Consider the following 68,714-nt stretch of genomic DNA (forward strand, 5'->3'; position numbering starts at 1 on the left):
GGCACGTGGGATCTTCCCGGACCGGGGCACGAACCCGGTTCCCCTGCATCGGCAGGCGGACTCTCAACCACTGCGCCACCAGGGAAGCCCCATCGTGTGGTATTTTACATATCCTTGTAAACCACTTGCAGTCCTCTTTGGAACAAGGCAGCCAACAAATAAATATACGAGCCCCAAGCCACTTCTGCTTCCTGATTAAATTATCCAGCCTCAAACGCAATAATATCCTTGACTTATTAAGAGGCAGCTGCTTGCTCTATTCCTGTTTGCTAATCCCCAATAGCCAGTGCTCGATGGTTGGCTGCCCCTGGGATCCTGTAGCAATCCCTCGGACCCCGGAAGAACCAAGACGTAGGTGACGGAGCTGTAGGCTGAGCTGATGATCCCAGACGCGAGAGCTAGAAAAACTTTTCCTGCGTGTCTTGTACTCAGTCAATCCTGGACCTGTTACAGAGACTGCTGCTTAATCGGGGCAGCAGCCTGGGTGAAAACATTTGAAAAATCCCAGCCACTATGGAGGACAGTATGGAGGTTCCTTAAAAAACTAAAAATAGAACTACCATACGACCCAGCAATCCCACTACTGGGCATATACCCTGAGAAAACCATAATTAAAAAAGAGTCATGTACCAAGATGTTTATTGCAGCTCTATTTACGATAGCCAGGACATGGAAGCAACCTAAGTGTCCATCAACAGATGAATGGATAAAGAAGATGTGGCACATATATACAATGGAATATTACTCAGCCATAAAAAGAAATGAAACTAGGGGCAAGACGGGAATAAAGACACAGACCTACTAGAGAATGGACTTGAGGACACGGGGAGGGGGCACGGTAAGCTGGGACAAAGTGAGAGAGTGGCATGGACATATATACATGTGAGGTGAGACAGGCCACCAGATCAGAAGTGTCTGTACCGGAAGAGCTCCGCGGCTCTCACACCTGCTGTTATAAACATTTCCCTTAGTTATAGGCGTTCTCTATCCCTAGGACTGTGACCTCTGAGAATTCGTGACTTTGGTTTGAAGCTAAACCCAGTCTGGGAGAGCTGGCCTTTGGACTGTCAAACACGGAGCCTTCCAGCACATTCCAGTGGGTTCCCAAGGACATGAATTGACTGTGTATTTGAACTTGAACCCGATGGGCAAAACTCAGGCTCTTTGCCGTGCTGAGATTTGTCAGCCAAACCCCGAGCATTTAATTACGCTGCTGCAGAGAACACTCCGGTGAGGTGCGTCCAACGCAGACAATTATTTTAGGAAAGCCGTGGAGGCCTTCTCTCTGCGCCACTTAAATCTTGCTTCTCTTTTACAATTCGATATTTCGTGTGTTGAGAGAAAATGGCTTGTTTGCTTCAAAGGACACGCTACAGAATGTAGGAAGGGGATGTTAATTATGTTGAACCGGGGTGCTTTGTCTCTGCACAAATGAGAATCTTTGGGGGGTTCTATCCAAATTGCTTGGGGATCAGAGCCAGGGGAGCACAGATGGAGATGTTTGGACTCAAGTTCATGGTTTTGTTTTGTTTTTGTTTTTGTTTTTTAAGAACTGTATTTGTCATGAAAAATGGTGAAGCTAGTTCTGCATTCTCCTAGAACCAAAGGCGAAGGCATTCCTGAATCACTTTTCTTTTTTTTTTCTTTTTAATTTTTATCTTATACTGGAGTCGAGTTGATTTACAATGTAGTGTTAGTTTCAGGTGTACAGCAAAGTGATTCAGTTATACATATACATATATCTATTCTTTTTCAGATTCTTTTCCCATACAGGTTATTACAGGATATTGAATAGAGTTCCCTGCGCCATACAGTCAGATCTTATTGATTATCTGTTTTATATAGAGTAGTATGTGTATGTTAATCCCAACCTCCTAATTTATCCCTCCCCCTCTGGGTCACCCTTTTTGTCTTAGGCCATCCTTCTTGGTTTTGGTCAGGCTTCTTCAGGAGCAGAGCTGGATGAGAGGAGTTAAATGCAAATACTTAGCTGGGAGGCGATCCCAGGAGGAACCAGTGGCGAAAGGGAGATGGGAAGTGAAGGAAACCCAGGCAGGGCAATCTAATGGTGCCACTGTAGGCACCTAGAGCACAGATCCCCATGGGATCCTCTGGGAAACTGCAGGCAGCAGGCACCCCAGAGTTCTCCCACTGGAGAGGCGAGAGGGCTGGTATTTATCACGAACTCCGTGGGGACTTCCGGGTGGGAGGTGCTTCTGCCTGCCCAGTTCAAAGGCGGGGTGGGCTCCGACCACCCGAGGAAGCCCTTGGCAGTGGGGGATCCTGGGCGCTCTGCAGTAAGGCTGGAGTGTGGGCTCCACCCGGACCATGCCTGAGTGCAAGGGAGCCTGGGAAGGTGAGTGACTTCATTCCTCCGCCGGGGAAACATAGACTTGTAAAGAAGGGGTTCCCTCAACCTCCGAAGCGTGTACATAAGGCTCAAAGAATGACTAATTACAATAGTTTCAGATGGCACCTATGAATGTTTTTTTTTTCTTATAAATTAGCGGAGGAGTCAAGCTCATGTGTACAGTGATATCACTTGCTCACATTCCAATAAGCTTAAAAAAAAAGTCTTTATTGAGTGGGAGAGAAAAAGGTGGGCTAACAGCTGGAGTCTCTGGGATGGCTCATAACTCACAGCCTGGCTTATCTCTGCTACAGCTCATGGGAACAGCCTCTGCGGGGTGATAAGTAGCGGCTGTGCAAATGACCCATGATGGTGAAGCTTTGTTTCTCTGTAAAACACTTGGGGTTTTATCAGACTTTATGCCCTGTCTTAGGAATGCATTCTGGATAGGACCAGCATCTTCTACTTCCCATCTTCTCGGTTTCCACCCATCATCGCTTGCCTGGACACTTGCAGTCACCTCTGCCCTGGTTTCCCACCCTCGCCACCTCACACCCACAGTCTGTTCCGCCCACAGCAGCCAGGGGGCGCTTGTGAACACCTGAGTCAGGTCCTGTCCATCCTCTGCACAGAACCCTCCTTGGCTCCTACCTCACTCAGAGCAAAAATCAGTGTCCTCCCCACGGTCCACAAGGCCCTGCACATGCTGTCCTGTCCCATCCCTGTCCTCATCTCCCCCACCCCCGCACAGTCTCTCCCTCGGTGACTCTGTTCTAGCCGCACTAGCCTCCTCCATGTTTCCCAAACATACCAGGCATGGTCCGGCCTCAGGGACTTTGCACTTGCTGTTCTCTCTGGCTGCAACATCTTTCCCCAGATATCCTCATGGCTCCTCCCTCATCTCTTTCAGGTCTTTACTCAAATGACAGCTTCTCAGTAAGCCCTTCCCAGGGCCCCTAAAATTGCAATCTCTAACCACCCCCCAACCCTAGCATCCTCCATCATTTCTCCCCTGCTTTACTTCTCTCTATGGCACTCATCACCCTTTAAATACTTGGTGTTAACTTATTTGTTTATTTCTGTTGCTCTCCACTTTAATGTAACTCCTAGACGAGCTTTTGTGTTTGTGTTTTGCTTACTATGTTTTCAATATCCAGAACAGAGCCTGACACACAGTAGGAGCTTAACAAATATTTGTTGAACAAATGAGACCACCATGCCCTGATTAAAAACAAAAAGACTGGGACTTGTGACTGACTCCAGTACGTTCTGGGGAAGCTCAAGGGGGCCTGATCTGGGGGCCCAACACGTTCCATCCAGTGGGGATTCAATGCTTTTTGAACAATGTTTCTCTAATCCCTCCAGATACTGGTCAGAATTTGTGTGTCAAAAGTGTCCCTTCCTCTCTCCCCTTCTCCTGGCTCACTCATCCCTCAAGTTCAACTTACATGTCCCTTCCCTGGGGCACCTCCTCTGAGACCCTCAGCCTGGGAGGGTCTGTTACTCTCTGTACTTTCTTTGTAGCATTCACTGCAGCATATAGTTCTAGAAGTAATGGCAGGATTCCATAATTCACGTCTGTCTCCTCCACATCCATGGGCAGCAATCGATATTCTTTCTTCGTCTCTCTCTTCCTAGTCCCTATCCCAGGCCCATGCCTGGCATAGAATAGGCACTCACTAGATATTTTCTAATAATTTTGGAAAAATATCGCTCTGATGAACATGAGCCATAGGACACACGCATCCCTTAAAAACTTAAACAACCAGCATCAGTTCCCTGATGAACATGAGCATTTCAAAGGTTCTGATAAGTCCTGCATTAAAGAAACTCATTTCAGGAATTCCCTGGTGGTCCAGTGGTTGGGGCTCTGTGCTTTCACTGCTGAGGGCCCCGGGTTTGACCCCTGATCGGGGAACTAAGAGCCCTCAAGCTGGGCAGCGTGGCCAAAAAAAAAAAAAAAGAAAGAAAGCAAGAAAGAAACTCATTTCACTCAGCAATGCACAAACCTATTTGACCTCAGAGTACCCTCTTCCCAGCATGCCTGGTAAGATTCCCAGGGTTCCAAGGAGCATGGTTTGGGAAGCACAGCCATAATTGATCCCTGAATTATCTGAGCAGCATTAACTGACTTGAAGTTTAGTTTAGGAGGAGTCTAAAAGTGACGCCTTCTAGTCAAGGGCTTGGAGGTCTCTGTGAGGAGTCTGTCACCCTTTGGCCATCACCCTGCCTTTTCTCAGGAACAGGGGTTGGGAGAAGGGGGAATGACAATAGTAGAGTTGTGCTTAGTGGCCCCCAAGATATATCCAGAGCCCATCTGTCACTGTGGGTTGAGAAGCAGAGAGGAAGGTTCAGGTTTGAGGGTCGGTAGGAGTCTGGGTCTATGTTCTAACGGCGGTTACGGAGGTATTGTTGCATGCGTGCGCAAATGCGTTTGAGAGAATGCGTTCCCCTCTTTGGAAGGGCTCAAATCCCACAGTTCCTTGCCATGTTCCTTCACCCCTCATACCTCAGTCTTATCATCTGTAAAATGGGGCTCCCTGAGGAGGGATTGAGGTCGCACACGTCTGGCACTTAGCACATGGTCTGGCACATTCCAAGGGTCCAGCAAACGACGTCTGTCACCTCTCCGGGGCCCCCTTTCTCTCCCAGGAGTGATGGGGTGATTCCCCCATTGGGTTCCCACTCTCTGACCCCGACCTCCCCGCAGACCCTCTTCCAAAGCCCAGAGGAAGGCTGGCAGCTGTACACCTCGGCCCAGGCTCCCGACGGAAAATGCATCTGCACGGCCGTGATCCCCGCGCAGAGCACCTGCTCCCGCGATGGCCGGAGCCGGGAGCTGCGGCAGCTGATGGAGAAGGTAAGAACCTTCCAGGCTCCCTTGTGAAAATCTCCCAATTCCCACCCTGCCCTCTGCCCCCATCCAGGTCAGCCGGGGCCAGATCTAGCCATGCAGATTATTCAGAACTGGTGGATGACCTGGCTCCCCTCCAGGTGGATATTTCGGTCAATATCTGTTGAGTGCTTTCTCTGGAGGAGAAGCTGAGCACTGTATGGGGACAGGGAAGGAGAACCCCAGTGGCAGCATCTGAGTCTTCGGTGCATGAGCTCTGGCCCCACCACGCACTCAGCCAGACTCACCTGCTAAGAAGGGTCTCACCCTCCATCCCAAGAGACTTACAGAAAGATGCCTTCCCCTTCTGATTGTGGTTGATATAAACTGGTCCCCATTCAACACGTTCCCAAGGATAATTTCGGTGCCCTTTGGAGGCCGACTGCTGTCTCTTGCCACTACCCAGCTGAACTGCCCTTTAGTCACCTCTGATGTCGGTGTTGAAAGGGACTAGCCACTTCCCACCGCCATCCTGCAGAGGAGGAAGCTGAGGACAGAAGAGACCCTTGTTGGCGCTGGAGCCTTCCGCCCATTAACTCCGTAGGATCCTGCCCTGCCCGTGACACCGGAACTGCTTTCCCCAACGGTGCAGAATGGCCATGTGGTGTCCCCTGATGGTTGACCATGACCATAGAAATGTTTTGTGGCGTCCAGGGTGGGTATCAGGCTCTTGGCGTTCTGAGAACTTCCAAGTGTCACGTGAACAATGGTTCAGGAAAGTCTGTGTGTTTCAACAAGCATCCAGCATTGCCTCTGAGTTCACCTTGGCCAGGAGGAACTCAACTTAGCCAAGTAGAGGTGGCAGCTAGGGGGCCCTCGGTCTGGATTAGGAGAGGTCAGGGCAAGGGGAAGTTCAGTCCCCTCATTTAGCCTAAAGGTATTTATTGAGCATCTAGTATTTACTGAGCATTCAGCTGTGGACAAGCCAGACACTGGGTCTGCCTCTGAGGATCCCACCTAAAGGAGACAGATGAATAAGAATGGTCCGGGTAGTAGTCGTAGCTGGAAAGAAAATAACCACGTAAGGGGGAGAGGGTGAGTGGCTGCTTAAGGCAGGGTGGTCAGGGAAGGCCACTCTGAGGAGGTGATGCTGGAGTTGAGACGTGAAGGATGAGGAGGAGCCAGCGGCGAAGACAAAGGGAACGGCGCTCCAGGTGGAGGGATCACCAGGTGCAAAGGCCCTGAGGAGGGAAGAAGCTTCAAATCTGTGTGAGCGAAGTTGGGCTGGTGGTTGCAGTGGATGAACACGGCGAGTAGGCAGGCAAAGGGGCAGGACCAGCTCGCAGGGTCTGCAGGGGAAGGTGATCCACTCTTCCTTTTGAAAAACTCCCTCTCGGGACTTCCCTGGCGGTCCAGTGGTTAAGACTCCACGCTTCCACTGCAGGGGGCCTGGGTTCGATCCCTGGTCGGGGAACTAAGATCCCACATGCCTTGCAGTGTGGCCAAAAAAAAAAAGAAAAAAAACTCTGTCTGGCTGCTCTGTGGAGACTTGAGAGTGGAGGCAGGGAGAGCAGGGAGGAGGGGGGAGGTGGGAGGTGGTGGTGGTTTGACTAGTAGCCAATGGATGGATTGGGTGTGCCATTGGGAGGTCAGGTTGCTGGCAAGGCTGGGAGGAGGAGGTTGGTTGGGTGTTTGTCTGGCCTCTGGCCCCGCCAGGTCTTGTCTGTGGCATCCCGGGGACGGGGACAGGAGTGTGGCTCTCCCTAACCCTCCCAGTTCCTAGGTTCAGAACGTCTCCCAGTCCATGGAGGTCCTTGAGTTGCGGACGTACCGTGACCTCCAGTACGTGCGAAGCATGGAGACCCTCATGCGGAGCCTGGATGCGAGGCTCCGGGCGGCCGACGGGTCCCTCTCGGCCAGGAGCTTCCAGGTGGGTCCTTCTGGGTTCAGGTCAGAGGTCAAGAGAAGAATTGAGATCGGTGCCCATTCGTCCCCAGAGTGGGGGTCACATCTGGGAAGGACCCAGTGTTGGCTGGGATCTAGGGTTCCAGTGTGAGCTGAATGTCAAGGGCCAGATGCGCATCAGAGATCAGGGGTGAAGCTGTGGGCTGAAGGCTGGGCTCAGGTCTGGGTCGCTGGTCAGGGGTGGGGATCAGCGATGGTTCCACCTTGGGAGCAGGAGCTGAAAGGCAGGATGACGGAGCTGTCGCCCCTGAGCTCGGTCCTGGAGCAGTACAAGGCGGACATGAGGACCATTGTGCGCCTGCGGGAGGAGGTGAGGAATCTCTCCGGCAGCCTCGCAGCCATCCAGGAGGAGATGGGCGCCTACGGATACGAGGACCTGCAGCAGCGGGTGATGGCGCTGGAGGCCCGGCTCCACGCCTGTGCCCAGAAGCTGGGTATGCCCTGATGCTTGATCTTGACCCCTGGCCTCCACACCCAACCCCCAAACCAAAGCCCCTGTGTGCCCAGGGCATGGTTTTGACCTCTAACTTCGAAACTTTGACCCTTGACCTCCCTACCCAAGGCCAAAAAATCGACCCAGGAGCTGGAAATGCTCCTGACCCTACACTTCCAGTCCCTCACCCCCAACCTAACTCCACCTTGGGACCAGATTTCTGGATCCTGCCTCACCCCTGTTCCCGGCTCTTCAGTTTGATCACACTCGCTCATCCTCGCCCTGCCTCCCTTGCGCTCTTTCCATCCTCCACCCTCATCCCCCCTGTTCCTGCCTCCCAGGCTGTGGGAAGCTGACGGGGGTCAGTAACCCCATCACCATTCGGGCCATGGGGTCCCGCTTCGGCTCCTGGATGACTGACACGATGGCCCCCAGTGCGGATAGCCGGGTGAGTGACTGTGCCCCGCCAGGGGTCAGAACCTATCCTGGGGAGGAGACATAGCCTGTGGCTGCCCCTAGGTGCCAAGCGATTCCACATCAATGATTATCTTGTAGGCCGAAGTGTTCCAGGGTCTCCAGGGCCCTTGGACCTCCCCCTGACTGTCTAGCGACCACCAAGTGACCAAGAACTTTCCAGCCCTGTGAATCCATAAGTCGGCTGACCTCCAATGACTGTATAGAGACTAATGGTTACTAGTACTAATGACCAGCTCCCAGTGACCACTGACCTCAAAGTAACCACCAGTGACCAGTGCCTTCCCAAGGACTAGGACCTACCAGCACCGCTCAATGACCTTTAAACTTCCGGTGGCCACCGTGGTCACAATCGCCTGTCACCTCCGTTCCACAGGAACCATCTGTTAACTGCCTAGTGACTCTCCTAGTGACGGATGTTGGTCACTGGACAGCCATCGAGTGTCATAGATTAGAGGTAGCAAATAGCCACGCCCCACTGTGATCATTGGCCTCCCAGGCATCATGGTGGTTCAACCAATGGGTTAAGAGCTTGGGTTTGGGGGGAATTGCCTGGCGGTCCAGTGGTTAGGATTGGTGCTTCCACTGCTGGGGCACGGGTTCAGTCCCTGGTCGGGGAACTAAGATCCCGCAAGCCACGAGGCACCAAAAAAAAAAAAAAAAGAAAAGAAAAGAAATCAGACTTCCACCAATTCTTAGCTGGGAAACTTGGGCAGGTTCCTTAATGTCTCTGAGACTCAATTTTCCTTATCTTCAAAATGGTTACGATAACATCAGCGTTACAGTTTTTAGGACGTTTAGCCCAATAACCAGCATGAGTAAGGGCGCTCACAAATGCTAATACCGTGGTGACAGCGAAAGATGTTGACGGAGAGGATGCTGATGTTCATGCTGGTCACGTCGTGGTTACAGGAACTTCCCACGGGCAATGGACTCACGTGACCTCTTACCACCCAAGGGCAGCCTAATGACCACTAGCCATCCCATATCCAATGACCAGTGAGTCACCAGGGACTGCAATTTCCCCGATTCTTGGGGATCAGGCACTGTCCTCTGAGTGTCTGAAACCGAGAGCACTCCCTGACCGGTCACTGGGACGATGCCTGGTCACGAATGGTCACGGGACATCCCATGACTGAGTAATGACCACTTAGTGACTGTTGATGCCTAATGACCATATGACTCCTGAGTGGCTGCTGGGACCTTTGGGTCATTGGTGGTGGCCCACCAGTGACCAGCGGCTCTCTTGCAGGTCTGGTACATGGATGGCTATTACAAGGGCCGGCGGGTCCTGGAGTTCCGCACTCTGGGAGACTTCATCAAAGGCCAGAACTTTATCCAGCACCTGCTGCCCCAGCCGTGGGCAGGCACGGGCCACGTGGTGTACAATGGCTCCCTGTTCTACAACAAGTACCAGAGCAACGTGGTGGTCAAGTACCACTTCCGCTCGCGTTCTGTGCTGGTACAGAGGAGCCTCCCTGGGGCCGGCTACAATAACACCTTCCCCTACTCCTGGGGTGGCTTCTCGGACATGGACTTCATGGTAGACGAGAGTGGGCTCTGGGCCGTGTACACCACCAACCAGAACGCAGGCAACATCGTGGTCAGCCGGCTGGACCCGCACACCCTCGAGGTCGTGCGGTCCTGGGACACCGGCTACCCCAAGCGCAGCGCCGGCGAGGCCTTCATGATCTGTGGCGTGCTCTACGTGACCAACTCCCACCTGGCCGGGGCCAAGGTCTACTTCGCCTACTTCACCAACACGTCCAGCTACGAGTACACAGACGTGCCCTTCCACAACCAGTACTCCCACATCTCCATGCTGGATTACAACCCCCGCGAGCGGGCCCTCTACACCTGGAACAATGGCCACCAGGTGCTCTACAATGTCACCCTCTTCCACGTCATCAGCACCGCCGGGGGCCCCTAGGGGCTGCCGTCGCTCACGCAGCCACACGAGGGCCACGGGAGCCCTTTCTACTCCGCCTGTGTCCCTCCAAATTTATCTTTCTGTCTCTGTCCTGCCCTCTCTTTCTCTCCCTCTCCCCTCCTGTACTGTTTTTTCTCTCTCCACCTTTGCCCCCAGCTTTCATTCCCTGCTTCTGGATTTCTGTCAGTGCGTTTTCTCAGTATTGTCTCTTCTTTAGTGATCTCTGATTTTGATACTTCGCTCTTTCTTTTTATTGAGGCCTCTCTATCTTTTGATCCATCTGACTCTCCAGCTCTCTATCTCTGCCTGTCTCTCTTCCATCCCTCCCTCCCCTCTTTGCGTCCCACCCAGTCCTCCTCCTCCTGGCTCCACGTCCCCTCCTCCCGACCCAAGGAGTTGAGTGCATGGATGTTTCTTTTTTTATTTACACTTTTTCTTTCCGGGTTGCTGGAATAAACGGGACCTTTGACATTTGATGCTTCAGCTGCTCTGTGTGTCTGGAAGGGGCAGAAGAGGCAAGGTGGAGGGTGAGCCTGGAGGCCCATCCCAGCTGGGTCCCCTTGTCCCAGGCCACAGGCTTTGTGAACAGGGGCAGGTAAGCCCAGCCTGGGGGGTGGGTGGGTGAGGGCCATGGCAGGGTGAGCCCTTTGGGAAGACAGGCGAGGATACCCAATCCAAAGTTGTTTCCATTGATCCAAACAACATGATCCAAATAACCAAGAACTCTATCACAACGCTAAAGACTGGCCTCAAATGAATATTCTTTGTCACTGTTTTTTTTGTTTGTTTTTTTTTTCCACTCACTGATCACACAGGTGCATCACTGACCCATCTGGCAACTTTTAAAATGGGTTTTTAACAGTTTGGCTGCTTTTAAGAATATGGGTATGAGAGGGTAGCACACAGAATTTTTCCTTTTTCTTCGTAACATCAAAATCATTTTGTATGAGTTGCACCTGTTCTGAGTTAGCTGCTAAAAAAAGATAGCAGGTCTGAAAGTGCACGGGGGCCCTTCCGTTGGACACACTGGGCTTGGGCAGGGATAGTCCCTGATGTGGGGACCTACATGGGGACCGGAGCTCCTGGAGGGGAAGGACAGGCAAAGCTAGCAAGTATCAGAGACACGGAGGGAAGGGGTATGTGAGCGCGTGGGGAAGAGACTGAAGTAAGCAAAGGCCAAGTCCTCAGGAAGCTCGGCAGTGTGACTAAGGTGGGGTGGCAGGGGGCCATAGAAGGGGAAAAACAAAATGAAGGCTTTATTTTAGCCAGATCTTTGGTAGCCTGGGTGACAGACTGCAAGGAGATGGGGGAGACAGTCACCTCTGAAGCTGTGGCCGGGAACAAAGGTAGCGCTGACCACTCCCCACCCCCGGCGTTCGCCCCAACACACGGCCCCGCCTGAAATCTCCAGCAGAAACATTGTGCAAACAGCCCACTGGCCCAGACAACACCCCCCCCCGCCCCCGCCGCCCGCCTCTGCTGAGGCCACGGAGGCCAAAGTTGCTCCTCTGGGAGGAACCCTCCCTCCCTGTCTCCCCGTCTCTAATTAATGGCCTGATTAAATCATCTCCGCTCCGTGCTGGCATCTCCGGAAACTCGGGACACTGGGGCCGTATTGCCGATGAAACCAATGAATAATAAACGCGGCTGCCTAATGCACTCATTTAAAACCAATTTTTAAAGAAATCTTCAAGAAAAGCAATTAATTTCCATTTAAATTAACAAGTTCGACATTGAAGAGAATCGATTCCTGGATAAGCACCTTGAGAGGCACTTTGCTCTGTACCTGCTTTTAAAAAACAAACACAAACAAAAAACAGGCACAGGGCGAGGGCACCTAGAACATCTGCACCCCAATTTGTATTGGGCACCAGACAGATGCCCACAGGCGCCCCTTCTCTCTTTCACACACACACACACACACACACACACACACCCGCACCCTCCCTTCCCCGGCAGCATCTCAGATGCCTGGGAGCCCAGTGAGACCTTCCCCAGGCCTTTGGTGCTGAGAGCGAGGCACAGGCCCATCCTCAGGGGTGCCTTGGAGCAGAACCCTGAAAACCCTTCCGCCCCCAAGTACTCGTTTCCGATCCTTCCCAGAGGCTCCTTTGGACCTGGAGGGGTGCAGTGGCTCCCCCGACACCACAGAACGGTTGGCGCAGACAGCAGGGCTGCTGCCTGCCTTGTGGCCTCCACGGGTGGTGGGAGAGGATTCTGCCTGGAGGCGCAGCCAACCAGCCGGCTCTCCCCAGCCCACCAGAGCTGAGAGGAAATTCATTAAACCTTCCTAATGACAAAACGCTCTGGCAGGCAGCAGGCAGAGAGCGATGGCTCCAGAGCTGGCCAGATGGGAGTCGGCCCAGGTGGCTGTTTGAGACTCCGGGCTCTTATCACTCAGCTCCGCAAACCTCCTGACTGACCTGAGCCCCCAGCCCAGGCCCTGGCCCCAGGGCAGCTACGAGGAGGTGATGGACAAGAGGTGGGCCGCACCCCAGCCCCCAACCTGAAGAGGAGGAAGAGCCCCCCCCCACCCCCATGTGCCACACGGGTACCCTCTGCTCCACGACAGCCCCTCCCCCAAAGGGCGGGGCAGGATCCCTGCTCTCAGAGGCGCCTGGCAGGGCCCCCCCACCAGGCTGGCCCCCTGCTGCCATGGTAACAGCACCTGCAGAGGCCACAGGACCCAAGCACAATCTGCCAGAGTGACAGGGAAGCAGGCCTCAGGGTGCTGGGCATAGTTCATTCTAACTCAAGTGGCCCATATGCGTGGAGGGAGTTGGTGGGAGGGGGGCGGCGAGAGCACTCAGGGCACGGGGGCTTCAATCTGGCCCCCCGAGGATGCCCTGCTCCACCCGACCTGCTGAATCCAGAGCTGGGCGGTCAGGGCCCTTGCGTTCCAGGACATTCTTGAACACCCAAGTGTGAGGACCGCTGGCGCTGAGTGCTGCTCCACCTCCCCGAGTCTGGCTGCTGCTAGGCTGCCCCCAAGCCCAGGAAGAGGGGAGGCTTCTCAGGGAGGAAAGGCGGCCTGGACACCTGGACGCCAGGGATGGCGGGAGATGATCGCTCGCCCGACCGAGCCCCACTCACCTCCGCGGGGAGGAAATGAGACACGGACAGCAGAACAGTGGTTCCAGGTTTAATCGAGGCTGGGGAAGGTGCTGCACTGCTGCTTAGAGAGGGCCCCCAAGCGGCAGGCAGCCTGGGCCCCAGGCGGAGCATTTGCTTTTTGCAACTGAACAGACGGAGGTGGCAAAACCAGAAACAACTCAAGGCCCTCCTGCCCCCGTCCTGGACCTGGGGGGACACAGGGGGCGGCTCGGCTAACCAGGCCTTCTCTTTGGGACAGGTCACCCCCAGCCCTTGGATCTGGAAGCCCTGCGAGCCTCTCCACCCTACGCCCTTCTGAAGTCGATTCCTAAAGGGGAGGGGAGTCTGGCAGGGAGCCCCCGGTGGTGAAGAAACCCCCTCCCAGCCATTTTGGGATCAATAAATACTGTGTGACACGAGCAGGGAGGGGTACCCACTGGTCAGCGGCAGCAGGGAGCGGAGTCTGCGCACCCAGCCACCCTGTCCCGCACCCACCCCGGGGGGGGCGGGTGTGTGTGTGTGTGTGGCAGGCCTGGGCCGTCCACACCCCTCACTCCGTGCGCAGGATGATGTGGATGCCAGAATCCGTGAACACGGGCCCGCCACTGGTCAGCGGCAGCAGGGAGCGGAGTCTGCGCACCCAGCCACCCTGTCCCGCACCCACCCCGGGGGGGGCGGGTGTGTGTGTGTGTGGCAGGCCTGGGCCGTCCACACCCCTCACTCCGTGCGCAGGATGATGTGGATGCCAGAATCCGTGAACACGGGCCCGCTCATCTCCCCTGTCCGCAGTGCAAAGGAGGCGTCTTCAAATGGCTTCTGCATCTGACCTGGGGAAGGAAGCATGAGGCATGGCAGGCGGGGGGTCAAGACCCGGGCTGCAGGCCAGGACCAGGCAGGGCAGGCAGATGGGGCTCCCACCTGCACCCCCGGGCACTCATTTGGACTCAGCCATCACGTGGTTTATGGCCCGGTCACAGTGGCGAGTGGGGCCCAGCTGAGGGCGGCAGGGCGATTAGGGAGGCCCCGGGAAGCTGAGGACAGACAGCCTGAGGGATGCGGGCAGAGCTGCGGTGTCTGCCGCGCACGTAGAGACGCGTTCCAGGGATGAACTGGTCTCCCTGCACCGGTCCCCAGCCCCTGCCACACTGTCTGTCTCCCCTGCCTCCCGGGGCGGGCAGGCGGTCCACAGACCCTCGCTGGCTCCCCGACACCCCTCGCCCCATCCTGGGCCCCTCCCTGATGCTCTGTAGACCCCAGGGATGGAGTGGGAAGGAGGCGGAGGCCTGGTTCCCTCCGCTCCTCCCTTTTCCACAGCCCCAGCTGGAGAGGCCTGAACTCGGGGTTGCTGATCTGACCGCCTCCTCCCCTCACCCCTGGTTTCCCCACCCATGAGGGCAGGGCAGGGGATGCTGGGGGACAGGCCCTGGGGCTCTAAGGGGCCCCAGCCTTACACCTCCAACAGGAGGAGAGGAAATGGCAGCACGTACCCACCTTGGTGGGCCCGTGATGGGGACAACCGAGCAGAGAGACACACGGATGGACTCCCCACCGCAAGAGAGAATGTCACTGGGGAGAAGGCTCTGCGGCCACCACCCCCGGCAAGGAGGCCTCTGAAGCCTGAGGGAGGGACTTTGCTGCCACCTGGTGGCCTCCAAAGGCCCGTGCGACAGGCGTTACCCCTCCCGATCTCTAGGTGGTGGGCGGGCGGGCGCTGGTGGGTCAGAGGGTCCTGCCGGGGTTTGGTGGTGCCCATTCCTCGCGCACCTCTGCTGAAGGCACCCAGGTCTCCCCTGGCCTTGGCGGAGCTGCAGTCGCTGAACTGTGAGGCCAGAGATTCAAAGTCCTCTTCTCCCGACTTAATCTTCTGGATGTAGCCTGCGAGGAGGACACACAGGGAGACCTCCCCGTCAGGGGTGGGGCGGGGCAGAGGGCCCCAGGGAGGGCGGCACTCCACTCAGAAAGTGCCTTTCACGTGCACGCACACCGTGACCCTGTGGCGACCGCAACAGCCGGCTGGTCTCACGTCCCATCCCAATACCGCCCTCTCTGTCACTCCCCACCACACACACACGGCAACACACAATGAACACAGCATGGCCTCTTCCTACCCTCACACAAACTCTGAGAGAAAATCTACCCCCGGGCCCTGCTGGGGAGGACAGCAGAAGACAGAAGTTAAAAAGGGACACTGGGACCCAGGGGTCCCCCAAGAGCCCCAGGGCAGTGGTGGAAGCCCCAGTGGAGAGTTTTCTAGAGGCTTCTAGGAGAAAGGCAGGAGGCCAGGGCGCCAGCCCAACTCTGCCACAGGAGACGGCTGGGTCCTCAGCCCGTGGGCCTCAGTTGTCTCATCTGTCCAAAGCGGCCAGGGCCGCTTACTGGGGCACTGTGAAGAGACCCAGCGGCGGCCTAGCCGGGGCTCGGGAAGGGACACGCGTCATTCCCACAGACTGCGCCCCAGAGACAGCAGGGTGTGTTGGTAGCGCACCAGATTCACCCTCTGTGCAGCCCAAACTGTCCCCATTGGGTACCGATTCTTCCCAGAGGGACAGGGAGGCAGGGCTGACGGGAGGGAAGGAAAAGGAGGACTGAGGGGAAGGGCTCCCAGCAGAGGGCGCCAGGGGGCAGCACCGAGCACCTATGTGACTCACAGGCCCTGCGTGTGCGGGGTAGGGAAGGGCCGCCAGCCACTCTCCCGAGTCCAGGCAGGAGCCTTTGGAGCAAGAACCCATCCTGTCCTCCCCAGACCACCACCGGACAGCCCCTTGCCTCGAGCTAGGCCTGCATGGCTTCCCTGACAGCCACTCTCCTGGGGGGCATTATCCCCGAGGCCCCTGGGGGTACCTGGGACCATGCACCCCCCCCAGCTTAGCGATGGGACACCAGCCGACGCTGGATGTGAGAGCCACCCTGTGACACCCAGCGGTGGGTTTCTGAACCCTATGGTGACACCTCTACCCGTTGCTCCTGTCTGACCTAAACGAGGCTGTGACACGCCTGGCACCTGTCTGAGCACCACAGGGACACCGCGGATTAATCTGCCTGGCGCTCTGAGGCCAGACACGCAGCCAGGCCACCTGCCTAATGCTCGGCTGGTGCAAACTTCACCTCGGCCCATGGGTCTCCGACTCCTGTCCGACCTCAACGTCACTGTTATCCATCTATCTCCCTGGAACGACGGTGACAGCACACCTATCACTCCCCGCCCACCCCCGTCTCACTGCATGTCACAGCAGCAACTGCGTGTCCCGGTATCTGACCTGCTCGGCTGCTTCCACGGCTGTCCCGGTAACCCGCCTCCCCCGTGTGCCTGTCACTCTCGTCCTGTCCTGACCGTCCCTTTGCTTCTGAGCCTCAACTGTCAGTCATTTGCCAGCAGGCCACAGTGACCCGCAGCACAGTGCCCGGCACAGACAGACACCTTGACAAATGGCACTTGCTGTCACCATTCTGTTCCCCCTTCCGTGTGGGCTGTGCCAGCCGGTGATGAGGCTGCCCCTACTTCTCTCTGACCTGCCCACCCCTGGTCCTCCTCGCCCGCACCTCGCCGTCTGCGCTGGCCGTCACCGTGATGCGCTGCCTGGTCAGGCAGGCTCTCCGTCGGACGCGACACAGGCCCCACCCTCTGTGGACTGCACGTACGCCGCAGTGGCTTCTGCCGGAACGCTCTGCTGTGCTCCCGACACCGCCCTGGGGCTGCCAGGCAGGTGGTCGCCCTGTGCCAGACGCATTCACGGGGGACTGCGATCTGAACCGGATGTCACTAGGCTACCCCTCCTCTACCTCCTCCTCTCCCTGGATTCTGGCTGCATCCTCAGCCTCACCCGGGCAGCACCAAGGCATCTCCTCTCTCTTCTGTCTGGACCTCAGTAACACCAGCCAGGGAATCCTGAGTGCACAGCGCCCCCAAGTGCACCTGCCTGCCTCCAGGTACCTTGGGGGGCACTGCTGCACATGCCCAGCACTTGGGGAGTCGGGCCCAGCCTTGAGCCCTGTACAAGCACCCCCCTGCTGCATCCTCCAGCAGCTGGAGCTGTGGGCACAGTGGCAGGGAACCCCCGAGACTAGGTGGCCTGGCCAAGGTGTGCACACAGTGCATGTGTGCAAGCAACAGCAGCCTAAAGACTGAATAAAAGCCAAGCTTTTGCACCGCCCCTCCACAGTTTTTTGTTTGTTTGTTTTTTGGGGGTTTATTTGGCCAGCCGCATGGCTTGTGGGATCTTAGTTCACTGGACCCTCGGCAGTGAAGGCGGAGTCCTAACCACTGGAATGCCAAAGAATTCCCATGTCCCCCATAGTTCAGAGCACCCAAACCTTCCTCTGACCAGCCAACTCTCTCAGAAAATATTCTGCTTGGATGGGAGCCTGAAATGATTTTGTTTAAAGAAACGCTTCCTTCCTGAGCTTCCCTTTCAAAAGCTGACCTTCAGGGGTCTGGCCACAAGTCAAGATGCAAGGCTACATTCAGAACCCCCTGTGTCCCCTCAGCTCAGTCTTACACCCCCCATGGTGTCCCGCCCAGTCTTGCCCCCCAACCCCAACCTCTCAGCCTTTGCTTAACCTTTGTTTAATCGTCTCTTCCCACCCGAAGCTCATCTGCTGTCCTCTGGTCTCACCCAGGAGTCTCACTAAGTCCCCACTAGGCGAGGTGTCTCCCTGGGCCCTGCATTTACCCCTTTCCTGTTTGTGCGTCTGTTGCCGCCTCATACGGGGAGGACAGGGACCAGGTCGGCCTTGCTCACTGCTGTGTCCCCAGCTCCCCGTGCTGTGCACTGAACAGGTGTTCACTAATGTTGAAGGAATTCGTGAATAAATGAGACAGAAACAGGTCACGGGGAAGGAGAGAGAGGGATCCACCACTGGGTTCTGTAGACGGAAATGCTGGAATCTCATGCTTTCTTTCTGTGAACCTCAGGCTCAAATGCTAGAGGAGGCAAGAAAGGAAGTGCAAACCAGACACCCTGGGCTGTTCCCAGCAATGCCCTGCCTCACCCGACTGGCAACACCCCCTACCCAGACAGCGTCCATCTAACCTTCACCCAACGGGGCAGCTGAGGCAGAGCAGGGTGGATTGTGGACCCCAACTACTGTGTTCGGATCCCAGCTCTACCAATCTTGAGCTCTGAAACCCTGGTACGTGACTTCGTCTCTTGGAGATTCACTTGCCTGGTCTGTAAAATGGGCTAATTATCAGCTCTGACCTTGGAGGGCTGCAGTGAAGGGTAAAGGAATTACTGCCAGAACAGTGCCTGGTGGAGTGAGCCCCTGACAATTACTAGCTGTCAGTCCATAAATAATACGGGTTGAATGTTTATGTCCCTCCAGAATTCATATATTGAAGCCCTAACCCTCCAATGTGATGATATTTGGACATAGGGCCTTTGCTGAAGTAATTAAGGTTAAGTCATAAGGGAGGGGCCCTGATCTGACAGGATTAGTGTCCTTTTAAGAAGAGACACCAAAAAGCTCTCTCTCTCTTTCCCCACTGCATGCACTGAGGTAAGGCCTTGTGAGCACACAAAAGGTGGTCGTCTGCAAGCCAAGGAGAGAGGCCTCAGAAGAAAACAAACCGTCGACACCTTGATCTTGGACTTCCGGCCTCCAGAACGGTGAGAAATAAATGTCTGTGTCTAAGCCACCCAGCCTATGGTATTCTGTCATAGCAGCCTGAGCTGCACCATAATTATTTCAGGGAAAGTGAGTGAACAAATGGACTGGTCTCTGACTCTAAAACGTTTTAGATGGGACCTCCCTGGAGGTTCAGTGGTTAAGACTCTGTGCTTCCAATGCAGGGCACGTGGGTTCTACCCCTGGTCGGGGAACTAAGATCCCACATGCTGCACAGCACGGCCAGAAAAAATAAAAAGGTTTAGAGACAAACTAGGGAAGGGGCCTGGACAGGGAAAAAAGGTGACAGGATTAGGTCTGCCTTCCTTCAAGGCCCAAATCCCAGCAGGGGGTAACTAGAGAGGCCAGAGACCCAGCCTGAACCCAGCAGGCTAGAAGGGAGCCACCCACCTTGGGTGGGGACACTGGGCCAACGGTGCTCACTGACCCTCAGGCCCTGGGCACAGTTACACGTAGGGGGACTGCTGTTCACATCAGGGCCTCCCTGGGACCCTCAGGCCCTGGGCATGTGGCAATGGAGGGATGGGAGTAGGCAGGGAGGGCTTCTCCATGGCCTGGCTTCCTTACACAAGGACACTGGCAATGACAGGCAGCTGGTCCCCAGACCCGTGACAAGCCTGTGGCCACAGCCCAGCAGCTGCAGAGGAGCCAGCATTGGGAAAAGGAGCCTCAGCAGAAAATGTGGACACACTGCCGGCAGCCTGTCCCCTCGGGGCAACTGGGGGGCACAGGCCCTAAAAGCGAACTGATGGACCCAGGCTGCCAGCTGCAGAATGTGCCGCCCAAATCCTGATCTCTTTATCGCCTGGAACAAGCCCATGACGAGAACAGGGGAGGGAGGAACAACGTCCACTTTCACGAAAGAGGAAACCAAGCCCACGCGCCCAAAGCTTGCTGATGTGGCACACGAGTGTTTGGTTACCGAGTGCACCATGGCCCGGGCCATCTCACTGCACCCTTGTAATGACCCCCGAGGGGGCCTGCCTCCGCCCCATCTCAGGACACTGAATAAAACCACAGGCCAAGGTCACTGGAGGGTCTGCACGCTAAACCCACCAGGCCTCCCACGTTCTGGCCCAGAGCTCCACCCACGGGCCATGGGGAAGCAGCAGGGAGCTCTTGGTAGGCGGAAGCCTTGTCCAGACCATGGTCCCCACCACGCACTCCTAAATGACTGGGGTCGAGGCTCTGCTGCGTAGACAGCAAGCGGCCAACGCTGAGCCCATTGCTCTGCTGAGCATTCAGCTGCTGGCTGGACCCTGGATCTTCATGGCCACCCTGTCCCCATCCTGCAGATGAGGCAACTGAGGCTCTGAGGGTAAAGACACTTGCTTGAAGCTACACCGCTGGCACCAAGATCCATCTCTGTGTGACTCCAGGGCTGGGCCACACTGGTTCTGACCTTACCCTACCCCTGCCCCTCTAAACCACCACCCCGTCCTCCCGATTCTGCCTCCTAAATCTCTCTAGAATCTACTCTACCTGCTTCCTACCTGCCCCAAGTTCAGGTCACAGTGTTTCTAGTTGCAATTCCTCCCACAGCTTCCACCAGGCCCTCTGGCACAGGCAAGCATGTCGGACCCCTGCTAACACTCCCGAGTGCGCACTGACTTAAGGCTAGGCCCCAGGGCCCAGCTGCTTACTGGGCACACCCCCAGACACCCCTTCCCAAGACCCAGGCTGACCTCAGCACCCCCAGGCTCCCACTGCAGTGTGAGCCCCACCAGACACATCCCTGTCCATTCTAGAGATGGGCTGGGGGGCATCCTCACCTGCCACTCCCAGGCAGTCCCCAGGGCCCAACAGCTTTCCTTCCACGTGATGCTCAGATATCCCCATGTCCACCTGCCCTCTCTGGCCAGGACTGTCACAAGGGCTTGTCTCTGGCCTGCTGCTCTGCTGAATCCAGGTCCTCTCACGGTTGCCTTGCCAACGTCTCTTCCTCAGACCCTCAGATTTAGTGAGTCCCTCCCCAGACTGTGCCTCTCCCCAGTCCCCTCAACCAGTGATGGCACCTCCTGCTGTTCAATCTCCAAGTGCCCATCACCTCTCGCTCACTCTCATGTGGTTCGGAAGCCTCAGAACAGGGACCACTCTAGGAGCTAGGAGGACCCAAGGGGTCATCTCGTGATTCCTCTGGGTTTCCTGCCACGTCCTCTTCCCCTGGGGCCGCCAGACCCCACTCACTGCTCACAGCTCACCGCTGGTCCAGCCAGCCTGGGCCCTGGGCCTTCTGGCTTTCTTGGTCTGTCACCCTCCAGCCACACGGCTCTTTCCTAAAAGCCAGCGCCACAGGGCCCCCCTCCCAGTCACACGTGGCCATGTGTTTCCTGCTGTCTCTGGGAAAGGACCAAACTCTTGGCCTCACTCTGGGCCGTCCTCCACCTGGCTGGGACCTGCCCTTGAGGGGTCTCATCCCTCTTCAGTCCCCTGCACAGCCTTCCCCCGAGTACTACCTACAGCCCAGCCACAGGCCTTCATTTCTGCCGCTTCCTCTGCCAGGGATCCTTCTCGCTTCCTCCTGATTCAGGAAACAAGCCTGCGAGTGCTGCCGTGGGCCAGGCTTTGTGTTGGGTGACAGGAATACAGTGGGGAAAGAGACAGATCCAGCCCCTGCCCTCACGGAGCTCAGGAGGTGAGCTCTTTGAATCTGCCTTCAAGATTCTGCACAAGAACTTGGCTCTGCTCTACAAGGCTGGGAGGTAGGAGGCTAAGAGGTGCCATTTATCAGGTGCCAGACACTCTATGGGGGGTGTAGGTGTGGGCATAGGTATGTTTAAGTAATATCCCACGGGCCAGGGACTTCCCTGCTTGGCGCAGTGGTTAAGAATCCACCTGCCAATGCAGGGGACACGGGTTTGATCCCTGGTCCGGGAAGATCCCACACGCCGCAGAGCAACGAAGCCCGTGCGCCACAACTACTGAAGCCCACGCACCTAGAGCCTGTGCTCCGCAACAAGAGACGCCACCACAGTGAGAAGCCCACGCACCGCAACGAAGAGTAGCCTCCGCTCACCGCAACTAGAGAAAAGCCCACACGCAGTAATGAAGACCCAACGCAACCAGAAATAAATAAATAAAATAAAATAAAATAAAATCCCACCGGCCAAGTACCGGACCAGTGATGTCATAGCAAAACAACAGCCAATATGGACTGATTATGCCAGGGCTGTGCTAATAACAACCATCATAATAGCCACCAGCAATTACAGAACATTTATTAGATGCCAAGGCTGTTATTCATGCTTTACTGCATTAGGTTAGAGTCTTCTCAAGTACCCTATGCAGTGGGTCCTATTATCATAACGCTAATTTTACAAGTGAAAAGATTGAGGCTCTGAGATGTTAAGTGACATGCTCAAGGTCACACAGCCAGGACCTGGCAGAGCCGGATGGGCACTCAGGCTATTTGGGCATGGGAGAGAGATGGGTTATGTGGGGTTGGAGGGCCCAGGAGGGGGTCTGGGATCTCTGGTGAGAGAGGCTGAGTGGATGATGAAACCACACGTGTGATCCAGACCAGCACTGTCCAACAGAACTTCCTGCAAGGATGGAAACATTCTCTATCTGTAGTGTCCGAGATGGCAGCCACCAGCCACATATGGCTACTGAACAGTGTGCCCCGTGTGACTGAGGACCCAATCTTTAATATGACTTAAATTTAATTAATTTAAATGGAAATAACCACATGTAGGTGGTGGTGGCCACACTGGACAGCTCTAGACCAGGGTGCTGCGAACTATGTCTCACGGGTCAAATCCTGCTGTTTTTGTAAATAAAGTTTTATTGGCACACAGCCGCACCTATCTGTTTACATATCATCTATGGCTGCTATGGAGTTACCAAGCGGAGCTGACAGAGACTGTATGGCCCGCAAAACCTAAAATATTTACCATATGGCCTTTTCAGAAAAAGTTTGCCTACTGACGGCTGCTCTAGACTGTGGAGGAAACACAGAACAGAACGAGGAACAGCCTCCTCCTTCAGGGCAGAGTTAATTCACCGACTCTACCTTTCCAACCTCCCTCCTGACCCACCCATACATGTGCCCCAGGACCCTGCTTGACGATACTACTATCAAGGATAGCTCCCACTGAACGAGGACCCACTGTGTGCCACACACTTCCTCATCTCACTGAGTTTTCACGATGGCCCTTGGAGGCAGGTATATGATGATGCCCATTTTACAGAGGTGAAAACTGAGTCTCAAGGAAGCAACGTGAACGTCCCAAAGTTAAGGAGCTTATAGTGGCATGGCTACCGTCTGAACCCAGGTCTACCAGCCCCAAGGTTGGGTCCTCCCCACCTACCCTGGCTCACCCTCAAATACCAGCTGGAGAGGAAAAGGACAGGCAGCCGTGAGAGGCAGGCTTGTGTCATGTACAGGCACTTCCAGGTCTGTCAAGGCCACAGCTGACAGCTGAGCAAGCTGGGGTAGAGGGTCTGGCATGATTTCTATAAGGCCCAGTCTGGCCCCTGGGGAGAGGGACCTGCCCCCCCCCAAGACCCTGTCTCCACCTCTGCTCACCATTGATCAGCTCCAGAGCCTCCTCCTTGGTCCGGGTGATCTTCTCCTGCCTCCAGGACGAGGGCCGCCGTGACTGGCTGTGCTTGACCAGCAGGTGTGAGCAGCGGACCCTGGCGGGCTCCCCTTGTCCATTTTTGCCACCGCCAGTGCTATTGCCACTCGGCCGCTCCCACTGGCTGGCGTTAGTGATGTGATTGAAGTAGTACACCCGGCCTGGAAGAGGGGGGAGTGGAATTCAGCTGGGACCTGCTCAGAGGACACCACCGTGAGGCTGTGATAAGGGACTGGCCAATGAGATGCCTCCATTCGGCCAACCCACTGCTGTCCACCAGTGCCACCAGGCCTTAGGGAGCTAACATTCTAGGTGGGGGCAGACAGACACCAAACAAGCAATAAGACCACGTTATAACTTCAGTCATTCATAACTTCAAGGGGGAAAATAACCCCAGGTGAGGAAGAAAGTTTCCAAGCGTGCACTCAGCAGCCAGACCACCCGTTCAAATCTGCCTCTCTGCCACTCACTCACTGTATGATCAACCTTCCCTGGGCCTCGGTTTTCTCACCTGTAAAATGGAGATAACAGCAATACCTGCCTGAAGGGTTGCTGTAAGGGCCGTATGAGTTCATATCTGTAACGTGCTTAGGATAGCACCTGGCACACATTAGGAGTGTGGTAGCAACTATTATGTCCATTTTATAGACCACAAAACTAAGCAACATTTCCTGGGTGTTTACTCTGCTCCAGGCACATATGGGGGAGGTAGGAACTGTACCCATGTGCGTCAGACACAAAAGCTCTGCTCTTTTCCCCTACCCAGTGAACTCTGCTGCAGAACGGGGGGGCCAGCATTACTGGGGCCAGATGTTACCCAGAGACTAAGGAGCATGGAGTGAGGGCTGCAAACAAGAAGCTTGAGGTAGGACCCAGTAGAGATAGGGTGTCATTCCAGGGGCGGAGAGTTTGCCTGGGTTATGTGGAGGACTTGTGCCCACCACTGTGAAGGGCTGGATGTCACCCATGGGGAACACTGTTAGGGTTGAACTGGGAAGAAATGGAGGGAGTGGGGGCCCAGAATTGGGCAGAGCATCAGCTTTATGCTGCAGGTCACAGCCACAGGCCAGGGCTGCAGCAGGGTGGGTGACAGCTGAGCCACTGACTGCCTCTAAAACCTTGGCAATGGGCTCCATCTCCCTGAACCTCAGTTTTCTCATCTGAAAAGTGGGGGTGAGGTGAGAGAATAAGGACATCAAACCTCATGGGGTTAATGTGGAGAGTCGATGATGATGTATGCAAAGTGCTCACCAGAGCTCCTGGCGTTCAATAAATCGGAATTCTTACTGCGACTGTGATTACTGCGAGCTCTGGTCCAGCGGAGTGAATCACTGGACCTCAGTGTATCTCAGTGGTTTGCAGTAACAAGGGCAGGGGGCTGTGGAGTCAGCCTGACTGGATTCTAACCCAGCCCCCACCCCCTGAAATGAATGACCTTGAGCGAGTTCCTTCAGTTTTCTGGCCTCAGTTTCCTGACCTGCAAAATGGGAGTAATAACTACCCACCTTCCAGAATTGCAGCCATTCAGAGAAAGGAAACACCTAAAACGCTTGGCACTGAGATAAACGTGCCCTATTATTGACATTATTATTGGGGGAAAAGCCTTAAATCGGGTCCCGGAGCACGGGGGGATGTTCTCAGGCTAAATACGACCGGGCGGATATCGCAAACTCAGAATTAGGTATGGATGGCAGCAGGCATGTTAGCAGTAGGAGGTTGTGGACCCGAGGCCGAGCAACCCTGGGGCCCCGCCCTGAGCATGGGGTTGGGGTGTCCTCCCCCAGGGGTGCCCCCTGGGCCCAGCGGGGTGCAAAGACCTTCTCCCCGGACGTCAAGTGCATTAGGCCGAAAGAAAGGTGTCAGATCGGCAGGGCCAGGGCCATCGCCTGAGGGAGTGCCGAGGGATCACCGTCCCCCTACCACCCCGGCAGTGCGAGGGGCCTCTCCGGCCCCGCCCCTTGCCTCAGTTTCCTCAGGGTTCCCCACTCCTCAGGCTCGCAGCCCCCACAGGGTGAGCCGGGCCGTCACCCTGGGACGACGCGGAGTAGCCAAGACCCCACGGCAATCGAGCGGCGGCGCCGCGCCCGAGGGGCGAGCTCGAGCCCTGCTTCCGCGGGCCCTCGCGGCCCCGCCCCAGCCCCGACCCCCACGGCACCTGAGCTGCGGCTCATGCGCTTCTCCCAGCCGGGCGGCAGCTTCTCCTCGTCCGCCATCTTCCCTCCTGCCGCAGAGCCCGCTCCGCCTCCGCTGCACCGCCTCTGCCGCCCGCGCCTGCCCACCGCCGCTGCCGATTGGCTGGGCCCGCCCCGCACCGGGGCCTGGCGACGACACTCATTGGGCACCCCAACTGTCCGGACGGGCTCTCTGGCTTCCTATTGAGCGGAAGCGGGGGTGGGCGGGACCTCCCACGGTTTTACCTGGGCCCCGCCCCCGGTCGGCCTCACCCAGGCCCCGCCCTCCTCCTTTCCTCGGCCCCTAAGTGGTGGGAAAGGGACACGAGCCCTCCTTGTCAACGCCCTTTGCCGAGCTTCAAAGAAGTCCTCACCTCTCCTTTGCGTCCTTCGCCGCAGAGCTCATCCGATTGGCTACTGCAGCAGCAATTCCCGCCTTTCTAAGCCGTACCCGGAGGGCCGCAGCTCCCCATGCGGAAGTGTCTGGTTTGTGTGGAGGTAACTGCAGCAGAGAAGGTTCTTGGCAGAGGCTGCGCTGCCTTTGCTGTTGCCATAGCAACGCGGTTACCTTGGTAATGAACAGCTAGGAACCCAGAAGCCTAAATTTGGCTCCTCCATCCTCCCTCTTCCCACCTGTTTCCTCCAGATGTCCAAAAGCTAGCCCACCTCCTTTTAATTTTTTGTGCAAGTCTCTTTCCCTATGCTACTGACCCAAACACCTTACACTTCCGTTGGAGCCTACTTTACTTCACCTATTTCCTCCCAGTCTGGCTTCTGCCTCCGTCCTGGGGGACTAGTGGGTGTTGGCATTGCAATTCAGATGGGACAACATGGGAGGCGCGGGTGGGAGGATGATGAGCTCAGTTTGAGTCGATTTATTTATTTTTATTTATTTTTTATTTAAGTATAGTTGAATGAGCCAATTTAAAATTAAGTCTGTGGCACTCGTGGGACACTGAGGAGGTGGCTGGAGACCTAGGGCTGGAGATAGACATGGGAGTCAAGACACCAACAGGGAAGAGTTCAACTACAGTTCATCTATAGCATAGACCCTTACATAACCGTTAAAAAGAATGAGGTGTAATGACATGAAACACAGGGAAACATGTCTATGACAAAGTATAGAGGCAGGATGGGAGTTGAAGGTTAAGAGCACTCAGGAGCCAGATTGCTTTGGGTTCAAAGCCTGGCTCTACCATTTGCTATGACCTTGAACAAATTACTTAACTTCTGCACTTCAGCTTCTCCATCTGCAAAATGAGAGTAAGAAAAATACATATCTCATAAATACCTTTGATGTAAAGATTAAATGAGTTAATCTATATAAAGCACTCAAAAACAATGTCTGGTCCATAGCAAGGATATGTGTTGCTGGGTGAAAAAAAAAGCAAGTCACAGTACAGTGTAGCAATTATAGTATGTATGAAAGCATAACAAAACCAAAAAAAAAAAATCAACAAAAAATAATTTAATTATGTGTATTATTAGAGTATGTATAATTATCTCAATTGTGTAAAAACTACAGTTTTATATCAGAAAAATTCTGGACTTATTCAAATATGTTAATGACTAACACTGGTGATTCAGGTGAAGGAAGAAATGGGAACTTAAGTTCTAATATAACATTTTGATTCTTTTTTACAAGCATATATGAGCACAGTAGTAATAATACTTTTTAAAAGATAATTTTAGACTTAGGGCAGAGCTGCAAAAATAGTATCGTTTTCAATGTCCTTCACCCAGCCTTCCCTTATATTAGCATCTTACATAATAGAACAGAGGCTCTCAACTGGGGGTGATTTTGTTCCCCAAGGGACATTTGGCAATGTTTTAAGACAGTTTTGATTGTCACAAATGGAGGAAAGGAGATGCTACTCGCATTTAGTGGGTAGAGGCTGAGTATGTTACTGAACATCGTACAGTGCACAAAGAATTATCCACCCAAAATGTCAACAGTGCCAAAACTGAGAAATTCTGCCACAGAATAATGATCAAAACTAAGAAATCAACATTGGTACAATACTATTAACTAAACTAGACTTTAATAGAATTTCCCCAGTTTTCCCACTAATATCCTTTCTATGTTCCAGGATCTACATTGTCATGTCTCCTTAGTCTCCTCCAATATATGTCAATTTCTAGGTCTTTCCTTGTCTTTCATGCTCTTGATACTTTTGTAGAGTAGAATGTCTCTCATTCTGATGTTTGGTCATGATGGGGTTTGTCTGGTATTTTCTCATGATTAGATTGAGCTTATGCATTATTGGGAGGGATACCACAGAGATATGCCCTTCTCAGTGCATCATACTGGGTGATCAATCATGTTGCAATGTATTACTGGTAGTATTAGGGTTTCAACTGCTGCATAACAAATACCCCGCAATTCAGTGGATTAACATTTGCCATCTCAGTTTCCAGTACAGTTTAGCTGGTGTCAGCAAGGGTGTCTGTGGTCTTATTTGAAGGCTTAACTGGATAGGATCTGCTTCCAAGCTCCCTCATATGGTTGCTAGCACGATTCAGTTGCTAACAGGATACTGGACTGAGGACCACAAGTTCTTCACTGGCTATTGGCTGGGGGCCAGTAAGGCAGCTCATAACCTGGCATCTGGCTTTCACCAATGAGCAAGAGAGCAAGGTAGAAACCAGTCTCTTCACAACCCAATCTCAGAAGTGATATACCATCACTTATGCCATATTCTGTTTGTCAGAAGTTAGATCTACCCTATACTCAAGAGGAGGCGATCACACAAGGGCATGAATACCTGAGATCATTAGGGGCCATCTTAGAAGCTGCCTCTCAGTTGTGATGGGTTTTTTTTGGTTTTTTTTTTTTGTGGTACGCAGGCCTCTCACTGTTGTGGCCTCTCCCGTTGCAGAGCACAGGCTCCGGACGCACAGGCTCAGCGGCCATGGCTCACTGGCCCAGCCGCTCCGCGGCATGTGCGATCTTCCCGGACCGGGGGAAGAACCCGTGTCCCCTGCATCGGCAGGTGGACTCTCAACCACTGCGCCACCAGGGAAGCCCAGTTGTGATGTTTTTGATCACTTGGTTAGGGCAGTACCTTAACTATTTTCCCCTTTGTAATGAATAACTACTTTTGGGAGAGATAATGTTGCGACTGTGCAAATATCCTACTTCTGCTTAAACTTTTGCCCACCAATTTTAGCATCTATTAGTGCATCTTGCCTACAGCAATTATTACTATGGTGATGTAAGGGTGGGTGATTTCTTATTTCTCTATTTCCTTCTACAACTAACTGAAATCCTTTTGTAATGAAGAGTTGTCCCTTCTCCCCCACTCATTTACATAATCAGTTATTTATTTATATGAGCATGGGCTCAAGGATATTTAATTCTTTGGGTTATAATCCAATACTATCATTATTTTGTTGCTCAAGTTGTTCCAAATTTGGCCACTGAGAGCTTTTTCACAGGTTGGCCTCTGTGCCCTTTCAACATGCTTCCATCCTTTTTATTTGAGTACTTCTTACCTTCTGGTACACAAATTTGGGGGGTTTGTTTTTTAAGCAGACAGGTAAGGAGGATACTGACCTATAAGAGCAGGAAAATACAGGCTCAGCTTGTATTTTCCCTGCCCTGGCTCTGGAATCAATTACTTCTCCTCCCCCCCACCTCCACCCCCACCCCAAATTACTTCTCCCAGAAGCCCTGGTTCCTTTTATTGGAGAATATTATTTAGAAGCCAAGATCTGGCTGCTGGGTGTGCTCACTGATACTGGGGTGTCACGGCTTCTGGTCCCTCTAAGTGGGTAAAGGAAATATATGTATATATGCACATGTCTGTATTTCTACATGTGTCTGTAAACATATTAAACAAAAACCATGAGTCCACACTGATAACTCCCAACTCTAATCCAGCCCCACAGGGTTCATTCACCCCCTTCCACTGTACCCTCTCCTAGTTTTATTTGTAACTTCTTTCTCCAGCAGCAAGAAACCTGGCTCTAATTATATACAATATATTATCCAACCCTGTGTGTGTATACATGTACAAAACTAGTTTCAGATTTGCTAAATCATACCACTGTGAGGAACATAGTTACCAACTAAAGTACAGTGTTTGTGTATAATTCTTTTTTCTTTATCCTTACAGTATTAAATCAAATTACTTTTTCAAGGTTATTTAGGTCAGCTCCTTTCTCCCCTAACCCCTTTGGTGGGGTCATGTGATTCATTTGTAATACAGGCAGATTTATTTGACAGCCTGCATTCCATGTTTCTCCCTATGTCCTGGTTGGCAAATGCTGAGTCCTGCATCAACCACTACAGTTCCAGACATAGCAGTTTCATCACCACAAAAATCCCTGCATACTGCCCTTTTATGTAAAAAAAAAAAAAAGCAAACAAAAATCAATAAAAATACTAATTAAAAAGAATGAAACATAATTTATATAGAAAGAAGAAAAGTAAAGCATAAAAAAGCAAACCGCTGAATGGTATGCAAATATTACAGAATATATCATTATTCCAATTGTATAAAAACCAGAGGTTGTATTTCAGAAAATTTCTGTATTCACTCAAATGTTAATTATTGCCACTGTCGGTGGGGATATTATAAAAATAAGAAACGATTTTTAACAAAACATTTGGATTTTCTTTACAAGCAGTTATTGGCACAGCCTTTTTAAAAATAAAAGTGAAGTTTATATAAATGCATTGAAAAAGGCCTGACCTCAGGAGAGAGAATGGGGCCGGGAGTGGGGTCTTACTTTTAGCCTGTACTTTTCTATGCTGATTTAAAAACAAGGACTCACCTTGTCAAGGCTGTCATGAAATTAAAAAAAAAATTGGGGGAGTTTGTTTTTTAAGCAGACAGGTAAGGAGGATACTGACCTATAAGAGCAGGAAGAGCAGGGGTACCAGAAAACAGAGATTTCTAACTTGTCAGGAGGAAGTGGAGTCCTAGGGACAGGAGGGAAGCCAAGGGAGCCGGTAGGGAGGTGGCCAATGGAGACCAAGGTGAGACCATCACCCCAGGCAGCCGGCAGGTCTGCATCCCAAGAAGCTTGGTGGCAAAAGGCAGGCAGAAGCCTGGGTGGAGCAGTGGGCTAGACTTGAACATGGTTATGTCCTGAGGAGGATCAGCCAAGTCAATACACAGGGGAGAAGGGATGGAGCAAGGTTCTAGGTGAAACTCTCAAAGCAGCTCCAAAATGTGGCTCTGGGAAAGGACAGGGCCAAGGTTGACCCCAGTATCTGTGGCCAGGGGAACAGAAATGGAGCAGTTTGGGGTCCTGTCTACTCCAACCTGAGGGAAGAAGGCAGGAGACAGCTGATAACGCCAGGCACCCTGCTGTTTTAACTCCATTATCTCATCATTATCTCATGGAAATGTGATTGTCGTCACGGTGCCCCTTTTTAGAGGAAGAAACTGAGAATCAGAGAGGCTGACTCCTCCAGATGCCGCTGCTAACGATCAAAATTCAAACCCAGCTGGTCTGACTGTGGAGGCTGGGTTCTTCTTATAGCCTTTGCCACACTGTCTCACTCTGTCCACCAGGATTTCATAAGTGTTAAGAACTGTGGCTGCTTAATCATGCTTTATCTCATCTCCACTTCACAACACGCCACTGAAGTTCCAGTTTGGATACGGAAATGAAGGTTAAGGGAGATGAAGTAACTTGCCCAGGGTCACAGCTGGTGGCAGAGCTGGTATTCCACCCATAGTCTCTCTGAATCTAAACCTGTATTCCTAACTACTACATCTACTGTCCTTACCCAGAGGCTCCTTGGTCTATTAGGATGACAATAATCCCAGGATCTCTTGACCTTCAGAGACACATGGCTAGCCCCAGAGCTCTGGTCTTCCATTCAGGCTCCCAGTCTACTGGCTCCCTCATTGATCCAATCTTGAACTCTTATGGAGCAGCTGGGTACTGAGAATATAGTGACGACCAGATGCCAACCCTCCCCTCAAGAGATAGCCCTCACTCAAAGATGACAACAGTGAAGCAGCCTCTAAGTTTTTATTAACTTGAGTTTTCAAAAACAAGCATCCATATTAGTGTGGGGGGTGAGGGCGGGGGAAGAGGGAAGGACAGGGAGAAGGAATTCTCCTCTATTGGTAATAAAGCTCCAGGTTCATCCCATCGTGGATTTCATCTGAAGTACAGGTGTTAAGGAATCCTCACTGTGGGCTCCATCCCCACCCCTCCCATCTGTCACAGCTGGGTCAGGGTGGCCACATTTTAATTTGGATCATTTTAATTTGAAGAGAATCCAAACTTTTTAAAAAGTTCATGTTCCTTTTGCACAACAAACATGCCCGAGTCTCCCTCCACTCTGACCTCCCGTACCCAACTCAAGTGGAGCTCAGTAATAAATACTTTGACTGAAAAGTGTCAAAGTCTCACAAGCCGAGTCAACTAAAAATATTTCACCAACCACCCTCCTCCCCCAAGAAAATAACTACATGGCTCCCATTTTCTAAATACTTAGCATGTGCCACATATTAAGTTAAACACATTATGTGCATAATCTCATACAGACTCCAGTATTGAACAAAGAGAACCAAGTCTGGGTATGTAGACCCTTCCTCAAGAAGTCAAAGGATACAGTCCCCCAGAGATACGTGGTCCTTAAAAATCGTGTACCTGCGGGATAAAAACTTTTCAGGAAAAAGCCTAAGGAGGCTCTTCAGCCTGGAGGCAAGCTGAGGAAGTTCTGCCTAAGCAAAGGGCTGGCTGCAGCCCTCCCCCAACCAAAAACTTCTGGCCTGCTCCTGTCCAGCCCCCAGCTCTACCCCTGTACTCACCACTTCTTCAATACGATCTTGTTCCAACGGGTGCCAGTTTGGGCTGCAATCAGCTTCTTAAGGTCCCCGATGGTGTCATCAGTACTGGGCGCAGAGGAATTAAGGAAAATGGAAGGGGGAGATAGAACGCGACGAGGACATTTCCAGGAGTGAATGCACTCTGCCAGGACCCCATTCCCGCCCCCACCCCTGCCCCCGGGTTTAACTAAAATCACCCTACAACACAGACTGAGTTGCCTGCCTCATTCATGTCAAGCACCCTCCGGAAGCCACCGCCTCTCGGCCGCCAGTGGATACTTGCATTTAACGCGGACCTTCTTCCCCAGACGGTCGTTGCAAACAACCTCGATCATCCTGGCTGGAGCTACACAGGGCGGGGATAGAGGCAAAAGAATCAGGACTTCAGGCAGGAGCTACACAGAGCGGGGACAGAAGCAAATGAATCAGGACTTCAGGGGTCCCTCAGGCCCCAAGGCACCCGGTTATTGAGACTTAATGTTCACGCCCCCCTCAATCCCCCAGATCGGAGTCTTCCTGGGCCCCAAGTCCCGTGTCCCAGGACCTCGGACCCCACGGCGACCGCGGACCCCAGGCAGCCGCGCGCCCCACCCCCCGTCCCGGCCCAGTCCCACTTCAGGTAGCCTGAAGGCCGAGCCTCGCCTCTCGCAGGCGGATCCTGCGGATCCTCGATGGCCGGGTCCCATCAACTTTCCCCTACTCCGGACCTCTCCACCTGGCTCCCTCACCTCGAATCTCCTGGAACCAGCAGACGCCACACCAAGCTCCCTCGAATGCAGAGCCCCGCCCAGCGCTGACGCTAAGAACCGGAAGCGGAAGTGCGCAGCCGAAAGCTCCTCCTTCCGCTCCTCCCAGTGCCTGTCAACGCCACGCGGAGTTCGCAGACCCGGGCCGGGTGTGGGTTTGCGGTTCCCAGGATCAGCTTTGGGGTCCCGAGCCTGAGTAGAGGGACACATGTGGACGGAGCGTGGAGCCGAATGAGGGTCCCGGCGGGGGGAGGGGCGTGGAGAGTCAGAGGTCATGGACCGGCGCCCAGCCGTTTGGATGCAGTTAGTTGAAGGCTTTTCGCTGTGCCGAGACGCCGTCTGGTGTGGCATCTCGGGGGGCGGGGATGACCTCTCGTTCCTGAGCCTGACGGAACCTCTAACTGCAGCTTTAGGGCTTTGGGGAGCCTGGGTCAAGTCCTGCGGGCATCCCGTCCGCCCCCCTGCCTTCATTCAGGGCTGGGCCTCGGAAGCATTTTGTTCACTCCTCCCCTCTGCTTATCTCGCCTGCCCCCAGGGACATCTTGGGTGCAGACTACAGTCAATAAGTGAAGGAGCCTCCTGATCCTGGCCTGGATACCAGCACTTACCAGAATGGAGTTCACGTTGCACGCCTACCTGCAACACTGACGAGGAAGCTGGAAACTGCACAACTGCAAAATCTCCCAGGTCTGTATCTTCAAGGAAGGTCGCTCCCGCCCTACAGGGGGCACTGTGTACCAGTTCCCAGCCTTGCCTTTCAGCGCCAAAGCAGCCCCTGAACTGGTCTGGTTCCCCAGAGCTGGTGGGACAGAGAACACCCCTCCCTAAGTCCAACCCGCCAATGGAACAGACTCTTGAACTGTTCCTTCTCAGCAGACAGGATTCTCCTAGTTTGGTGAGCCTAAAAGGATTCACTCTGAAAAGGGGCCACCACTTCTATTTTTTTTTTAATTTATTTATTTTTGGCTGCGTTGGGTCTTCGTTGCTGCGCGTGGGCTTTCTATAGTTGCCCCGAGCAGGGGCTACTCTTCATTGCGGTGCGTGGGCTTCTCATTGTGGTGGCTTCTATTGTTGCAGTGAGCGGTCTAGAGCGCAGGCTCAGTAGTTGTGGCGCACGGGCTTAGCTGCTCCGCGGCGTGTGGGATCTTGCCGGACCAGGGCTCGAACCCGTGTTCCCTGCATTGGCAGGCGGATTCTCAACCACTGCACCACCAGGGAAGCTGCGGGGCCACCACTTCTGATTCACCCAATCCACCTTCCCAAACTAGGATATGAGATTAGGTGGAAGACATGAGATGCTTTCCTGGGGAAAGGGAGGATGCTCTGTGACCCTGTCGGGGCTGTCCTGCCTTAGGGAACTGGCCCAAGGAGTCCCACCTCAAACACTAGACTCAGGGGCCTTCCTGCCTCAGGACTTTGATCCGTTATTTCTCCGACCCCTGCAGAATCCCTCTGAGTGGGCTTGAGGGGGCAGGGAATCTGAATGGAAAGCTTATTCAGATTGGAGACACAGGCTTTGGATCCAGACAGATGAGTCAAAACCCCTTAATATTAAGCTGTGTGGTCTCACTCTTCCCCTCTCTGATTCTCATCTTCCTCATCTATGAATGGGGAGAGAAATCCCCACCCTAGGATTGTAGTAAGAATCGGTCTTGGACCAGCCCCTGACAGTTCTCTTGCAGAAGAACAGATGGGGCAAGAGGGGCAGATGGGAAGGTCAGGGGTGAGCTTGAGGGGACTAATGTGCCCGAGGAAGTTTGGAAGGAGTACATCTTTGCATTCACATAGAAATACTAGGACACACCAGATGTTGATGGTGTTTACCACTAGATGGTGGAATTGCTGTGTCTCATGTTCCTCTTTTTGGTGCTTTTGGTGTTTTCCCAGATTACCTACAATGAACATTCGTTACTTCTGTAATCAGAAGAAAAGTAAATGTTATTTTTTTAAAACAAGAAGTTCTATTTTTTCAATGTTTGATTCAAAGGGAATTCCCTGGCGGTCCAGTGGTTAGGACTCTGTGCTCTCACTGCTGAGGGCCCAGGTTCAATCCGTGCCCAGGGAACTAAGATCCCAGAAGCTGTGTGGCGCAGCCAGAAAAAGAACCCCAAATTTTTAAAAAATTTTTTTAAAAAAGGGGGGAGCTAAGGCATAGGATGGTGATGCTGAGCTATGGGCTGGGGGAGATTGGAAAGGGGTGAGGAGTGCTGCTGAAAGGGGAGGAATATAAAGTCTGGGATTGTTGGGGGCTTGAGCTCCATGGGCAGTAGTGGGGATCTAGTGGGGGGCTGCCAGCCCCAACTGGGCTAAGGCATTCTGAGGAAGTGGAGGGGATGGACAATGGGAAGTCCCAGGACTAGGCTGCCACTGCTGCATGGACTGCCTTCTCCAGAGCCAGGTGGGAGGGGGAAAGGCCTCAGGAGACAGGACACCTCACCTTAGAGACCTCTCTCCACATCCTGGTAAATATCATTCGGCGCTTCCCATGAAGGGACTCAGTGCCTGCCCATTGAGGGGCCGGGACAGCCCCATCCTCCCGTCTAGGCAGCCGAAGGACCTGCTGTCAGAGCTACTCTTGTGAGGAGGTAGTGCTTCCCAGGAGGGAGAGTTCTGGGTCAGAATTCAAGGAGCAAGCTGGGCAGGGCCCCTCTGCCCCTTGTCGCCTAAGTTTCTGACCCAGAGGAAGGAGCTTATACTTGGGGATTCCCATCCCTCCACTCCTGTATGCTTGATGGGGAGGAGATGGTTCTTAGGAAACCCCTGTAACTGAGCTGGGGTCAGGAACACCTGCGTTCTGCTGAACTTAAAGGTTCACCAGAGGGGAAATAATCTTCGAGGTGGAGAGAGTTGCTCAGGAGGTCCCTTCCCCCAACATCTCAGCCTGTCAGCAGGCCTTGGAGATGCAGCAGTGTCCAAGGCCAACCTGCCATCCCAGAATTCAGTCTGATACAGGAGGAAGACAAGTAAAGAAGAAGACAAGTGAAGAGGTCCTTGCAATACAGTGTGACACAGGTGCTGTGAAGGGGAAGCCCAAGGCACTGGGAGCAGAGGAGTCATTGCCCCTGCGAGCTGGCATGGGCTTTCCAGAGGGAATCGGAGAGCACTGTGATAGAGGCCTGCACTCTGGCATCAGAAAAATCTGGGCTTGTGGCCCTGGCAAGCGACTTGACCTCTGTGTGATTCTTTTGGTATTTTCTTCCACAGTCGTAAAATGGTTGCTAGAGCATGAAGCATTTTTTCTGCGCTCGTTTGAGGAAAAATATCAAAGGGGTTGGATTTATTAATAAACATTTGGAACTTTCTTGCACATGGTAAAAATTCAAGCAGTACAAAAGTATTATATACAGCAGCATAAAGTTTCCTCACCCTCCAGACCCCAGGCCCTCCCCAGGGACAACTACAGTTAAAAGTTTTCATTTCATCTCTGTGTCTTCAAACATGTGATACAGAGCCTCCCAAGAAAATGAGGAAACCTCTCAGATGTTAATAACGCGTTTCAATAGAGATAGGGACTTTGTATTTTCAAGTAACATACAATATTTTAAGTTGTGTCAAAGGGCAGAAATGAATGACTTAGTTTTCATACAGGCCTTTATGTATAAAATGAAACACAATAAATATATATATATATATCCAATGAGATCAAACTTTATACACTGCTCTCTACACCTTTTGCTTTTAAAAGCAAACAATATCCTAGCGATTGTTCCAAACAGCACAGAAAGACCTACCTCATTCTTTCTGACAATTTGAGATCCTAGAAGTGGGATTATTGGGCCCTACAGGGGCTGCAATCTGATATTGCCAAACTGTCTTCAAAGATTTTGCATCAATTCTGCCCCATCTGCAGTGATTGAGAAGGTCTATTTCCTCACACCAAGGCTAGTGTGGGTATTTTCTGGCTTCCTCATCTTAATCTGATAGGTGAATACCACAGTGTTTTACTTTTTATTTATTTATGGATAAGTGAAAGCATACAGATTTTTAAGCTTTATTCAGATATAGTTGATATACAAAATTGCACACGTTTAACATATACATCTTAATGAGTTTGCTTTTTTGTTGCCGGGCTGCCCGTCATGTGGGATCTTAATTCCCCCACCAGGGAACGAACCTGCACCCCCTGCAGTGGAAGCACAGAGTCTTAACCACTGTACCGCCAGGGAAGTCCCAGTTTGCATTTCTTCTTAAAACAGTTTTCAACGTCTCCAATTTCTTCTCTGTGTGTGTATTAAAAACATGTATTGGGCTTCCTTGGTGGCGCAGTGGTTGAGAGTCCGCCTGCCAGTGCAGGGGACACGGGTTCGTGCCCCGGTCCGAGAGGATCCCACATGCCGCGGAGCAGCTGGTCCCGTGAGCCGTGGCTGAGCCTGTGCGTCCGGAGCCTGTGCTCCGCAACGGGAGAGGCCACAGCAGTGAGAGGCCCGCGTACCGCAAAAAAAAGAAAAAAAACAAACAAACATGTATTGCCAGGGAATTTCCTGGCGGTCCAGTGGTTAGGACTCGGTGCTTTCACTGCCCTGGCCGGGTTCAATCTCTGGTCAAGGAGCTAAGATCCTGCAAGCCGCACAGCGCGGCAAAAACAAAAAACAAAACCAAAAAACCAAAAAAAAAAAAAACAGCCCCAAACCATGTATTGCCATTATAGGCTCTTGGGAGTGTGATTTGGCAAAACCTATTCAGAATTAAACTTCACATGTCCTTTGACCCATCAACCCAACTCCTGGTTATTTATCCTATAGAAATAAAAACATACGAGGTATATATTACATATGTATGTGTGTGTGTATATATATATATATATATATATATATATATTTTTTTAAAAAAGGGGGGAGCTAAGGCATAGGATGGTGATGCTGAGCTATGGGCTGGGGGAGATTGGAAAGGGGTGAGGAGTGCTGCTGAAAGGGGAGGAATATAAAGTCTGGGATTGTTGGGGGCTTGAGCTCCATGGGCAGTAGTGGGGATCTAGTGGGGGGCTGCCAGCCCCAACTGGGCTAAGGCATTCTGAGGAAGTGGAGGGGATGGACAATGGGAAGTCCCAGGACTAGGCTGCCACTGCTGCATGGACTGCCTTCTCCAGAGCCAGGTGGGAGGGGGAAAGGCCTCAGGAGACAGGACACCTCACCTTAGAGACCTCTCTCCACATCCTGGTAAATATCATTCGGCGCTTCCCATGAAGGGACTCAGTGCCTGCCCATTGAGGGGCCGGGACAGCCCCATCCTCCCGTCTAGGCAGCCGAAGGACCTGCTGTCAGAGCTACTCTTGTGAGGAGGTAGTGCTTCCCAGGAGGGAGAGTTCTGGGTCAGAATTCAAGGAGCAAGCTGGGCAGGGCCCCTCTGCCCCTTGTCGCCTAAGTTTCTGACCCAGAGGAAGGAGCTTATACTTGGGGATTCCCATCCCTCCACTCCTGTATGCTTGATGGGGAGGAGATGGTTCTTAGGAAACCCCTGTAACTGAGCTGGGGTCAGGAACACCTGCGTTCTGCTGAACTTAAAGGTTCACCAGAGGGGAAATAATCTTCGAGGTGGAGAGAGTTGCTCAGGAGGTCCCTTCCCCCAACATCTCAGCCTGTCAGCAGGCCTTGGAGATGCAGCAGTGTCCAAGGCCAACCTGCCATCCCAGAATTCAGTCTGATACAGGAGGAAGACAAGTAAAGAAGAAGACAAGTGAAGAGGTCCTTGCAATACAGTGTGACACAGGTGCTGTGAAGGGGAAGCCCAAGGCACTGGGAGCAGAGGAGTCATTGCCCCTGCGAGCTGGCATGGGCTTTCCAGAGGGAATCGGAGAGCACTGTGATAGAGGCCTGCACTCTGGCATCAGAAAAATCTGGGCTTGTGGCCCTGGCAAGCGACTTGACCTCTGTGTGATTCTTTTGGTATTTTCTTCCACAGTCGTAAAATGGTTGCTAGAGCATGAAGCATTTTTTCTGCGCTCGTTTGAGGAAAAATATCAAAGGGGTTGGATTTATTAATAAACATTTGGAACTTTCTTGCACATGGTAAAAATTCAAGCAGTACAAAAGTATTATATACAGCAGCATAAAGTTTCCTCACCCTCCAGACCCCAGGCCCTCCCCAGGGACAACTACAGTTAAAAGTTTTCATTTCATCTCTGTGTCTTCAAACATGTGATACAGAGCCTCCCAAGAAAATGAGGAAACCTCTCAGATGTTAATAACGCGTTTCAATAGAGATAGGGACTTTGTATTTTCAAGTAACATACAATATTTTAAGTTGTGTCAAAGGGCAGAAATGAATGACTTAGTTTTCATACAGGCCTTTATGTATAAAATGAAACACAATAAATATATATATATATATCCAATGAGATCAAACTTTATACACTGCTCTCTACACCTTTTGCTTTTAAAAGCAAACAATATCCTAGCGATTGTTCCAAACAGCACAGAAAGACCTACCTCATTCTTTCTGACAATTTGAGATCCTAGAAGTGGGATTATTGGGCCCTACAGGGGCTGCAATCTGATATTGCCAAACTGTCTTCAAAGATTTTGCATCAATTCTGCCCCATCTGCAGTGATTGAGAAGGTCTATTTCCTCACACCAAGGCTAGTGTGGGTATTTTCTGGCTTCCTCATCTTAATCTGATAGGTGAATACCACAGTGTTTTACTTTTTATTTATTTATGGATAAGTGAAAGCATACAGATTTTTAAGCTTTATTCAGATATAGTTGATATACAAAATTGCACACGTTTAACATATACATCTTAATGAGTTTGCTTTTTTGTTGCCGGGCTGCCCGTCATGTGGGATCTTAATTCCCCCACCAGGGAACGAACCTGCACCCCCTGCAGTGGAAGCACAGAGTCTTAACCACTGTACCGCCAGGGAAGTCCCAGTTTGCATTTCTTCTTAAAACAGTTTTCAACGTCTCCAATTTCTTCTCTGTGTGTGTATTAAAAACATGTATTGGGCTTCCTTGGTGGCGCAGTGGTTGAGAGTCCGCCTGCCAGTGCAGGGGACACGGGTTCGTGCCCCGGTCCGAGAGGATCCCACATGCCGCGGAGCAGCTGGTCCCGTGAGCCGTGGCTGAGCCTGTGCGTCCGGAGCCTGTGCTCCGCAACGGGAGAGGCCACAGCAGTGAGAGGCCCGCGTACCGCAAAAAAAAGAAAAAAAACAAACAAACATGTATTGCCAGGGAATTTCCTGGCGGTCCAGTGGTTAGGACTCGGTGCTTTCACTGCCCTGGCCGGGTTCAATCTCTGGTCAAGGAGCTAAGATCCTGCAAGCCGCACAGCGCGGCAAAAACAAAAAACAAAACCAAAAAACCAAAAAAAAAAAAAACAGCCCCAAACCATGTATTGCCATTATAGGCTCTTGGGAGTGTGATTTGGCAAAACCTATTCAGAATTAAACTTCACATGTCCTTTGACCCATCAACCCAACTCCTGGTTATTTATCCTATAGAAATAAAAACATACGAGGTATATATTACATATGTATGTGTGTGTGTATATATATATATATATATATATATATATATATACATAGACACACACATTCATGTACATACATATATAAAGAGAATGTTTAGCGCCGATATTGCGGTGATAGAACTGGAAGCAACGTGAATGTTTGAATAAATTTCACTGCCCTTATGAATTGCAACTTTAAAAGTGATATATTTAGGAAAAAAAAGTGATATATATCTGGAGGGAGTGTCAATTCAGGCTCTGTGGAGACCAATTTGGCGCCATCAATAAAAGCGACAAATTCAACACGTCTTTTAACAAGCTATTTCACTTCTACAAATTTATTCTCGAACTCTCCGCCTTGTCCTCCGCTCTTGGTTCCGCCCTCAATCCCGCCCTTTAGGGCTGGTGACCGCCCCAGCCACGCTTTCCCGGCTTGGTCCAAGACTCCCACCCCGCAGTCTCGTTCCCACCCTTAAACCCGCCTCCGGGCCTCGTCACCGCTCTAGCCACGCCTTCCGGGCTTGGTCCTAGTTCCCCGGGCACACCCCCCGAGTCTAGTTCCCGCCCTTAACTCCGCCCCCGGGTCTCGTCACCGCTCTAGCCACGCCTTCCGGGCTTGGTCTTAGTCCCCAGGCACGCCCCCCGAGTCTCGTTCCCGCCCTTAACCCCGCCCCCGGGCCTCGTCATCGCCCTAGCCACGCCTTCCGGACTTGGTCCTAGTCCCTTCCCCACCTTCGGTGCCGCGTTCAGATCCCGTGCTGGTTTGGCTCCAGGGTTCAACCACGTCCCCGCAAGAGGAAAGCCAGAACTCTGCCGGCTACCGGAAGCCACGACCACCTCCCTGCCGGCACCCTCACTTCCCGCCGTCTCTTAGGGGCTCTCAAGGCGAGTCACCGAGTCCCTTTTGCCGGAAGCGGAAGTACGTGTCGGCGGGATCATGGCGACTTTTGCGGACTTGCCGGACTCTGTCCTGTTGGAGATCTTCTCTTACCTCCCGGTTCGGGACAGGATCCGCATCTCCAGGTGCGGCCCCGCCCCGCGCGAGGGAAGGGCCGGGCGGGGGGGTGCACCAGGAGATGGACATCTGGTCCCCGCGGGGCCGGGACGTTCTAACGGCGGGTCCCCTTCCCCAGGGTCTGTCACCGCTGGAAGAGGCTGGTGGACGACCGGTGGCTGTGGCGACATGTCGACCTGACGCTCTACACGGTATGCGGGGCTGGCCGGGCAGGCCTGGGCCAAGGTTGGGTTGGCCCGACCTCGAGGACCACGCCTCCAACCCTGTGTTTCGAGCGAGGCTGTCCCGGGTGCATCCCGGCCGCGTCAATTATTTGCTCCACTGTGACCTCCAGGCCTCAGTTTCCCCACCTCCAGAGTGGGTGTTACCAAAGTCGTGCAGGGAAAGGGCTTATTGATGAGTTTTCATGGAGAAACCATTTTCCATAGTCAACTTATTTCCAGAATTAATCTCCTGAGTGGTGCAGGCAAACCATTTCCACTTTCTCCCATTTGCATTTTATTTTTTTCTTTTTATGATGAACTATTTCAAATATATGTAGAAATGTACAGAGGATAATATCTGAAACTATGTACTCACCACCTAGATTTAACCTTTTTTAACCTTTGGCCTTATTTACTGCTGATCTTGCGAAACACACATACAAATGTTTATATATACACATATGCATACAACATTTTTAGGTATATTTCTTGCACTTTTGAAACCCTCCTCAGAGGTAACCACTGTCATAAAGTGGATTTGTATCCCTTCGCGTTTTTATTTACTTCTTATGTGTGTGCCCGTAAGCAATACACAGTATTGTTAACATATTTCTAAAATTTAGATAATGCTGCTCTACTCTTTAGATAGTTAAATGCTGTTTTACTTATATAACCAGCTTTATTCACACATCACTTTTGAGATTTATTCTAATCAGCACTTGTAAATCTAATTCATTCCTTTTAACTGCTGTTAAATGAATATACCACAATTTGTTTATCTATTTTCCTGTTGACAGATGGTTAGGTTATTTCCAACTTTCTACTGTTGTGAACAGCTTTATAAGGCAGTATCTCAGACTTTACTGTGCATATGAATCACCTATGGGGACCTTGTTAAAATGCAGATTCTGATTCAGTGGCCTGGAGTGGGGGCCCCAGATTCCAAATTTCTAACAACTTTCAAGGTGTTACTAATGCTGTTGGTTCTTGTTCCACAAGAATGTCCTTGTGTCTGTCTTCTTGCATCCAGGTACCAGTTACTCTGAAACCTAGAAGTACAATTTCTGAGAGGTAGGATCCTTTATATTTTCTCACTTTCAGTTCTTCATCTGCAATTCCAAAATCAGAAAGCCAGAAAAGTGAAAAGGTTTTTTGTAAGCTTGGCACAAATTCATTTGGTGACAGCACCAGATGTGAGGCTGTTAATGTCCTTTTCCTTATCCCACTTGGAATAAAAGTCATGTTATACTGAAAAATATTAATCTGATAACAAGGTGCTGCCCTTGACCCTTCTGATGGTATTATATATGGTATTTGTACCACATTAATTCTGAATTCTGAAACCCATCTGTCTCCAGGAGTTTTGGATAAGGAATTGTGGCCTTGTATAGAAATTATTTTTCTTGAAATCACCTTTAAAAATGGTTATTTTTTCTGTACTAAAAAACTAATACATTACATAATAATGTAGTTCTTAGTTATTTTTTCTGCCATTTTATTATGAGAAATTTCAAACATATATAAAAGTTGAAAGCGTAGTACAGAGAACACGAAGTTGCCCATTATTAGTATTTAACTACATTTGTTTTATCACCTGTTGACCGATCCATCCATCCCTCTTTCCATCCATCGATCCATTTTATTTTTTAAATACACTTCAAAATAAGTTGCAGACAAGAGTCCACTTCATCCCTAAATACTTTAGCATACGTAATAGAGATTAACTAGAACATTTGTTTTGCGTTTCTCTTTTTGAGGTTTAATTTTTTAAAATCACACAAGTCATGAATAATTCTTGTAAAAATGTTGAAGTAGTATAGCTATGTATGGTGATGGATGTTAACTAGACTTATTGTGGTGATCATTTCACAAGATATACAAATATTGAACCATTGTGTGTACACCTGAAACTAATATAATATGTCAATTATATCTAAATTAAAACAAAAAACCATTGAAGTATTGCCACAGATGAAGCTAAGAGCCTCTGACAGTCATCCCCTGGTATCTTCAACCCTTCCCCAGAGTAACCACTATTATAAGTGTGGAATATTTCCTTCTATCCCATCTTCTATGCATTTATACCCTTGGGCCTGTATAAGGGAAGGAAAGTGCAGTGGTTACAGGAGCAAGATTGGCCTTTGGAGTCAGGCTGTGTTGAATCATAGCTGTACTCTTGCAACAAGATCCTGGCCACTGCATTTTTCCAGAGGTACCTGCTACACAACCAGGTACTGTGTGAGCTTTCTAGTTCAATGCTCATCACTGCACCTGGCAAACAGTAGGTACTCAATACAAGTTAGCCATTATGGTTGGAATAATTGTACCCATATAAAATATACAGTATTGTTTCTTTGTTCTTTAACCCTTAAAGTATCATTTTGCCACTCTTTCCTGCATGTTTTGAGGAGTTACCAGGGTTCCTATCTCTGGATCTACTTTGTTCTTAGTTACTACCTACATGGCTGTTATCTTATCAGTGGACATTTGGTTTCTCCTGTTAAAACCATGATGTCAGAAACCAATGTTTCTGTAGGGTAAATTCCACAAAAGAGGTCTTACTAGGTCAGGCAGTGTGTGCGTTTAAACAAACTGAAAAATTAGTTTTAAAATATAATATGGGGGGCGGCGCAAAAAAGATATACACAGGATTCAAAAGGTACAAAATAATAAAAACTGGAAAGTAAGGTCTCCCTACTTCTGTCACCCAGGTCACCTTGTTCTTTCCCAGAGAAGCAGCAGATGCTCCTCCGCCTTTTTTTTTAACCCCTGGACCGCCAGGGAATTCCTGCTCCCGTATTCTTAAAACAGGTGCCAGTGGGTGTCCACATTTTACATTTCAGTAAAAACCACCAGATCGCATTCCAAAGTAGCCAGAGCAAGTCCCACTAGCAGGACCTGAGAACTGCTTCTCCACATCCTGGCCAATGTTTGATATTATGAAACTTAAAGGATTTTCTCATTTTGTCCTTTAACAAGTAAAAGAGATTCAACCTCTGGCTTCGTGGCCATTTAAAATTTTGCCAACGGTCGCTTCTACTTTTGTGAGTTACCTTTTAGTGGGCAATATTTCTAGTGAGTCCCTTTCCCTCGGCCCAAACTTGCAGGTCCAGATTTTATCAGGAAGATTTGATTCCTCTGTCAAGAGTAGTCAACAGGGGGAAGGGATAAATTAGGAGTTTGGGATTAAAATATACACACTACTGTATATAAAATAGATAACCAACAAGGACCTACTGTATAGCACAGGGAATTATAGTAAATATCTTGTAATAACCTAAAATGGAAGACAATGTAAAAAAAAGTATATATATTCTGAATCTGAATCACTTTGCTGTACACTGAAACTAACACAAGATAGTAAATCAACTATATTTCAATAAAAAATTTTAAAAAAGAATTTAGGAATAAAAGGATTAGGGATACCAAGAACCCAACAGAAAAGGTGTAACTGAGAGGTAGCAAAATATCCTCTTGCCTGGTCATGGATTTTGCTAATAAAAAAAGTCATGTTTACAAAAAAAAGTCAACAGATTTTATGGTATGCAATTTCTTTTTAATTTTATTTATTTATTTTTGGTTGCGTTGGGTCTTCGTTGCCGTTGTGGAGAGCGGGGTGTACTCTTTGTTGCGGTGCGTGGGCTTCTCATTGCGGTGGCTTCTCTTGTTTCAGAGCACGGGCTCTAGGCACGTGGGCTTCAGTAGTTGTGGCGCGCAGGCTCAGTGTGGCTTGTGGGCTCTAGAGTGTAGGCTCAGTAGTTGGGGTGCACAGGCTTACTTGCTCTGCGGCATGTGGGATCTTCCCGGACCAGGGCTCGAACCCTTGTCCCCTGCATTGGCAGGTGGATTCTTAACCACTGCGCCACCAGGGAAGTCCCTACAATTTCTTTTTTCTGTCCTTTTTTTTTTTAAGCTAAAATGTACATATAATGAAATGCACAGGGTACCAGTTAGTTATAGTTTGTTTGTTTGTTTTCTACTAAGTCTAACTTCCCAGGGTTAATTTTTGCAGCTTTCACTATTACCAAGCTGTGATTTTTATTTTTTTCTTTTAACCTAGATCTAATTTACCCTGGGCAGTTTTAGCCTTTTTCAGTTTTATTCTGTGTTGCTCATCTCCATGAGGAGGTAGTCATTAAGAAAGGGATAAAAATATTGCCGGGTTGATTCACTTTCTTGCTTACTGCAGAAGATAACGAGAATCCACTCTCTTGCTAGAGACAGATCTGTTATGGTCTCTTATCGCCATTGCTTTTGTTCCAACCTAGAGGTCAAAACAGATTAAATCATCCTGTTGCTCCTGGGGAGTTATCTGGTTGCGTGAGGCTGGTGATGGAAGGACAGAATTCCCAGGGAACATCAGAGCCCCAGCTGGGGACTGCCTGTCTCCAGGCAGGTGGGGGCCTTGGAAGATGCCCCACATCTCTCCCCCAGTCACAGCCCCTCCGCACCCCGTTTCTGGTTCTTACAGATGCGGCCTAAAGTCATGTGGCACCTCCTTCGCCGGTACATGGCATCCCGGCTCCATTCCCTGCGGATGGGCGGCTACCTGTTCTCGGGCTCCCAGGCTCCCCAGCTGTCCCCCGCCCTGATGAGGGCCCTGGGCCAGAAGTGCCCCAACCTCAAGCGCCTCTGCCTGCACGTGGCCAACCTGAGCATGGTGCCCATCACCAGCCTCCCCTGCACCCTGAGGACCCTGGAGCTGCACAGCTGTGAGATCTCCATGGCCTGGCTCCTCAAAGAGCAGGACCCCACCGTGCTGCCCCTGCTCGAGTGCATCGTGCTGGACCGTGTCCCCGCATTCCGCGACGAGCACCTGCAGGGCCTGACGCGCTTCCGTGCGCTGCGCTCGCTGGTGCTGGGCGGCACCTACCGGGTGACCGAGACCGGGCTGGATATGGGCCTGCAGGAGCTGAGCTACCTGCAGAGGCTGGAGGTGCTGGGCTGCACCCTCTCGGCCGACAGCACCCTCCTGGCCATCAGCCGCCACCTCCGAGATGTGCGGAAGATCCGGCTGACCGTGCGGGGCCTCTCGGCCCCTGGCCTGTCAGTCCTGGAGGGCATGCCGGCCCTGGAGAGTCTGTGCCTGCTGGGGCCGCTCATCACCCCAGAAATGCCTTCCCCGCATGAAATCCTCTCCTCCTGCCTCACCATGCCCAAGCTCAGGGTCCTTGAGCTGCAGGGGCTGGGCTGGGAGGGTCAGGAGGCGGAGAGGATCCTGTCTAAGGGGCTACCCCACTGTATGGTCATTGTCAGGGCCTGCCCCAAAGAGTCCATGGACTGGTGGATGTGACTGCACCAGCCGACCCTGAGACCCCTCTCAGCTTTTATTAATGAGTCCCAGACCCTCTGAGCAGCACCTTACCATGGGCAGGTAATCAGGCTGGAGAGGTATGAAGGCCACAGGTAGAGAGAACCCAAGCCTTGGCTCCTTCAGATCATTGGAATCATGGTTTGCCAGCAGTGTGGCCTCTGTGACATCAGCCAGCCTCTCGGAGGCCCTGTCCTCACCTCCAGAAATGAGGAAGACCATAGCTACCTCTCGGTTATGTTGCAAAGCCTTACTCTTTACCAGCCCTGAGGCCCGAGAAGGTCCTCGATGAAGAGCCATTCTCAGGAACAGGACAGATGTGGAAGGGTGGGTTAGGAGTTAGGGAGACCTGAGGGGCCAAGGCCCCTTAGGAAGCCTGGAAGGGCTGTCAACGCATGTGCACCAGCACACTGACACATCACTGACATGCCGACACACCACTGACACGCCGACACACCACTGACACGCCGACACACCATTGATAGTCCTACACGCACGCAGGAGACACGGAGAGAAGGGCAGATACAACTCATGCTTTGATGATCGAAATGTTAATAAAGGTTCTAAGTTGTCCTTTCAGTATTTGTATTCTGTATTTTCCAAGTTTTCCACAATATATATTATTTTGCTATTAAAGAAAAATCATCATGTTTTTCAAAAAAGCATTTGGTTTATTCATTCAGCAAATGTGTCTTCAGCCTCCGCTCTTTTGCAAGCATGGTTCTAGGCACTGAGACCACAGCAGTGAACAAAACACACAAGGAAGAAGGCAGGATGATAAAACAGGTGAACACATGCATGGAACAGTTTCAGAGACTCTGAGACAATGAACCAGGGCCACGTGATGGAGGCACACGTGTTTGGTTGAGTGGGCACGGTGGGCCTCTCTGAGCCGAGAGCTGAGAGGTGAGGAACCAGCCCCGGGAAGCGCTGGTGAAGACAGAAAAGGCAAAGACTTGAGATGGGAGTGAGCTTGGCAATTTCCAGGGATGGGAAGAAGGTCCAAGCGGCCGAGGGAACAAGGGGTGAGCAATCAAAAGTGAAGTCAGAGAGATGATGGGGAGAGGTTAGAAGGGCCTCACAGGTGGCTTTGGTTTTAGGGGTTCAAAAGGTAGCAACCCCTTTTCCTGCCCTTTGAGTCTGAACCACTTGAAAGATGCAGGTGGCAGACTGATAGTGATCCTAAGTGGCCACCCATGAAATGAGCGTTACTTTTTTTTTTTTGAAGTATAGTTGATTCACAATGTTGTGTTAATTTCTGCTGTACAGCAAAGTGACTCGTGACTCAGTTATACATATGTATATGTATATACTTTTTTTTTTTTTTTTTTTTGGCCACGCCACACGGCAGCACGGCATGCGGGATCTTAGTTCCCCAGCCAGGGATCAAACCCGTGCCCCCTGCAGTGGAAGCATGGAGTCTCAACCACTGGACCTCCAGGGAAGTCCCTGTCATCTGTTTTAAAATGTGCCTGGACAATAGTGCAGCCTTGGGGCAGGGTCCTGGTACCCCGCCTCGAGCGATATACATAACAATATCTTCAAGCTGTTTTGCAGATACTGAAACCTCCACCTGGTGGGAGAAGTTAACGGTATGGTGCCCACAAGCATTTAGACCCCAGACCGGTTAGAACCAGAAGGTGAATAATGCTGACTCCCACTTACCTCACCACCAACAAATCAGAAGAATGTCCACGAGCTGATCACGCCCTCCTCTTTGAACCATTACTGTAAAGCTGCTCACTACCCACTCCAGGTCAGGACACACAGTTTTGAGGACATTAGCCTGCTGTGGCCTCCTTTGCCTGGCAAAGCAATAAAGCTGTTTTTTTTCTAATTCACCCCCCCCAGAATAAAAATAAAACAAGACAGAATGTACCTGGAACTTGTTTTAATCACGTGTAGTAAGGTGACAGACGTGGAGACAGCGGTTGTATGGCCATTAGCATAACTGACACCATCTTGGGCCCTGTTCCTCCTGTCCTTCCACTGACCCTATGCAGGACTGTACTGTACAGTAAATCACTTCTCTATCGTCAAGGGCTTTGTAGTTAATACTGTTTCATAATCATTAGGTTCAGGTGGCCTCTATGCTCTGTTAGGCCCCAAACAATGATGAAAACTTTCACTGCTGATGTATTCCTGGCACCCATGAGACCAGTTACCCATTTATAAATCTTGACTTAGGAATGCACATCCTGTTTCCAAGCACCTTCCCCCATACCCTAGGTTAACTATAAATTGCCCAAATGGCCCCTCGGGGGTGTGGAGTGAGGCTGTGAATGCTTCCGGATCGCTGTCTACCTTCCCACCCTGTGAGCAAGTTACCCTCTGATAAACTGATCCATTGATTATATGGAGCTGCCTGCCTTGTTTTTCGGTCTCAAGATGCCTTCTCATTTCGGTGGTCTCTTTTCATTCTCTCCATCCTCCAACAACTGTCCTTTAAAGAAGGGCTTATTACTACAATTCCCAAGAGGAGGGGCATGTCATGCCACGCACGGACACACGGGGGCGCACCGGGACTGGTCAGAAGGAGTGAGGGAACAGCGTGGGCCAGAGCCTTTGTTATGGTTTTTGCTGGAAGGAATGGGAGAGGCAGGGGAGGCCAGGAGAGCAAGCTAAGAATTGGATGGTTTAAACAATTTCAGTGGGGGACTTCCACGGTGGTCCAGTGGTTAAGAATCCGCCTTCCAATGCAGGGGATGTGGGTTTGATCCCTGGCTGGGGAACTAAAGATCCCTCATGCTGCCAACTAAGACCTGGTGCAGATAAATAAATAAGTAAATATGTTTTTTAAAAGAACCTTAAAAAACATATAACTTCTGGTTAACAAGAAATTTTCCTGATGTTGAAAATAATACCTGCTTGTAAATAATTTTAACATTTCAGAAATTGAATCTATTTCTAATCCCTGGCCCGCAGGGAATCATTGTAAGTCTGGCTTATCGTCTTCTAAAACTTTGTCTTGTTGACTGAAAAAAAAAAATGCACCATGTGAGAGTTGTGAGTTAAGTTTTATTAGGGACAAAATGAGGACTCTAGCCCAGGAGACAGCCTCTCAGATAGCTCTGAGGAACTGCTCCCAAGAGGTGGGGGAGGAGGTCAGTATACATATGACTTTAATGAAGGGGGATACGTGCGATCAAGCACACATTTGGTAGAAGGTTGCTGCTAGTCGCAAGGAGCAGATGTCTCCGTTAATAATTTTAGTGCTTTTCTAAATATGAGAAGATGGAAGAAACTCGACTGATAAAATCTTCTGAAAAATGTAACTATCGGAAGACCTGTTCTCCCAGTTTCCACCCCCCGCCCCCCCCTCCCCAGCACAGAGTGCCTCATTCCTGATCTCCACCCTGAACCCCTTTCAGGGTGTGTTGAAGGTCAGCCACTGCAGTGGCTAGTGACTTCATTCTTGTAGAATCAGAAGGCAAGTGACAATTTTTAGTTGGCAGTCTATTCTTGTGACTTTGGACAAAAAACAATCATGAGCATCTCTTCATTTCCCTCCTGAGTCTGAGACCAGTCACAGGAATCAGCAATGAAAACATCAGCTTCATGGCCCATAAAAGCAGGACTGAAACACGTGGCTCCACTATGCAGCCTGGTGGGTTTTCTGATATTTCACCCCACAAGGCTCCTCTAGATGCTTACTGCATGGCCCCAGCCTGATCAGTATACCCTCTGTCTGGGGCCCAGAAGACTCCAAAAGGCAGAGAGAAAGGGTGTGAACGGTTCAAACTCAGCTTCTTCTTCCAAACCCACTATTCAGATAAAGTGTGTGCATGTGTATGTGCAGAGAGGGATCAGGGCTGTCGCTTCAGCTGAAATTCCCCCTACTCAGACCCAGGGAGCCAGAGGAATGGAGTTTCTGCCCTAACTCAGACTAAAGTAGATGCATACCTGTTTAAAAAATTTTTTTTTGATTTTTTAAAAAATAAATTTATTTATTTACGTATTTTTGGCTGGGTTGGGTCTTCGTTGCTGCACGCCGGCTTTCTCTAGTTGCGGCGAGCGGGGGCTACTCTTTGTTGTGGTGCGTGGGCTTCTCATTGCGGTGGCTTCTCTTGTTGTGAGGCACGGGCTCTAGGCGCGTGGGCTTCAGCAGTTGTGGCGCTCGGGCTTAGTTGCTCCGCGGCATGGGGAATCTTCCCGGACCAGGGATCGAACCCGTGTCCCCTGCATTGGCAGGCGGATTCTTAACCACTGCGCCACCAGGGAAGTCCCCGTACCTGTTTTGTGTCTATCTCAGCCTATCGACAAGGATGCTATCAGCTAGGGATGCCTGGAGCACTCACCTGGGCCCAGACTAAATGCAGCGAGCCTCCACAGACATTTCCCCAACCTGAGCCACTGCTGTGTGGCTGGACTGGCCCTTACGGTTTCTTATTATGATTGTGATGACATAAATTTATTTTAAGGCTGGACAAGAAAAAAATTAAACATAAGATTCTCTCTCTGCCCATTTGGGCCACTACCTCCTCTCCTTTGTGTACAATGTGCATCTGCATTATACATTAACCAGACCTCCTTAGAAGACACAAGAATACCTGCCCGATTGTAAAGAGCAGTTTTCTCCTGGCACCAGCAAGGTAACTCCTTGGGAGATAACATTCCTTTCTTAATCTTGTAAAAGGTCACAATGACTGACTATTTGCCTTGTACGTGCAGATCTGTACTTTGTGAACTCTCAGCATGTCACTTTGACGTATAACCTTTTTCTCAAAAAAATGTATATAACTGTGCTTTGACCTGTAACTGGTGGAAAAGTCCTCAGAGCTTTCTGAAAGACTGTCTCCCAGGTTATAATCCTCAGGTTGGCTAGAATAAAATTCTCTATTTCTTTATTAGATTGACTACTAATTTTTTTTTCACTGACAATTCCAAGAAGCACCTCAGCAACAATCAACAGGGAACTTGAAAAAACAAGGTTTCTTAGTCACAGGTCCTAAAAGGTACGAGGGCATGCCTAAGGTCTCAGATAGAAGGAGATAGGAAGCACAGACCTGGGTTCTGTCTTTCTTGGGGTCGAGGGTGGGGTGACAAGTATTTTAAGGTTTCACTCTGTATTAGTGAATTTAAAACATAAGAGCAGGAACTAGGGGGCAGGAAGAGAAAAATGCGATCACTTAAACTATCAGTTATCTAGGTTGCCCAGGGATCGCTAAAAGAGGACCTTTGTGGATGGGGCAGCCTTGTTTCTATATGGTTGTTTAGCTAGTAACTGTGTTATGCAACTGGTAATAGATTTATCTGAAATGGATGTCTTTGAAATAGATGCCTCAGCAATGAAAAGCTAATGTCAGCCATGTACACTGCACCTCCTTAAATGCAAAGATATTCCCTGAGCTTACTGGGGAGAAACTCCCCCAACAAAAGAAGAGCCTTTTTCTGCCTAACTCGTTAAGATGCTTGCAGATCTCGTCGGAGTGTTCTCCCTCTTGCAATAACCATTTTGAATGAAGTCTCCCTTTACCAATGTCCAGAATTATTTTTATTTGACAACGCAGAACAAACAAACAAAAATCCTCATTTAAAAAAATATCTATATATTTATTTTATTATTTATTTATTTGGTTGCGCCGGGTCTTAGTTGTGGCAGGCGGGCTCCTTAGTTGTGGCATGTGAACTCTCAGTTGCAGCATGCATGTGCAATTAGGTCAGGGACCTAATTCCCTGACCAGGGATTGAACCTGGGCCCCCTGCATTGGGATCACGGAGTCTCTAACCACTGCGCCACCAGGGAAGTCTCTCAGAGTCATTCTTGACTCCTTGCCCCCAAACTACACAACAAATCCATCAGCAGACAGTCATCGGCTCTGCCTTATTTCTAGCATCAGAGCACTGTCCCACTCCTTCCAGCCTCCCCTGCCATCTTTGTCCAGACATCTCCATCTGTCATCAGGATTATTGCCTTAACTTTCTAATTGTCCTCCCCAATTCTATATTTGCTTCCATGGAGTCACACACAAGACAGAGATCTTTTAAAAATATACATCAGATAATGTAGCTCAAAACCCTTCAGGGGCTCCCCACCACACTCAGAGTAAAACCCAAAATTCTTACAGTTGCCCAGATGGCCCCATATGATCTGACTCTGTTACTTCTCTGATTTTATCTCCTGCTGGTCTCCAGCCTTCACAATTCACTTCAACCATTTTAGGTATTGAGCTTCTGCTGTTGGTCAGAGGCCAAACTTTTCCTGCCTCAGGACCTTTGCACTTGCTGTTCATTCTTCCTCCAGAAATTCTCACAGTCCCCAAATTCCTTCAGCCTGATTGCTGGGGGTAATGTGGAAATACTGTGTCTAGATAACTCTGGGCCTTAGTTTTCCCATTTGCCAAACCGTCGCTCTTCCCCCCCGCAAGCCCAAGCACTAAGCACTGTTAGAACCCAAAGTTATAGTGGTAAGGAGAAATGCTTTTTAAAAAAATATTCTTTTTTCTCTCTTTTTTTGTTTTTTCCCCTCTTTTTGTTTATTCCTTTCTTTTTTTAATTTTAAAATTTTTATTATTTTTATTTATTTTTTTACTCAGATGGCATTCTCTCCCTCTCACTCTCCCAAAGGAAAAGAAGAACAATCATCAGTGGCTAATGGCAGCTGCAGAAGCAACACCAATAACCAGGTTCACGCTCAGGACAGAACACTACACCTCCTCCTCGTGGTTTCAGGTGCGCTACACATTCAGAGAAACTTCTCTGGAAACGACCTATCGAAATGATCCCTGAAAGTATAGTCTTGAAAAATGATTTCTTAAAATGAGAACTTTCCAGTACGGAAAGGAAAGTTTTATGGTTGATTTCAAAAGTAGCCAGTTGAGATAGAATCTAATACCCTTGATTCCCAGCAGATGGCAGCACATAACCAGATTTGCCATGTAAATTATTCACTATAACTTCACGGGACTTCCCTGGTGGCGCACTGGTTAAGAATCCGCCTGCCCGTGCAGGGGACACAGGTTCCAGTCCTGATCCGGAAAGATACCACGTGCCGCGGAGCAACTAAGCCCGTGCACCACAACTACTGAGCCTGCGCTCTATAGAGAGCCTGTGAGCCACAACTACTGAGCCTGTGTGCCACAACTATTGAAGCCCATGAGCCTAGAGCCCGTACTCCGCAACAAGAGAAGCCTGCACACTGCAAAGAAGAGTAGCCCCTGCTCTCCGCAACTAGAGAAAGCCTGTGAGCAGCAACAAAGACCCAACGCAGCCAAAAATAAATAAATTTATTTGAAAAATATTATAACTTCATAACACAGGAATTAAGAGAAGCTGCTAACATTTGTATTCCTCTTCACCCTTCATAAGGGGAAAAATGAAAGGAATTCGTATTTGTTGAATATCCACTTTATCAGGATACTCTGATTTACACCTATGATTTAAATCAGAGCACATCCCTCATCTCTCAGAACTCCCCAAAAATAATCAAACGGGAAATGAAACGAAAATTTAGATGTATGTATGTACAGTGTCTAGGAGTTAACCTAATAGATACAACCCACTGAAGAAGAAAAATTTTAACTTTAACACCCTAAAGAAGGAAGAGGGTAAACAGAGGATGATCCCTTTGTGGACAGATACCTTCCTAAACCTGGTGTTCTGTTGTATAAGGGTCTCGGAATGGTAGAGAAAAGGAGCAAGAAAAGCGTGTATTGGATATCCTGAGGACTGGCCAACTAGAAGCGAGGCCCCGCCCAAGCCCCGCCCTCACACCTGAACCCCTCCCCCAGCTCGGACCCTGAGCCTGGAGCTCGGCTTAGCCCGGTCCACCAGATCCTGTACCTACGCCCAGCTTCACCTTCTAGGATTGGTCTTCAGCCCCGGTCATGCCCCCAGGCCTTATCTCCGCCCAGGCCACGCCCTCCTCTTTCTCCTCTCTAGCTCCGTCCACTTACCTTGGTAAGTGGCGCCAGGCTGGAACGATTTCAGGAACATGGCCGCCCCTCTGGCTTCTTTAGGCTCCTCCCTAGGGCCCCGCCCCTTTCCGGCTCACAAAACCGGAAGCGGAAGTGGGAATCAGTTGCCCTGCAGCCTCAGCGGGACGTCAAGGTCACTCAGCAGAGGTATGGACTGCCGGGTTGGGGGGTGGGTCAGGGTCACTGGGTAGGTTCAGCCCTGCCCCAGTAGTGCTTTTTTCCCGACCCGCTGGGGTGGGGGAAGAGCTGAAGTGGAATTACGTTCAGGTGACGCTGGGCCTCAGTTTTCTCATCTTTCAAACTGTTGTCCACCCTCCCGTCCACAAGCACAAGGCAGATGTTATAACCCAAAGGTATGGTGGGATGAGAAAATGCTTCTTTAAATGAGAACTTTCAAAACGACATGGGCATGGATGATGGCAAAAAACATGCTTTGTGAAAGAAGCTGTGAAAATTAATAAATAAAACCTCACTTAAAATGGAGTCAGGAGGCCAGAAGAGGGCCCTCTCATGCCCTGCTATTCAAGGTCAATTGTATGCCCCACAAGAGGAAGCATACCTTGCTTTCCCAAACTGGAAGCACACTCTGCTATCCTGAAGGATGTTCCTGTCTCAGCAACAGCCCACCACCGATGAGAAACGGAGCAGCTTAGCCAAGGAGAAGCTGTCACCACCCTGAACTATTTCCTCTAGTGAGCTTTCATTTAGGACAGCCCCTCCCAATTCTTCCCTATTGCTTATAAAATCAGGCTCTCTTTGTTCTCTGGACATGCCTGTGGTTCACCACAGGTTGTATATCCTGAATTGCAGTTCTTTGCTGTTCCCAAATAAACTCATTTTGCTGGTAAAATAACTTGATGTTTTAATAATTTTAGGCCAACAAAGCCTTACACAAAATAGTGTATTTTATATGTTTCTATTTAGATGAAGTTCTAACAAAAACAAAGTAATCTATAGTGAAAAAATTCACAACAGGGGCTGTTCGGAGGTTTTGGATGGGAACTGACTGGGAAGGGATGTGAAGAAATTTTCTCAAGTGAGGGTAATAGTCCATCTTGATGTGGATTTGGATTACACAAGTGTACGTATTTATCAAAATTCAGCAGATGCACACTTCAGATTTTATATTTCACTTTATGTAAAGTTTTCCTCAAAATAAAATATTGTATGCAAATATTAAGCATTAGTTAATGATATACATACTGAAATATATAGGAAGATGTATACTGATGTCACAATTTGCTTTGAAAAGCATGAAGACTGATGGGTAGATAGAAGGATGGATAGATATGTGATAATGCAATTGTAAAATGCTAATGGCAGAATCTAGGTGGTGTGTATAAGATGTTTAGTATAAATTTTTTCCAACTTTGGTATATATTTGAACATTTTCATATTAATGTTAGGAGAAAAGCTCAATCAGAACTCTTGGGGGATATGTTATTGTTTATTCCCACTTAAGAAGAAAACACAAAAGGAAAAGCGTTGCCTACATCAAAATTAAATAAACTGTTGAAAGACAGGAAATAAACCAGGAGAAAATATATGCAATATAAAAAAGTTAAGGAGAAAATCCAGGATATACAAGTATATAACTTACTCTTATGTATCAAGGACAAAAACGCAAGCAATTCAATAGAAAACTGGCATGGAAATAGGCAGTTTATAGATGAGGAAATACCATAACCAAAACAGTAAAGAGTGATCAGTTGGACTTGTAAGCCTCAAAAATAAAACAGTAAATTATTTTATCAGCAAAATCGGTTTATTTGAGAATGGCAGAGAGTTGTAATTCGGGACAAGCAAGCTATGGGGAATTATGGGCAAGTCTAGAGAACAAAAGGGGGGCTTGCTTTTGTTAGGTTTTAGGAGAAAACTGGGGAGGGTTGTTTTGAACAAACGTTCATTGGAGAAGAACATTGTTTCTCATTGGCTGCAAGTGGTGGTTAGAGCATTGTTGCTGGCGCAGGGAGGTGTTGACCTGAAACAAACAGACTGCCAGATATTTCTCCAGAAAAGATGGGTTTATTTGGGATCAGCAGAGAATTGCAGTGGGGGGTCTGCAACCATGGGGAGCCATGTGTAAGTCACTGCATGGCAAGGGAAGGAGAATGTTTTTATAGAGGGGAAAAGGAAGTTGGGAGGGCTATAGTAAACAAAGAGTTCATGGCTTGGGGCTTCCCTGATGGTTAAGTGGTTAAGAATCCGCCTGCCAATGCAGGGGACACAGGTTCGAGCCCTGGTCTGGGAAGATCCCACATGCTGCCGGGCAACTAAGCCCATGAGCCACAACTACTGAGCCCACGAGCCTAGAGCCCATGCTCCACAACAAGAGAAGCCACCACAATGAGAAGCCCGCGCATGGCAACGAAGAGTAGCCCCCGCTCGCCGCAACTAGAGAAAGTGGCGCACAGCAACAAAGAACCAAAGTAGCCAAAAATAAATAAATAAATTTATTTTATAAATAAATAAAAAATAAAGTTAGTTAAAAAAAAAAAAAAAAGAGTTCATGGCTTTTCATTGGCTGAGTCCTTGCCAGGAGAGAAGAGGAGTCTTCTTCCTGTCGGGCTCTGCTATCAATGCACTCGCCGCAACTAGAGAAAGTGGCGCACAGCAACAAAGAACCAAAGTAGCCAAAAATAAATAAATAAATTTATTTTATAAATAAATAAAAAATAAAGTTAGTTAAAAAAAAAAAAAAAAAAGAGTTCATGGCTTTTCATTGGCTGAGTCCTTGCCAGGAGAGAAGAGGAGTCTTCTTCCTGTCGGGCTCTGCTATCAATGCAAGTTGTGAGAACTTCCTTTTCGGTTCTCCCAACTCTATTTAATTGAGGTTACTGTTTGTTAATTTTTTACCTTGGGATCTTCCTTCCCTTTTTTTCTTTTATTTTTTTCTATTTAAAAAAAATTCTACACCTGAAAGTAACATGACATTGTAAATCAGCTATACCCCAAAATAAAATGAAAATTAAATTTAAAAATTCTTCCTTTTTTTAAAAGCAGGAGATAAAATTCCTATGTGAAAAATGTCCTCCCTTGTACCGTAATAAAAGTAACATTCTTATTTTCCTTCTTCCTGCTGTTTATGGAGGCTGGAACAAGTGTTATGTAATTGAGAGGTCTCCATTCAGGGCTTTCTGACTCCATTTAAAATGAGGTTTAGGGCTTCCCTGGTGGCGCAGTGGGTAAGAATCTGCCTGCCAATGCAGGGGACATGGGTTCGAGCCCTGGTCAGGGACGATCCCACATGCCGTGGAGCGGCTAAGCCCATGCACTGCAACTGCTGAACCTGCGGTCTAGAGCCCGCGAGCCACAACTACTGAGCCCACACGCTACAACTACTGAAGCCCACGCGCCTAGAGCCTGTGCTCCACAACGAGAAGCCACTGCAGTGAGAAGCCCATGCACTGCAACGAAGAGTAGCCCCTGCTCGCCGCAACTAGAGAAAGCCCACGTGGGCTTCCCTGGTGGCGCAGTGGTTGAGAGTCCGCCTGCCGATGCAGGGGACACGGGTTCGTGCCCCGGTCCGGTCCGGGAAGATCCCACATGCCACGGAGCGGCTGGGCCCGTGGGCCATGGCCGCTGAGCCTGCGCTTGCGGGGCCTGTGTTTTCTCAAGTGAGGGTAATAGTCCATCTTGATGTGGATTTGGATTACACAAGTGTACGTATTTATCAAAATTCAGCAGATGCACACTTCAGATTTTATATTTCACTTTATGTAAAGTTTTCCTCAAAATAAAATATTGTATGCAAATATTAAGCATTAGTTAATGATATACATACTGAAATATATAGGAAGATGTATACTGATGTCACAATTTGCTTTGAAAAGCATGAAGACTGATGGGTAGATAGAAGGATGGATAGATATGTGATAATGCAATTGTAAAATGCTAATGGCAGAATCTAGGTGGTGTGTATAAGATGTTTAGTATAAATTTTTTCCAACTTTGGTATATATTTGAACATTTTCATATTAATGTTAGGAGAAAAGCTCAATCAGAACTCTTGGGGGATATGTTATTGTTTATTCCCACTTAAGAAGAAAACACAAAAGGAAAAGCGTTGCCTACATCAAAATTAAATAAACTGTTGAAAGACAGGAAATAAACCAGGAGAAAATATATGCAATATAAAAAAGTTAAGGAGAAAATCCAGGATATACAAGTATATAACTTACTCTTATGTATCAAGGACAAAAACGCAAGCAATTCAATAGAAAACTGGCATGGAAATAGGCAGTTTATAGATGAGGAAATACCATAACCAAAACAGTAAAGAGTGATCAGTTGGACTTGTAAGCCTCAAAAATAAAACAGTAAATTATTTTATCAGCAAAATCGGTTTATTTGAGAATGGCAGAGAGTTGTAATTCGGGACAAGCAAGCTATGGGGAATTATGGGCAAGTCTAGAGAACAAAAGGGGGGCTTGCTTTTGTTAGGTTTTAGGAGAAAACTGGGGAGGGTTGTTTTGAACAAACGTTCATTGGAGAAGAACATTGTTTCTCATTGGCTGCAAGTGGTGGTTAGAGCATTGTTGCTGGCGCAGGGAGGTGTTGACCTGAAACAAACAGACTGCCAGATATTTCTCCAGAAAAGATGGGTTTATTTGGGATCAGCAGAGAATTGCAGTGGGGGGTCTGCAACCATGGGGAGCCATGTGTAAGTCACTGCATGGCAAGGGAAGGAGAATGTTTTTATAGAGGGGAAAAGGAAGTTGGGAGGGCTATAGTAAACAAAGAGTTCATGGCTTGGGGCTTCCCTGATGGTTAAGTGGTTAAGAATCCGCCTGCCAATGCAGGGGACACAGGTTCGAGCCCTGGTCTGGGAAGATCCCACATGCTGCCGGGCAACTAAGCCCATGAGCCACAACTACTGAGCCCACGAGCCTAGAGCCCATGCTCCACAACAAGAGAAGCCACCACAATGAGAAGCCCGCGCATGGCAACGAAGAGTAGCCCCCGCTCGCCGCAACTAGAGAAAGTGGCGCACAGCAACAAAGAACCAAAGTAGCCAAAAATAAATAAATAAATTTATTTTATAAATAAATAAAAAATAAAGTTAGTTAAAAAAAAAAAAAAAAGAGTTCATGGCTTTTCATTGGCTGAATCCTTGCCAGGAGAGAAGAGGAGTCTTCTTCCTGTCGGGCTCTGCTATCAATGCAAGTTGTGAGAACTTCCTTTTCGGTTCTCCCAACTCTATTTAATTGAGGTTACTGTTTGTTAATTTTTTACCTTGGGATCTTCCTTCCCTTTTTTTCTTTTATTTTTTTCTATTTAAAAAAAATTCTACACCTGAAAGTAACATGACATTGTAAATCAGCTATACCCCAAAATAAAATGAAAATTAAATTTAAAAATTCTTCCTTTTTTTAAAAGCAGGAGATAAAATTCCTATGTGAAAAATGTCCTCCCTTGTACCGTAATAAAAGTAACATTCTTATTTTCCTTCTTCCTGCTGTTTATGGAGGCTGGAACAAGTGTTATGTAATTGAGAGGTCTCCATTCAGGGCTTTCTGACTCCATTTAAAATGAGGTTTAGGGCTTCCCTGGTGGCGCAGTGGGTAAGAATCTGCCTGCCAATGCAGGGGACATGGGTTCGAGCCCTGGTCAGGGACGATCCCACATGCCGTGGAGCGGCTAAGCCCATGCACTGCAACTGCTGAACCTGCGGTCTAGAGCCCGCGAGCCACAACTACTGAGCCCACACGCTACAACTACTGAAGCCCACGCGCCTAGAGCCTGTGCTCCACAACGAGAAGCCACTGCAGTGAGAAGCCCATGCACTGCAACGAAGAGTAGCCCCTGCTCGCCGCAACTAGAGAAAGCCCACGTGGGCTTCCCTGGTGGCGCAGTGGTTGAGAGTCCGCCTGCCGATGCAGGGGACACGGGTTCGTGCCCCGGTCCGGTCCGGGAAGATCCCACATGCCGCGGAGCGGCTGGGCCCGTGAGCCATGGCCGCTGAGCCTGCGCTTGCGGAGCCTGTGCCCCGCAATGGGAGAGGCCACAACAGTGAGAGGCCCGCGTACCGCAAAAAAAAAAAAAAAGACATCATTCAGAAAGGGAAAAGTAAGCTATAATGAGGGATAGGATATTTGCAACATATATCTGAAAAGTAACAGCATAAGTGAATAAAGTTTGCAAATCATAAGAAAAAGCTAAAGGTCTGAAGAAAAATGGGCAAGAGCCTTGAGTAGGCAGTTCATTGAAGATTTCCAAACAATCAATAAACACATGAAAGGACTTCCCTGGCAGCCCAGTGGTTAAGACTCCACGCTTCTGCTGAAGGGGGCACGGGTTCGATCCCTGGTTAGGGAACTAAGGTCCCTCATGCTGTGTGGTGTGGCAAAAAACAAAACAAAACAAAACCAAGACACAAACAAATGAAAAGATGCTCAGTTTCAGTGATCAGTGAAATGGAAATAAAATCATGCTGAGATGCTAGTATACACCCAACACAGTGTCGAAATTTAAAGGCTGACAATATCAAGTATCGGTAGGGATGTGGAGCAACAGGAATGCTCATAGACTATGTGGGAGTGTAAATTTTTACAATCATATTCCTTCTAACCAGCAGAATTTGGTTATAAGCAATATGTGATACAATATGGCAGAGGTGATGGGATGCCTCTCCTGTTTTATACAATGCATTGTATTGTATAAAACTTGGTAGCAGACTTTTCCTAATCTTCCTCTGTTGCTGGCGTTGAAGAAGCAAGCTCTCATGAACCATACAGCCAAAAGGATAATTCTGCCAACAACCTGATGGAACTTAGGAACAGATTCTTTTGCAGTTGAGTCTCTGGTCAAGATCCACCCCTGAGTGACATCTGAATTGCAGCCTTGTGAAACCCTAAAACAGAGAACCCAGCTAACCTACAGAACCTGAGATAATAGGTGTTGTGTAAGCCAATAAGCTTATGGTAATTTGTTACACAGCATAGAAAATTAATACAATCCATTTGGAAAACAGACCTATTATGGTAGAAGATATGCATGCCCAAGGACCCTGTAATTCTACTCTTTGGAATGTATATAACAGGCATGCTTGCACATGACCACCAAGAGCTATGTACAAGAATATTCATATAAGCAGTATTTGAAATAGCCCTACACTAGAAACAATTTAAAGTCCATCATCACTGATATGGGTAAATAAATTGTGGTGTATTCAATACAATGGAATACCATACATTAATTATCAAGAATGAACTCAAGTATACACAATAATATGTATGAATCTCACGTTAAGTTAAAGAAACTAAAAATTTTTAAATGTTGTATGGTTCCATTTCTCTAATACTCGAAAACATGCAAAACAAAACTGCGGTATTAGGAATGAATACTCGGGTAGTAAAAGTATAAAGGAAGGCAAGGAAGTGATTACCATAAAATCCAGGGATATTGCTGCCTTTGAGGTGGGGAGCTAAGGGGTTTGTGATTGAGAAGGGACACGTGAGATTTCTAAGGTCGTGGGGATTTTCATTTAAAAAGTATTCATCACAGTATAAATTTGTTTTGTCCTTTTTGGTGTTGTATTTCTTATTTTTAAAAAAAGGTTTAAAAAAAATGATTGGATGAATCTCCACCCAATGTAACTTGGAAATGTAGTAGAAACATTCCAATGTGGCATTGACGTATGTTTTCTTGTATATATTTATTCTACCATCTGTCCTCCTCCGCAATTGAAATAAAAGTTCTGTGAAGACATGACTCAAACATTCCCTATATGAATGAATGAAAGGAAAAGTATTATTAAGGGAAATGATGGTAACCACATAAAACCAACAAATTATAAATATATAAATGATATAAACATGTACATACCTATAGAATGTCTAAAAATCCATTAATATTTATCTTATAAAACCGGATAGATTTAAATAAAGTTAACAGTCCCAAGATTAACATACAAATGTAAGACAAGTTCAAAGATAATATAGAAAAACTTTTGAGAAGGGACAGTAAAGTTTAGAAATAAAGAATAGTGAAGAGGGATGTGTCAGTTATCCACTGCTGCATAACAAACCACCTGGAAACTTAGTACCTCCTTGTACCGCGTTGCAAGAGCTCAAAGAAAAGCATTCTTCGAGCCTCCCGCCGCCCGGCTGCTCTGGGGTAGGCGCGAGGACCCGCCCAACCGACTTCAGCGGCCCTGGTCCCGCCCCGTGCCCCGTCCTCCCGCCTGGCCCTGCCCCCAAGATCCCTAACGGAGCCCGCCCCGCGGGGCCCAACGGCTCCTGTGAGAGAACACTAGGACTTCTCGGCCCCGAGGCTGGCGGATGCAATGGTCGCCGCTCCTGCCGCCTCAAGCGCTCCTAGGTCGGGCCCCGGAGCCTTCCACCTTCCAAGGAGGTGGAGAGGGCGCCCCCAGAGCAGCTATCTTTTCCGAAACTGCGCCACTGTTTCCCTCGCGATCTGCCTCTAGCACTGACCAACAGGTCCGCGTGCGGCCCCGCCTCTTGCAGGGCGGGGTCTCGGCGAGGGTTGGGAGAAGGTGCTCCGGGGGCGGGGTCTTGGTAAGGGCGGGGAGACGGAGCTCGGGAGGGCGGGGTCCCGGAGAGGGTGGGGAGACCGGGTTCTGGGAGGCGATATCTAGGCGAGGGAGGGGGCGTGGAGCTCCAAAGGGCGGGGTCTGAGCGAGTGAGTGGCCCTCGACCTCTGGAGGCGGGGTCTCAAGCGACTGGGAGTCGAGCTGGCGGTGACCTTCCGTCCTCGTGTCCTTCCGTTCTCTGAACCTGGACGTTTCGTCGGTTTTTCGGGTGAGAGGTGCCGGTGAAATTTAATCAAGGAGGTCCTTTTCTGCCCTCCTTGTACAAGAGAATTTTACCTGTGACTTTTGCTTTTTTGAGCGGCATTGAGGTGAGGTTTTAAGATTAACTTTTTTTCAGTTATTTATGTCTGACAAATTCGTTTGGGAAAATACTTTCGGGATTCTAGGGTGAGTGTAAACAAGCAAGTGTAATAAAGAAAATAAAACGAAAGAGGAGAAGTGAAAACGTAAATAACAGGTCTTACAATTAAAGTAAGATTGTTCAGCTCTTAAGTCAACTCCAACTCTCCTCCAGAGGCTGTGATCCCCGCAGAGTTTAAAAATATAGGGATCTCTTATATTGATATTATTAAAAGGGATTTTTGGTGCCATATATTTGTAGTTAAAGCGTGATAGGAATCCAAAGTATAAGTGAAATACGTCAGATTGTATTTCTTAAAAACATAAGGACTCTCCAGAAAAAGGGAGGAAGCAGCTTTCCGAATATTAGTCGCAGAAAATCGAATTTACTAACCTTAAACGAGATGTGGTTTGACCAAGTGGGTTTTTTTCAGGGAAGTTAAAAACTCATGGGTGAGAAATTGGAGGAAAAATAAGTCTGGAGGAAATTCAGCAACATAGGCTCCTTGTTTCTGAAAATATTTCTCACACCTTACCTTTTTCTTAAGAATTTTTCTTAAAAGTTTCAGAAATAACACGGGTGGTTTATATTGTGGATAGGCATTTAAGTTAATTCCTGTGTTAAGGTTTGTATTGTATATATCTAGTGGATGTGTGCACCTTCTCAATCTAGAACTGAACATTTTCCAGGGCACTCAGCAAAACTCATTGAGTGCCAGATATGAACCAGACCTAGGTCCATGCGTGGGCACAGGGACAATAAAAAATGCACTGGTGCTGTCCCCACAGAGTAGGCTGTTTAGAGCACAAACATTTAAAACTGACTTGGGGGCCTGTAACAGAAGAACTTTAAGAACTGAAAGGTAGGGCTGCCCTGGTGGCGCAGTGGTTGAGAGTCCGCCTGCCGATGCAGGGGACACGGGTTCGTGCCCCGGTCCGGGAAGGACCCACATGCCGCGGAGCGGCTGGGCCCGTGAGCCATGGCCGCTGAGCCTGCGCATCCGGAGCCTGTGCTCCGCCGCGGGGGAGGCCACAGCAGTGAGAGCCCCGCGTACCGCAAAAAAAAACCCCAAAAAACTGAAAGGTAAGTAGGACAGAGCTAGGCAGAAGCTGTGGAAGGAGGGGTTTTGAGAGGTGGAAGAAAGTGCAGAATCCCAGAAGCAGGACAGAGCCTGGTGTGTTGCCTGAATGGAGGAGAGACCTGACCTGGGAAGTAGAGAATGATGAGAGAGGGAGGCAGTGTTACCTGAAATCAGGGTTCACTTCTTAGTGGGTGTCGAGCCAAAAGACACAACCAAGCCAAAGAGCAAGAGAGGGAAGGATATATTACTTGCAGCAAGTAAGGAGTACACTGCGATCTTTCTCAATGCAGTGTCTCCTTGAACAGCACAACTGGGGAAGTTTTAAGCTAAGGGTACATGCATACTCATGAAGGGGCTTGAGCAGAAGAGAATTCAGCATAGAATTGGGTCAAAGTTTGCCAGAATCCAGGCGTTAGTTGATTGAAGTCACGGGGGTCAGAAAAGGTCAACATCATCTTTCCTTAGGTTCAGACATGTCTGAGGTCTCAGCATGTAGTTACCATCCTCCACCTAGGTGATTGTTATGTATATCCCTTGAGGAGGAACTAGGACTCCGTTTTGTAGCTGAACTATTATTTCTTGACTACCTTTCCTTTGTTCTTGCATTCCCTCACTTCCCTTAAGATCATTAATTACTGAGACCTGTTCTAGGGCAAGCTTATGTCAAGAAAGCCATGCCTGGTTCTCTGTCTCTCTGGGGACACCCCCCTGCCCGCACCCTATCTGCTTACAGCAGGACTAGTTGGGACTTTAAGGAAACGAATTTATTGAAGAGTTTGAAGCAGGGATGTGATGTGATTCCTTTTGTGATTTACCTAGATCATTCTAGCTCCTGGATTGGGAATAGACTTCAGGAAGCACTAGAGAAGGCATGGCGGCAAGAGAATAAGTCTAGGGATAGAAAAGAAGCAAAAGGATTTGAAAGAAGTGTAGGAAGTGGCATTAGAGGATTGGGTCGCTCCTTCATTTACTTATTTACTAAAGGATGAAGAACACTTACTACGTGCTTGTCCTAGAATCGTGGATGGAGTCCAAGCAACAAACACGTACATGAATAAAATATACAGTACTGTTCTCATAATTACAAGGGAGATTGAGAAAAACTGGCAGCTGTTGAAAGTGCACTACATAGAAAACCAGTGGAGGAATTAAAGAGATTTGATGGCCAAGCTACGAAAAATAAGTTCCCCATGAAGATTCTTCCCAGGAAATGTATCATTGTTATATCTCCAGCATGTGTGTTTATAAACAAAAGACTAGAAGGTCTGCGGTCCATCCTGCAGCCACCCCAGAGCCTCTCCTGAGCACTCAGCCAGGTGCCGCCACCCCTACCCAGCGCACCAAAGGAGGTCCCGTCCAGACCGACTGGTCCTGTGAGATTCTTCTCCATTGCTGATGTGGGGAACCTCCACCCAACGTAATTTGGCCCTCAGGCCTGAGGAGAGCCAGGATCCCTTCTTTCTTTTCCTCTGGGCTCCAGCCTTCTGTCCACCTGTCCCTGAGGGCTGGACTCTCCCTAATGATACCTAATGATGCAAATGGGGTCCCTCATGGAGGGAAAGGAGAAAATTTTTGTATGGAGAAGGTTAGGTGGCTCAGAGGCAGTCGCAGAAGAGAGGGTGTTGGCAGAAAGCCTTGCAGGCTGGGATCAGGGACACCTGGGGATGGAGGGAAGGGGCGTGGAGGTTGGGGGGGAAGGTGCTGCCGGCTGGAGGTCATTTCCTTCTGGGAAAGGCCGGGGGGAGTGGAAGTTCTACAATGCCAGCAGATAGCTTAGGGGTGGATCTGAGATTTAGAAGCACCAATGGCAGTGCTTTGGGCCAGGGTATTTGGAGGGTCTTATGTTCAAATAACCCTGAGGTTTGAGGATGGTAAGCACAGTGAAAATGTTGTAAAACCGGCCAAACAGCATAGACTTGCCAAAGTGACCAGTGAGCTGGGTTCCTTGATCACTGTAATGAAGTTCGAGAGAGGTTCCCCAGGGAGGGATAATCTTTTTTTCTTTAGTTAATCAATTAATTAATTTATTTTTGGCTGCGTTGGGTCTTCCTTGCTGCGCGCAGGGGCTACTCTTCGTTGCGGTGCACTGGCTTCTCACTATGGTGGCTTCCCTTGTTGCACGCGGGCTCAGTAATTGTGGCTCGCGGGCTCTAGAGCGCAGGCTCAGTAGTTGTGGTGCACGGGCTTAGTTGCTCCGCGGCATGTGGGATCTTCCCGGACCAGGGCTCGAACCCGTGTCCCCTGCATTGGCAGGCGGATTCTTATCCACTGCGCGACCAGGGAAGTCCTGGGATAATCTTTTCCAACAAAATTTTAGCCACAGACGCAGCAGTGACCTGTCTACAGGGGAAAGCTTTGGTCCGATGAGAAAACATACAGATCATGACTAAAACGTATTTATAGCCGTGAGATGGGGGCAGCTACGTGAAATCCACTTGTCAAACCTCAAATTACCCATCAGGCAATTTAAAATGTCCAGGAACAGCATGAACAGGTTTCCCTGCATTGTACTTTGGACAGGAGGGGCACACAAGGTAGGTGGTCTTTGTAGGCTTCTTACTATTTCCCCACCAATAATGGTTCATGAATGCTATCATTTTGTCAGTGGACCAGAACGACAGGAATGGGAATCTTAGAATTTCTAGTAGGACCAGTTATTTGGCCCAAACCAGAGTTCTTTCTTTTTATTGAACCAACAGTTACTAGGTCAATATATATATTTTTTTCCTTTTCTGGAGCCAGTTGTTGGGCATTTCTAGTCAATTTTTCTAAATTGTTATCTTGGGGAGTGTCCCTTTGGACCATGACTGAGGTTTGGCCTTTGGTTCCTTTGAGAGCGGTGTTTTGGGAGGAAATAGCAATGAGAGGTGGTTTCCTTTAGCCTCGAGGGAGTCAAACTTGGAACGCCCAGCATCTTAATAATAGCCAAGGTGGTGGGCAAGAGTAGGGCTTCCTCCCAGGGAAATAGCATCCACCTGCTAAAACTTTTGGCCTTAAAGGGATATACAGTCTCCAAAGAAAAACTGCAGTTTGCTCAAACGCAGGTTTGATATTTAGGGCACCCCATCTCAGAAGAAGGACTACATTTGGATGCAGATAGGCTTCGTGGCATCCTGAACTTCCCGAAACCTAAGACTAAGAGCCAGTTAGGAGGTTTTCTTGGGCCAGCTGGCTACTGTCGAAATTTGGATTCCAAATTTCTCTTATGGCTCAGCCCCTATAACGCTTTATTGAAAACCTGCAAACCTGACCCCATTAACTGGGGAGATCAAGGTGACACAGCTTTTGAAGCCTTAAAGAAAAGCTTGGACATCCTAATCATCAGCTTCCCTTCTTCCTCTTTGTATATGAGAAGGAAGGGAATGCCCTTGGAGCACTCACCCAAAACAATGGGGACCGTCACTGACCATGGGGCATTATGGCCAGCAGCTGGACTCTGGCATGGGCTAGTCCCCTTGCATGAGAGCCATTCCTGCCGCTGCCCTTCCGGCTAAAGCCACTGAAGAGGTGATCATGGGATCCCCCTTTAACCACCTTTGTACCCCATGCAGTCAAAGCCCTCTTCATTGCTTGTCACACCTCAGCACTTTCCAATCAGCGGCCTCACCTCTTATGAAATCCTTTTGCTAATTGCTCCTCACATGACGCTCACATTGTACTCAGCTCAGCCCTGCTACTCTTCTCCCCTCCTTCACTGACAAAATCCCTCACAACTGCCTAACCCTGACGGATCACCTTTTGACTCCGCATAATAATTTACAGGAGACTCCTCCAACCAATGCAGATTTTTCAAGGTTTACCCATGGTTCTTATTTAAAGGGAGAAAATGGTAAATAATTGTGCTGGGTAAATA

The 68,714-nt window shown here is 49.6% G+C and overlaps 4 protein-coding genes, 1 long non-coding RNA gene and 1 other non-coding gene across 10 annotated transcripts; 2 read left to right on the forward strand and 4 right to left on the reverse strand.

Moving 5' to 3' along the window:
- Window positions 1–6,972: 6,972 nt before the first annotated feature.
- Window positions 6,973–10,461, forward strand: OLFM2 (olfactomedin 2). Its single transcript, XM_028484653.1, has 4 exons — window positions 6,973–7,113; window positions 7,363–7,582; window positions 7,923–8,029; window positions 9,308–10,461. The coding sequence occupies exons 1-4, from the start codon at window positions 6,988–6,990 to the stop codon at window positions 9,983–9,985; spliced, it is 1,131 nt and encodes a 376-aa protein (XP_028340454.1). The 5' UTR covers window positions 6,973–6,987; the 3' UTR covers window positions 9,986–10,461.
- Window positions 10,462–13,686: 3,225 nt separating this feature from the next.
- On the reverse strand, window positions 13,687–25,544 carry PIN1 (peptidylprolyl cis/trans isomerase, NIMA-interacting 1). The gene is made up of 4 exons (XM_007104316.4): window positions 25,439–25,544; window positions 23,232–23,444; window positions 14,843–14,953; window positions 13,687–13,905 (listed from the first exon to the last, which is right to left on the reverse strand). Exons 1-4 carry the CDS (start codon window positions 25,494–25,496, stop codon window positions 13,796–13,798), a joined length of 492 nt encoding a protein of 163 aa, XP_007104378.1. The 5' UTR covers window positions 25,497–25,544; the 3' UTR covers window positions 13,687–13,795.
- Window positions 25,545–31,431: 5,887 nt separating this feature from the next.
- UBL5 (ubiquitin like 5) lies at window positions 31,432–33,084 on the reverse strand. Of its 2 annotated transcripts, none has more exons than XM_007104321.4 (5): window positions 32,980–33,084; window positions 32,531–32,597; window positions 32,234–32,317; window positions 32,035–32,072; window positions 31,432–31,581 (listed from the first exon to the last, which is right to left on the reverse strand). In XM_007104321.4, exons 2-5 carry the CDS (start codon window positions 32,584–32,586, stop codon window positions 31,538–31,540), a joined length of 222 nt encoding a protein of 73 aa, XP_007104383.1. In that variant the 5' UTR covers window positions 32,587–32,597; window positions 32,980–33,084; the 3' UTR covers window positions 31,432–31,537. The 2 variants fall into 2 exon arrangements, with proteins under 2 accessions (XP_007104383.1, XP_007104382.2); XM_007104320.4 differs by having other exon boundaries at window positions 32,531–32,646; window positions 32,980–33,068.
- Window positions 33,085–33,273: 189 nt separating this feature from the next.
- On the forward strand, window positions 33,274–57,316 carry FBXL12 (F-box and leucine rich repeat protein 12). Of its 4 annotated transcripts, none has more exons than XM_007104317.3 (4): window positions 33,274–33,684; window positions 41,316–41,464; window positions 41,575–41,647; window positions 46,131–47,632. In XM_007104317.3, the coding sequence occupies exons 2-4, from the start codon at window positions 41,379–41,381 to the stop codon at window positions 46,950–46,952; spliced, it is 981 nt and encodes a 326-aa protein (XP_007104379.1). In that variant the 5' UTR covers window positions 33,274–33,684; window positions 41,316–41,378; the 3' UTR covers window positions 46,953–47,632. The 4 variants fall into 4 exon arrangements, 3 of the variants coding, with proteins under 3 accessions (XP_007104379.1, XP_007104381.1, XP_028340455.2); XR_008616602.1 differs by lacking the exons at window positions 33,274–33,684; window positions 41,316–41,464; window positions 46,131–47,632 and adding exons at window positions 53,507–53,642; window positions 53,822–55,033; window positions 57,108–57,316 and having other exon boundaries at window positions 41,571–41,647; XM_007104319.3 differs by lacking the exons at window positions 33,274–33,684; window positions 41,316–41,464 and adding an exon at window positions 42,690–42,730 and having other exon boundaries at window positions 41,597–41,647.
- On the reverse strand, window positions 45,291–54,942 carry LOC129391845 (uncharacterized). The gene is made up of 3 exons (XR_008616603.1): window positions 54,866–54,942; window positions 50,926–51,149; window positions 45,291–45,923 (listed from the first exon to the last, which is right to left on the reverse strand). It is a non-coding gene; the product is annotated as an uncharacterized lncRNA (long non-coding RNA).
- LOC112067671 (small nucleolar RNA U3) lies at window positions 53,501–53,711 on the reverse strand. Its single transcript, XR_002893406.1, has one exon. It is a non-coding gene; the product is annotated as a small nucleolar RNA U3 (small nucleolar RNA).
- Window positions 57,317–68,714: the final 11,398 nt, after the last annotated feature.

The sequence above is a fragment of the Physeter macrocephalus genome, unplaced genomic scaffold, assembly GCF_002837175.3.
Source record: "Physeter macrocephalus isolate SW-GA unplaced genomic scaffold, ASM283717v5 random_207, whole genome shotgun sequence".
NCBI lineage: Eukaryota > Metazoa > Chordata > Mammalia > Artiodactyla > Physeteridae > Physeter > Physeter macrocephalus.

Bases quoted from the DNA above. Each gene is read 5' to 3' on its own strand.
- OLFM2 (XM_028484653.1), top strand. From the start codon at position 6,988: ATGGAGGTCCTTGAGTTGCGGACGTACCGTGACCTCCAGTACGTGCGA. The intron at 7,114-7,362 runs GTGGGTCCTTCT...CCTTGGGAGCAG, and splicing joins TCTCGGCCAGGAGCTTCCAG to GAGCTGAAAGGCAGGATGAC. The intron at 8,030-9,307 runs GTGAGTGACTGT...GCTCTCTTGCAG, and splicing joins CCCCCAGTGCGGATAGCCGG to GTCTGGTACATGGATGGCTA.
- PIN1 (XM_007104316.4), bottom strand. From the start codon at position 25,496: ATGGCGGACGAGGAGAAGCTGCCGCCCGGCTGGGAGAAGCGCATGAGC. The intron at 23,445-25,438 runs GTGCCGTGGGGG...CCCCTCTTCCAG, and splicing joins GCGCATGAGCCGCAGCTCAG to GCCGGGTGTACTACTTCAAT. The intron at 13,906-14,842 runs GTGCGCGAGGAA...TTCCTTCCCCAG, and splicing joins CCTGGGTGCCTTCAGCAGAG to GTCAGATGCAGAAGCCATTT.
- UBL5 (XM_007104321.4), bottom strand. From the start codon at position 32,586: ATGATCGAGGTTGTTTGCAACGACCGTCTGGGGAAGAAGGTCCGCGTT. The intron at 32,073-32,233 runs GTGAGTACAGGG...TTTATCCCGCAG, and splicing joins AAGATCGTATTGAAGAAGTG to GTACACGATTTTTAAGGACC. The intron at 31,582-32,034 runs GTATCCTTTGAC...CCTGTACTTCAG, and splicing joins CCACGTATCTCTGGGGGACT to ATGAAATCCACGATGGGATG.
- FBXL12 (XM_007104317.3), top strand. From the start codon at position 41,379: ATGGCGACTTTTGCGGACTTGCCGGACTCTGTCCTGTTGGAGATCTTC. The intron at 41,465-41,574 runs GTGCGGCCCCGC...CCCCTTCCCCAG, and splicing joins GACAGGATCCGCATCTCCAG to GGTCTGTCACCGCTGGAAGA. The intron at 41,648-46,130 runs GTATGCGGGGCT...TGGTTCTTACAG, and splicing joins TCGACCTGACGCTCTACACG to ATGCGGCCTAAAGTCATGTG.